General features: G+C 35.4%; 3 protein-coding genes and 1 long non-coding RNA gene across 6 annotated transcripts; 1 reads left to right on the plus strand and 3 right to left on the minus strand.

The window, feature by feature from the left end:
- Positions 1–1976: 1976 nt before the first annotated feature.
- Positions 1977–2689, minus strand: LOC134249548 (uncharacterized). Its single transcript, XM_062731884.1, has 2 exons — positions 2455–2689; positions 1977–2353 (listed from the first exon to the last, which is right to left on the minus strand). Exons 1-2 carry the CDS (start codon positions 2687–2689, stop codon positions 1977–1979), a joined length of 612 nt encoding a protein of 203 aa, XP_062587868.1.
- A 2197-nt stretch (positions 2690–4886) lies between these two features.
- Positions 4887–34101, plus strand: LOC134249546 (tetraspanin-18B-like). 3 transcript variants are annotated; one of them, XM_062731881.1, is made up of 8 exons: positions 4887–4951; positions 5113–5202; positions 22476–22706; positions 22843–22917; positions 24739–24852; positions 33263–33415; positions 33669–33752; positions 33847–34101. In XM_062731881.1, exons 2-8 carry the CDS (start codon positions 5137–5139, stop codon positions 33907–33909), a joined length of 786 nt encoding a protein of 261 aa, XP_062587865.1. In that variant the 5' UTR covers positions 4887–4951; positions 5113–5136; the 3' UTR covers positions 33910–34101. The 3 variants fall into 3 exon arrangements, with proteins under 3 accessions (XP_062587865.1, XP_062587864.1, XP_062587866.1); XM_062731882.1 differs by lacking the exon at positions 4887–4951 and adding an exon at positions 4992–5022; XM_062731880.1 differs by lacking the exon at positions 4887–4951 and having other exon boundaries at positions 4966–5202.
- A 7048-nt stretch (positions 34102–41149) lies between these two features.
- On the minus strand, positions 41150–49957 carry LOC134249542 (uncharacterized). Its single transcript, XM_062731878.1, has 6 exons — positions 49821–49957; positions 45079–45168; positions 44798–44911; positions 43786–43985; positions 41844–41948; positions 41150–41313 (listed from the first exon to the last, which is right to left on the minus strand). The coding sequence occupies exons 1-5, from the start codon at positions 49950–49952 to the stop codon at positions 41918–41920; spliced, it is 567 nt and encodes a 188-aa protein (XP_062587862.1). The 5' UTR covers positions 49953–49957; the 3' UTR covers positions 41150–41313; positions 41844–41917.
- A 15617-nt stretch (positions 49958–65574) lies between these two features.
- LOC134249549 (uncharacterized) lies at positions 65575–67262 on the minus strand. The gene is made up of 3 exons (XR_009988308.1): positions 67167–67262; positions 65800–65981; positions 65575–65694 (listed from the first exon to the last, which is right to left on the minus strand). It is a non-coding gene; the product is annotated as an uncharacterized LOC134249549 (long non-coding RNA).
- Between the last annotated feature and the right edge of the window lie 4827 nt (positions 67263–72089).

A 72089-nucleotide genomic window follows, 5' to 3' on the forward strand; every position in this document is an offset into this window, starting at 1 on the left:
CTAACAAATTATAGTGTATTTGGACAACACCATAATCCAATTTGTTTTGACAAGATAATAATTGTTTACAAAATAGAGTCCTCTTTCCAATTATAAAGTCACCGAATTTGCGTCACTAATAATATACATTCTGATTTAATAAACCTTTATCTCATTTCATTTTAACTGCTAAAAACTAAAAATGATTATGTTATTAATATTGTCTAAGTTTAAAATGTTCACACAATATGTCTCTGCTAAACCCTATAGGTTTACATACTTAAAGCAGTGTTGATTTCAATAGGTATTACTGAAGATTTCTGATTTTATTTCAATGAATGACTCAACTTGAATATGGTGTGTTTCAAATATAACTGCATGTATTTTGTATTTTGTCACATTGTTTTTGTAGATCCACTGGCAGAGGAAGACTTTAAAGAGAAAATATCAGAATTCCAAAGAAAAAGCCCTGGAGTAATGAACATACTAGTTTATGACGATGGTGTTATTGAACCCGTACAACCCGTAGAGGAAATCCAGCAGACAGCTGAGGAGTCAGAGCTGACCAGTCAGACCTCTGATGATAATGACAATACAGGTAAAAAAAAATAACGATCTATTTCTAAATTAAGAACTCTTCAGGTTTAATTGAAAATATGCATTTTTAGTTGCACTTGAAAAAAAATTGTTTTTTTCTTTTCTAAAGCTGCTTCATTTAAATGGACACCTGAAATAACAAAGTCATTGATTGATGAGGTACATGCACACCAAAAGGAAAACCCCAAACAGGTCAAAAAGAAAATGTTTCAGGAAATTACCCGTAATCTGAACAAGGAGAAAAACCCTGCCCTGACAGAAACACAGGTAACGAAGAAATACAAAACACTGATGAGGGGTTACAAGAATGTCGTTGATAATAATAAAAAGACAGGAACAGCAAGAAAACACCATCCTTTTGAAAAGGAACTGGGGGACTTAACCAAAGGGAATCCCAACATTAAACCCACGCATACTCTGACGTCAGCAGCGGGAGGTGCAGCCTCTTCCTCATCAGATGACTCGGTGTCAAAGGAAGACCCGCCAACGTGTTCTAAAGAGCCAACGAAGCGTCCAAGGTCAGAAATTACGGAGTTTTTGAGAGAGGAATCCGAAAGGCAGGATCAAAGATTCAAATTGTTCATGGATCAGATGGAGAAAATGCAGGAAAAGAAATTAGAGATGTTTAGGGAAATTTTTGGACCTAAGAAAGACTGAGTAAATCTTTACTGATAAACCCAGAATTTCGCTTTTTTGTGTGTTTGAATATATGTTACTTATTTTGTTACTTCTATTACGAAATTTTAATCATTTAACCTTTTAATTGGAAAAATACAGGAAAAGAAGTTAAGAGATGTTTAGGAAATTTTTGGACCCAAGAAAGACTGAGTAAATCTTTCCTTATAAACCTAGAATTTCGCTTTTCTGTGTGTTTAAATGTATGTTCATTATTTTGTTACTTTTATTACGAAATTTTAAAGATTTAACGTTTTAATTTTGTACAGTCATGCATATACATGAAAAGTTGTGATTTTTTTGTTTGCTTAAAAAAGAAAAAATACAAGTATAGAGATCAACTCGTGTTTTATTAATCTGCTTTATTTTAGTTACAAGTTTTCATAATTCATATACTTTCAAGGTTCACACATCAAAAGCAGTACACAGGTTCCATTTCCAGTTATAACAAGTGTAGCTAATTATTTCCAGGATGTATTAAGCGATGCGCTATTTGATTTCTCTTGACCACTCCAGCAACGTTCCCGATAGCATTGATCAAAACTTCTTGTTGATCCTCATTGTTGTCAAAGTACTCGGGTAATTAATCTTCTTGGCAAATGCAAAGATTGTGCAAAACACAGCATGACATTATGATATCACATGTACGCACTAGACCGAAAACGTTAAACTAATGTGTTGTAACCGCTTAAAACGTCCTTTAAGAAGTCCAAACGCTCTTTCTATTAGTACCCGTGTAGTTGACAAAGCAATGTTATAGTTTGTTCCCTTGTCAGTATTCCAACACGTCGGAAAGGTGTAAGTAACCACTCTTGAAGTGGGTATGCCGAGTCGGCGATAAGATGTTTTCCTTCACACAGTTGTGGACCACTGTTCCACAGATCCGAATTCTTAAGAACGCGAGCATCGTGGACACTCCCTGGCCATCCTACATAAGCATGTATAAATAGTAAATTAGAATCACAAACCCACTGTAGCTGCAGAGAATGGAACCCCTTTCGATTAATGTACTGTTCCGGGTGGTTTGTGGGAGGTGTTATGTGGACGTTGGTTCCGTCCAGTGCCCCAATAACATCAGGAAAACCTTTAATATCTCTAAAACCTACAATTATATTTTCAATTTCGTCTCTATTCGGCCATTTTATCACTCTGGGTCCGACAGAAACAAGGGCCTCTACAAATTTCGGCGTGCTCTGATAACACTGAAATCCGTAACGCCAAATCTATCATCTGTCACCACGACAGTTGATTGGGTGCCAAGGTACCACAATGCTATTAACAGCTGTTTTTCCGGAGAAAGTGGAGGTCTTCCTCGGAGTGGTTCCTCGTAGGTTAGTCTTTCTCCAATTTTTTGGAGGATGACCTCTGCTGAGGATCTTTTTAGTCTGAACATTCTTCTAAATGTAATGTCATCGTATTCCGGCACCACCGTCTCCATGTAGAGACTTACGCGAGTCTTTTTCTGTCTTTCAGAACTTGAAAAAAATCAAAACGATGTTTAGATCAAAATTTCGGTAATATAGTACTAAAAAATGGGGGGTGGGGTGTGAGAGGGGAGCACGATCGAATTTCATGTGTGTGTGTGTGTGTGTGTGTGTGGAAGGGAATGGGGTATATCATATAAATACCTTGCCAGAATAAAATTTCCAACTGAAAACAAGGCCAAACAGAAGCGTCGACTAAATAATTTTATTTGCATATGTATTACATGTATATATTAATTGCAATAGGAAAACAAAGCGAATAGCTTGTTTATAGTTGTGCCTCATAAAAATATAGTCTTTTCCCTTTTCATTTTTGTCTTTTTTGCATGTGTACATGTACAAAAGCTTGTCAAAAATTTTCTGTTTGATCTTGGCCCTTTCCTACACTGAAATTATTTTCTATGGATCAGATTGAAGCATACTAAAACGTGTCTGTGGAAAGAGGGGGGGGGGCTTAACCTACGCATCGATGTTCAATGTCTATACTAAGTCTATCTTTGGATGAAAAAGTTGGGGGGGGGGGGGCTAAGCCCCCCTAACCCCCCGGTTCCTTAACTGCAAGACAACATGCCTGTTGAGAGTGAGGTAGGGGCTTATCCTACGCCTCAATATATATTATGTCCATCTTTGCAAATAAAGTAGGGGTGGATAAGCCCCCTGCCCCCCCCCCCCCCCACACACACGATAGTATTTAATTTTCATGAAAAGAAGTTAATATGCAAAACGAATTATTTTAGAGAGGAAGATACATCATAACCTAACAATTATTTTCCTCCCCTTTATCGACAAGTGTTTAATCAATCAAGTCTAACAAATACAGCGTCTATACGCAACATTACAGGATATTGTACATAGTCAATTCTCAAGCTCCTTGATACCCTTGATACGCATAGGCGTCGGAACCGGGATGGGGGGGGATAGGGGCGGCTTAGCCCTCCCCCCACTTTCTTGCAAAGATAGACATAATATATAGGCATTTTGAATTGGGGTTTGCCTTTTTTGCTGGTTTAGCACCCGCGTTTCAATTAGCTCCCCTTTCTACTTTATACTGTTTGCTTCCGATGCCCATGATACGGCTATCGACCTACAATTTAGGGAGTGTATTCAAACTGCCCCAGAATTACCAAATTTTTCTGGAGAACTATGACCATCAAATACGTGATAATGAATGGTATAGAAGATGATGAGAAAGGAAACGAGGATGAACATTTTCAATGAATCCCCTATACACATTTGTTTTGCACTATAATGAAATCTTTCCCAGTTAATGTACAACTACATGTATTTACAATTTACAAGTTTGAGATAAAGAGGTTTAACTGTATATATAATTATATATTATTGGGAATATGTTGTGTTTTTGTAAATGTTATTTCAAGAATGAAGAATGAATACCCTAATATTGATAGAGAGAGAGAGAGAGGGGTGGATCTAGAAATATTTTCTATACATTTAAATTTTAAAAAATCATACCTGTTTTTCTAATTTTATTTTTAAACTTTTACCCCCCCCCCTTCCCCGAAAAAAAGACATGATGCATAAGATGTGTACAGGAACTTATATGTTTTTATTTTAAGAAAAACAACACTACATATCATTTCTTAGTGAATGAAGTTAAAACCCAAACATGAAACGATGGAAGTGTAACAAGATGGTTTAGACGTCGGGATTAAAATGCCTCTCATATCTGATACGGATACGGATACGTATACTTATACGGTTACGTCAGATAGAACAATCTCTAATATAAGTAAATTTATACATATTCATGTACTCTTGTTCATTCCTAGTACCTCTAGTTTAAATCATAACGTTTGTTATATGTGCATCATATGTTTCAACATAAGATTGATAATGATGCAAATTAATTCAATTTGTTTTAAAATTCAAAGATTATTCCTTTTCGTATGAAAAATGTTGATCTTTGTTTCGTTATAATATCAATAAAGTCTATATAATAAATTAATTACACTGTCCTTCACAAGAAGTTGAGAAACACAACCTTGGGTTTTGAATGATAAATCAAACTGCCCCACTTTTCGGGTGACATTGCCTTTTTTGCTGAAATCGATAGAAATTATAAACCTCTCGGATACACAGAGATTACGACGTTTAATATGCTGTCACTATAATGTTGTTTGAATACAAGCTTACTGATAACAAAATTTTCAATCATAGTGAATTATAACAAAAGAGGCGATAAGGCCCTTTTAAAGGTTAGTCGCAATTTACGTATTGCAACTTTAAAAATCTTACTGGCTAGTTGTATTTTTGCTTATATTCCCAGGTAAAGGATATTTTGCTTAGGTTGTACAAACAAATTTGAAGTTCATTGTATAACTTTACTGAATCTCTGATTAAAATTCGAGTTTATCAGATAGTGAAGAAACGTTCAACCAAGATGGGACTTACAGGCTGTGGAAAGTTTGGAAAAGGATTTCTTATTGTCATCAACATAATCTTCTTTGTGAGTACCAATTAAGATATAGCAACAGAAGAATCATATATAATTAATCCATAATTTAACAAGTACTTTATGAAAATGTTGAGTATATAAATTAAGGTTAAAAATTATAACTATTATTATTTAAAAACACACAGTCAAAATGCTTTTGAAAATGAAAAGAACATTTGAGCGTAATTTTAATCGTATCAGAAGCCTTTTTTCTTAAATTTCACTCATTGCTTCCTGGTTGACATCTAACATAATTAATGATTTGTCTACGATATTTTAAGTATTACAAAGTCAAATTTTTTGTCCTTCAAGTAATGAAATGTAACGGATTATGTTTTCTTCTATATAACTTTAGCCTTTAGCTTCTTACAACAATATAAAAGATCATTCTGGAAGGCTATAAAGAAAAGAAATAACATTTTTAGTAATGAATCACTCCATATTTACTTAAGATAAGAAAGTATACGTTGCGATGTGTTCCATCCTCTACTAAAAGCGGTTTGTAGATTTAACTATATCTTTGTGTTTGCTTTTAAAACTTATAAATGTCAGATAAGGCACAGATATCGATACTTTGCAATGCATATACGTTAAAAATCGAATTTCCAGGAACATTTAACACATACCTACGGTTAACATAAGGCACAGATATCGATACTTTGCAATGCATATACGTTAAAAATCGAATTACCAGGAACATTTAACACATACCTACGGTTAACATCATGTTAGTTTTCGAGAAATTTACATGTATTTGTAACGTGTATGGGTCCGTTTATTTAGGTTTAGATCCTTAATCAAGTAAATAAATTAAACAAATGATTATGTAAACAAGAGATAGATCACTAATTAGACAAATGATTTGAAATGATAGATGACAAAGCATATGAAAAATGAACGAGTCAATATATACATATATTAAAAGGATTTCCTATCCTTGGCATAAACAACAACAACTAATTATGCGTAGAGGTCTGTGTCCTGGATGGGTCTCCAGCCGGGATGTGTCCTGTACTCGGACAGGTACGGGTCTGCCGGTTTCTGTCCTATACACAGACAGTTCTTAAAAAATAATAGCCTCGAGTAAAGTATTTATACTTTATTACACCCCGAATACTAAATATATTTAAATCCAGTATACTATAGACACCGTATACTATGTCACCGTAAGTCTGCCTTACTGCTAACTGCTTCACCGTACCTCGCTGAAGTGAACTTCTCCCTTTGAGCTCCGACTGGCAACTGCCAGCTTTCAGCAGAACGCTCTTTTATATAGTTAGGATCACCCGGACTACCCTCGGCCGCTATCGTAGAACACTACGATAAAGTCCGGGTGACGTAATCCATCTAGCATCCCGAGCCCGATCTGTCACATTACCCACGCCTCTATTACTCATGCGTCCTCGCATGACAAAAGAAAGTAATGAAATGATGATGTAACAAGATGATGAATATTTAAATGAAGAAAACATGATATCTATACACAAAATGAAAGTAATGATCATGATTATCTTAAACGTCTATCTGTCTTATCAGCTTCTCAGGAAACAGCTGTAATCACATATTTACATGTTTAAAAAAAGAAAATCCTCTCTTTCAACAATTTTCGCTATACTTAAGTCATTCTCATGACTTGTTGAAAAATAAGGTCTTTTCCTAGTCCTGGACATAATCTTGAAGGTAAGATTGGGCACGTCTTTCGCGTCTGGGTCTGCGATCACCAGCCAACTGATCCGTGACTTCAATGTTTCTGTCAGATGACCAAAAGTCATCAACCTGATCCTCTTGATCTATCTGAACATCTGAAGAATCACTTGTCCCCAGCTCTGACGTTTCGAGCCCTAGATCTGGATCTTCACCTCTGAGAACTTGGGCTCTGCACCTTTTTATTCTGTCGCAATGAATTATCTGATCCTTTCCATTGCGTCCACAATTCACCTTATACAGGACCTCAGAGACTTTTGCCAGAACCTTAAAAGGTCCTCTCCAGTATGAAGTTAGCTTGGGTGAGCACCCAGTTTTCCTTTGAGGAAAATAGACATATACCTGGTCTCCAACTTTGAATTGTTCATAGGACATCTTCATGTCATGATAATATTTCTGTCTAAGAATAGCTCCTTCTAACTGTTTTCTAACCAAATTGTGAGCCCTTTCCATGCGATCAGTCAGAATCCACACCCATTCATGACTCGGTACTTGTTTCCAGGTTGCGGGCATGTCGATCATATATAATGTCCAGAGGGGTGGCAGTTTCTCTACCAAGCATCAGCATGTTTGGCGTGTATCCGGTTGATTCATGCTGTGCCGCCCTGTATGCCATCATCACAAAAGGTATGCTCTCATCCCAATCTCGATGATTCTCGCTGACATAACTACTCAGCATGGTGGCTAAGGTCTTATTGAACCGTTCCACCATACCATCAGACTGAGGATGGTATGGTGTGGTTCTTGTCTTTCGGATCTGTAAGTGCTTGCATACCTCGCTAAACAAAAGACTCTCATATTGACGCCCTTGGTCGGAGTGGATGGATAAAGGAACTCCAAACCTACAGATTACTTCCCCTACGATCAGTCTTGCAACTGTCTGAGCCTCCATATTGGGCATTGGAAAGGCCTCCGTCCATTTACTGAAATAATCCGAGACTACAAGTATGTAGCGATTCCCCCTTTCTGTAATTGGAAATTCTCCAAGGATATCTGTGGCTATCCCCTCCATTGGGTAACCCACTTGCAAAGGCTGCATATGTCCTCGCTTTGTTTTAAGTGGAGCCTTCCTCCGAGCACATATGTCGCATCCAGCAACATAACCTCTTACATCACTTTGCAGTCCCGGCCAGTAGTAACTTTGTCTGATCTTGTTCAGGGTTTTGGTCACCCCTAGATGACCAGATGTTTTGGAGTCATGCATCTGTTGTAAAATAAATCTTCTCTGAGAGAGTGGCATAACAATCTGATATGTCGTGTCATTGCTTTCCTCAAGCTCCCACATACGACATAGCAAGTTATCCTTCAATGCCAATCTACTCCACTGAGCCCACAATGATTTGACCATATAACTCTCAGCAGTAATTTCACTGTAGTCTGGACGCTTCCCCTCCACCATCCAATCCTTAACAAGTATGATATCCCGACTTCCATCCTGTATCTTTACCAAGTCATTTGATTCATCTGTCCTATTGTCTTTGGTTTCATCCTGTAAAACCCTTGCATGCGATTGTTCCTCTTGAAAGTCTTCTTTCTCCCAATCATCAAAATATCCGCATTGGGCACATGGGAGTCTACTTAGCCCGTCTGCATTGCCATGCAGTCTACCAGCTCTATGCTCGATCTCTATATCGTATGCCGATATCACCTCTAGCCATCGAGCTAACTGGCCTTCTGGATCCTTGAACCTTAGTAACCATCGAAGAGAACTGTGAACTGTTCTGACCACAAATTTACGTCCATACAAGAAATGCCTAAAGTGCTTTATAAACGTCACTACTGCCAGGAGCTCCTTCCTGGTCACACAGTACCTTCTCTCCGATTTCCTAAGAACTTTACTGGCGTAAGCGACTACTCTTTCCTGTCCATTCTGGATCTGAGACAGGGCTGCTCCGATCGCATTTTGACTTGCATCGGTATCCAAGATAAAGGGTAAACTGAAGTCTGGTTGAGTAAGGATAGGTGCTTTGGTCAACTTGGTTTTTAGGACATCAAATGCTATTTGACATTCCTCTGACCATTTGAAGACAACTGATGCCTCTGTCAGTTTATGAAGCGGTCGAGCTATATCAGCAAAGTTTGCAATGAATTTCCGATAATAGCTACAGAGGCCGAGGAAGGAACGAACTTGCGTCTTATTTAGTGGCTCTGGCCATTGCCTCACAGATTCAACTTTCTCTGGATCTGTCTCGACACCATTCTCCGAAATGACATGACCCAGGTATTTCACTTGTTTTGCAAACAAAGTACATTTTCTTGCCTTTAGCTTCAAACCAGCTGACTGTAACTTCTCAAAGACCTGTTCTAAATTATGTACCATTTCGTTGAATGTTTTCCCATATACAATGACATCATCCAAATATATGAGGCATATCTGCCATTGTAATCCTGACAAAACGGTCTCCATAAGACGTTCAAACGTAGCCGGGGCATTACAGAGCCCGAACGGCATCACATTGAACTCGTAAAACCCTTGTCTAGTTGCAAACGCCGTCTTATGCTTATCGCTTGGATCTAGCTCTACCTGCCAGTATCCAGCATTCATGTCTAGAGTACTGAACCACTTCGCTCCCTTCAGCTGATTAAGCGACTCGTCGATCCGGGGAAGGGGATAGGCGTCTTTGATGGTGACACTGTTCAGGCGCCTATAATCCACACAGAACCTTTTGGATCCGTCTTTCTTCTTCACCAAGACTATTGCTGATGACCAATCACTCTGGGAAGGCTCAATAATACCTCTTTTAAGCATATCTGATACATGCTCTTGAACTTCTTCCTGCATATGGAAAGGTAGACGTCTTGGTGCCTGTTTGATAGCTGGATGAGAACCTGTATCTATCTTGTGCTTAACCATAGAGGTTCGACCAACATCTTCATCAGTTACAGAAAACAAATCTGAGTACTTGATAAGTAAACTTCTGGCCTTGTCTTTTTCATTACTCCCAAGAATTGTAGTGCTTCTATCAAACAGTTCCTTTAAATGTTTTGGCATTTCCTTGCTACTGCTCTTATCATGGCTGGAAGACGATAATGATACAATCTCATGAACTGGAGACAATTTACCCACAACAGTTCCTGGCTGTAGAGTCTTATCTGTGGATGACAGATTCATAATTCGTAGAGGCACTGCCTCCTGGCGTCTTACCAGTGTTCTGGCTATCATAGCGGAATCCGATTTTCGGGATTTTTCAGATGGTTCTACAAGCCCTATATTCACGGGATATCCCCCATCTGGCCCTGCACATATCTTGCCCTCCGTCATTACTTCAGATCTTGGAGGTATAACTATTCTATTGACCAAAGCAATCTTGTACTCTCGTGCTGTACCCTCCATCTGAATTGGATGTTCTATCCCTGATATCTCAACCTTGTGTGTGCGCATATTAATGATAGCTTCATACTTGACAAGAAAATCTAAACCAAGAATTCCATCTACAGATAGATCCGCCACTATCATCTCATGCTTCAGAGTTGTTCCATTAAGTACAAGGTCTATAGAGGTTTTACCATATATCTCTACACAGGATCCATTAGCTGACAGGACGTCCCTGTCTACTTTCTTTAAGGAATGGTTGTCTCCTTGTATGTTTTCATAGCATACTTTCGATAGTAAGGAAACAGTGGCACCTGTGTCAACGAGTAGATATGTATCCATCCCACATACTCTGGCAGTAACATAAGCCCCTGACTCTTTAATAGAATGAACAATTCTAGAGTGTTCATCAGTCTTTTGTGTTCTGGCTTGGGTCCGGTCATCTGACTTATGCTCAGTCGTGCCTCTCATGTTCTGTCTAGTTTCTGGGGGAGAGGTGGTATCTTTAAGTATGGGACAATCTCTTTTCAGGTGTTTGTCAGAACCGCATTTGTAGCATTTTCTAATACTAGTACCATTACCTGTGGTTTTCTTCGTGTCATCTCTCATCTGCCTTGTATCACAACCATTTCTTTGCATTTGAAACTTCCATTGCTTCATGTCCTTTATCTCCCTTTGAAGATACTGCATATTTTTCTCCATGGTCTCTATGAATTTATCAATCTTCGATCCCTGACTTGCTCCATGCTTGTCTTGATCCATGCTTCTGACATTCTCGGTGCGACGACTTTCTGCTTTATAAAATGCTTCGAGCTCTACAGCTCTCTGTATAGCATCATTAAAACTGCTAGGTCTGGACTGTTTGATCTTAAGACGCATTTCTGCATTATGCAGTCCGTCTAAAAACTGTTCTGTGGCCAGGATCTCACGTACATCTTCCGGTGCTGTAGGATAGGCTAGGTTTACAAGCCTCCGTATATCTTGGCCCATCTCTGGTAAACTCTCTGACGGTTTTTGTCTCCTTTCCCTGAGCTGAGTCCGATACAGCTCAGTCTGGTTCAGTGGGGCAAATCGATCCTGTAAGCATTTAACTAATTTTCCATAGTTCTGTCTCTCATACCTGGGCTGATTACCCAGCACACCTTGTGCTAGCCCTCTGAGAGACGCAGCTAAATATAACCCCTTTTCCGTCTCAGTCCATTCATTCAAGAGACTTACAGACTCAAAGTGAGACAAGTAGTCATTCCACATACTGGAACCATCATACGTCGCAGGTTTAATAAAATTCCTGGGCCTTGATCTATTCTGATTTGTATCTGTCGCCGGATGAGTACTTGTGCCATGTGCCGGAGGCTGTCCTTTGTCTCGAAACCTATCATCAGTCTCATCACATGAGCATACATCCTCAGCAAGCAACCTATCTGTCCGTCTTGTAAACGGAGTACTCGTCCTTGTTTGGTGGATGGATCTTGGGACACTGGTAGCATTTTCCCGTAGACCTATCATTCGCATGGACTGCTCTATCTCCCTGTTCAGATTTTCTATTTGCCTTTCTATCAGTGTTATGTCATGTAAACTTGACATCGTGAAAGAAAAGCAAATTAACAAATATCATAAAATGTAATAAACAATTCAGATCTAACCCAAATCCCGACGCTGCCGCCAATTTTTGTAACGTGTATGGGTCCGTTTATTTAGGTTTAGATCCTTAATCAAGTAAATAAATTAAACAAATGATTATGTAAACAAGAGATAGATCACTAATTAGACAAATGATTTGAAATGATAGATGACAAAGCATATGAAAAATGAACGAGTCAATATATACATATATTAAAAGGATTTCCTATCCTTGGCATAAACAACAACAACTAATTATGCGTAGAGGTCTGTGTCCTGGATGGGTCTCCAGCCGGGATGTGTCCTGTACTCGGACAGGTACGGGTCTGCCGGTTTCTGTCCTATACACAGACAGGTCTTAAAAAATAATAGCCTCGAGTAAAGTATTTATACTTTATTACACCCCGAATACTAAATATATTTAAATCCAGTATACTATAGACACCGTATACTATGTCACCGTAAGTCTGCCTTACTGCTAACTGCTTCACCGTACCTCGCTGAAGTGAACTTCTCCCTTTGAGCTCCGACTGGCAACTGCCAGCTTTCAGCAGAACGCTCTTTTATATAGTTAGGATCACCCGGACTACCCTCGGCCGCTATCGTAGAACACTACGATAAAGTCCGGGTGACGTAATCCATCTAGCATCCCGAGCCCGATCTGTCACATATTTTTTCTCAAGAATTGTTTAGGGAGAAATAAGCAAATTGGAAGTATGTTTATATCACAATATAGTATACATTAAATTATGATATTAACAGTTACATATATACATGATTTAAACCAACGTAGGATATGGAGATAACGAACAGTATTCAATCTCAAAGTCCATAAGACAATACAATATAGGAGCAGAGCAAATACGTGACTCCAAAACATCGGAGGTGGGATCAGATTCCCCCTAATACGCCAGTTTCGAGATTGTAACTCTCCTATGATAGAGGCGCAAAAGGTATCCATTTCGGCAAGGAGGTGGGACAGGTTGTCTCTGTATACAAACGTGCATAAATAAATGAACGATATTCATGGCTTTTAAAATTTATTAAATGTTATAAAAAGATTTGATATTAAGCAGTGATGCATTTGATGATTATATCAAGTTCAACTATGCATATTTACAAATCTACTTTAAATTATAGGTACTTGAAAACGAAATAAACGTCATAGTCTTAATAAAAAGTAACCGACTTTCTTGATTGTACAAACTTTTTAACAAAGAGTTTGTGGCTTTTTTTAAGTTATAATAAGGAAAAGAATCAATGTGTCATTTAGATCGCCTGCGTACAATGATCAGATGCATGTGTACCGTTTTTATTAGAGGTCCAAATATCTTCCCTCGTCTGAAAGGTCTCACATCAACCGACATTTTCTTTATTGTTACGATTTTTTGTTTTAAACCAGAAGTCTCTGTCGAGACTGTAGCTCTACTGGTATGTACTTATCAAAAACCATTGCACTATTTTATGTATCTTTGTGTAGTCTACTTGTGTGCCAACTTATTTTGAAATCAAACTAGAACTGTAGAAGGAGTAGCGTTTTTACGGAATTTCACAGAAAATTCTATTTTTAGTAACCATGGTAACACCGTTCATCGAAATCAGAAACCGATGCACTATTCTATGTATCTTAGTGTAGTCTACTTGTGTGCCAAGTTATATTGAAATCAGACCAAAACTGTAGAAGGAGTAGCGTTTTTAAAGAATTTCACAGAAAATTCTATTTTTAGTAACCATGGCAACATTGTTCATCGAAATTAAAAACCGATGCACTTTTCTATGTATCTTAGTGTAGTCTACTTGTGTGCCATTTATATTGAAATCAGACCAAAACTGTAGAAGGAGTAGCGTTTTTAAGGAATTTCACAGAAAATTCTATTTTTAGTAACCATGGTAACACCGTTCATTGAAATTAAAAACCGATGCACTATTCTATGTATCTTAGTGTAGTCTACTTGTGTGCCAAGTTATATTGAAATCAGACCAAAACTGTAGAAGGAGTAGCGTTTTTAAGGAATTTCACAGAAAATTCTATTTATAGTAACCATGGCAACACCGTTCATCGAAATTAAAAACTGATGCACTATTCTATGTATCTCAGTGTAGCCTACTTGTGTGCCAAGTTATATTGAAATCAGACCAAAACTGTAGAAGGAGTAGCGTTTTTAAGGAATTTCACAGAAAATTCTATTTTTAGTAACCATGGTAACACCGTTCATTGAAATTAAAAACCGATGCACTATTCTATGTATCTTAGTGTAGTCTACTTGTGTGCCAAGTTATATTGAAATCAGACCAAAACTGTAGAAGGAGTAGCGTTTTTAAGGAATTTCACAGAAAATTCTATTTATAGTAACCATGGCAACACCGTTCAACGAAATTAAAAACTGATGCACTATTCTATGTATCTTAGTGTAGCCTACTTGTGTGCCAAGTTATATTGAAATCAGACCAAAACTGTAGAAGGAGTAGCGTTTTTAAGGAATTTCACAGAAAATTCTATTTTTAGTAACCATGGCAACACCGTTCATCGAAATCAAAAACCGATGCACTCTTCTATGTATCTTAGTGTAGTCTACTTGTGTGCCAAGTTATATTGAAATCAGACCAAAACTGTAGAAGGAGTAGCGTTTTAAAGGAATTTCACAGAAAATTCTATTTTTAGTAACCATGGCAACACCGTTCATCGAAATTAAAAACCGATGCACTATTCTATGTATCTTAGTGTAGTCTACTTGTGTTCCAAGTTATATTGAAATCAGACTAAAATTGTAGGAGGAGTAGCGTTTTGAAAAATTGTTTACAGACAGACGGACAGACAGACGGACAGACAGACAGACAGACAGACGGACGGACGCCGGACGCATTACTATCGCATAAGCTCTTCTGGTCTCTGACCAGTAGAGCTAAAAATGACGTCTTTAAATTAATTCGGTTTTTCTCGAAATGTAGAGTGCATCCTGACAATCATGTAGTTATGATAAACCAGTATATCGATGATACAGTGTATCCAATATATAAATATCAAATATTTGTCCCACCTGTTTGTTTACGCGGCAACGAAACTCCCCTCCTCAACGAAAGAGCGCACCAAGGGAGATAATCTCGAAACTTGCATATTGGACAAACAATTAGTATGAAAAACGTCAATCAGCCCTTGACTTAATGATAAATTGTATTTGCTGACAAGGTCATTGAATTGACCATAGAACTTGATGATGACTTTGAACGAGACTACTTATACTGTATTCTTGTATCATCAACTTGTTTTTCGACAATTTACCTCGTTTTAGTAATTGTTCATACGTAGAGTGCTCTTACATATCGAATCAACTGAGATATAACCAGGTTGGGGGGAAACGTAAATACCGCTATAATAGTGGTATCTCACTATTATAGTGAAATTACGCTACATTTCCTGCCGTGGATACCCTCAATTTCATCGGATACCATGCAAGGCGTTTGAACCGCAAATTATGGTGGGTATTAAAACCAGAAGTCTCTATCGAGACTGTAGCTCTACTGGTTTGTACTGATCAAAAACCGATGCACACAATTATGTATCTTAGTGTAGTCTACTTGTGTGCCAAGTGATATTGAAATGAGACTAAAACTGTAGAAGGAGTAGCGTTTTAAAGGAATTTCTCAGAAAATTCTATTTTTAGTAACCATGGCAACATCGTTCATCGAAATCAAAAACCGATGCACTATTTTATGTATCTTAGTGTAGTCTACTTGTGTGCCAAGTGATATTGAAATGAGACTAAAACTGTAGAAGGAGTAGCATTTTAAAGGAATTTCTCAGAAAATTCTATTTTTAGTAACCATGGCAACATCGTTCATCGAAATAAAAAACCGATGCACACAATTATGTATCTTAGTGTAGTCTACTTGTGTGCCAAGTGATATTGAAATGAGACTAAAACTGTAGAAGGAGTAGCATTTTAAAGGAATTTCTCAGAAAATTCTATTTTTAGTAACCATGGCAACATCGTTCATCGAAATCAAAAACTGATGCACTATTTTATGTATCTTAGTGTAGTCTACTTGTGTGCCAAGTGATATTGAAATGAGACTAAAACTGTAGAAGGAGTAGCGTTTTAAAGGAATTTCTCAGAAAATTCTATTTTTAGTAACCATGGCAACATCGTTCATCGAAATAAAAAACCGATGCACTATTTTATGTATCTTAGTGTAGTCTACTTGTGTGCCATGTGATATTGAAATGAGACTAAAACTGTAGAAGGAGTAGCGTTTTAAAGGAATTTCTCAGAAAAATCTATTTTTAGTAACCATGGCATCACCGTTCATGGAAATCAAAAACCGATGCACTATTTTATGTATCTTAGTATAGTCTACTCGTGTGCCAAGTGATATTGAAATGAGACTAAAACTGTAGAAGGAGTAGCGTTTTAAAGGAATTTCACAGAAAATTCTATTTTTAGTGACCATGGCAACATCGTTCATCGAAATCAAAAACCGATGCACTGTTTTATGTATCTTAGTGTAGTCTACTTATGTGCCAAGTAATATTGAAATCAGACCAAAACTGTAGAAGGAGTAGCGTTTTAAAGGAATTTCTCAGAAAAATCTATTTTTAGTAACCATGGCATCACCGTTCATGGAAATCAAAAACCGATGCACTATTTTATGTATCTTAGTGTAGTCTACTTGTGTGCCAAGTAATATTGAAATCAGACCAAAACTGTAGATGGAGTAGCGTTTTAAAGGAATTTCTCAGAAAATTCTATTTTTAGTAACCATGGCAACACTGTTCATCGAAATCAAAAACCGATGCACTATTTTATGTATCTTTGTGTAGTCTACTTGTGTGCCAAGTTATATTGAAATCAGACTAAAATTGTAGGAGGAGTAGCGTTTTGAAAAATTGTTTACAGACAGACGGACAGACAGACGGACAGACAGACAGACAGACGGACGGACGCCGGACGCATTACTATCGCATAAGCTCTTCTGGTCTCTGACCAGTAGAGCTAATGAACAAAAACTGTCATGCTTGCATGTTTTGAATTTTAATAAATTTTCTACCGTTGCGTTTAATAATGCGAACACTCTTTTTTTAACGGAAGTTGCATTTTTAACATAGCAACCGATGATTGCGGGGGTATTTAAGCTTGTTTGAATCTCACTTATTGCTCATTAATGTGCACAAATTGATGCTTGTTACAATTGTCAACTTGCACTGAAAAGAGTTAATGGAATTTAACAAGAAAAATATTGTTTATGTCTGCATGGTAACGGGTATGGAGGGCCGTTATGGTAAACGGAAAGACACATTATGGCAAACATAAAAAAGAGTATATAGATAAACTCGATTTCTATCCTTTTAACAAAATCAATTTATAATAAATAATCAAAAAATTACTTCTATAAAAGATCCTAGATAATATATCTAATTTTTAATTTTGGCTGGTTAATTGTTTATTTCAGAAAAAAGATTCAATTTATTTTGGTGTCGGGAATATTTGACAAGAGTGTCTGTAACCTTATTTTAACAAATGTTCAAATAATTATATTTTAACAATCTTTTTCACTCCACAGAAATGTATCTTATTTAACACTTTATGGTTATGCACTTAGGCAAGAATTATTTAACTTTAAAATCTGAGAGAAATAGCATTAGTTTTTTCTTGTTATTTGAAAAAAATATTTATATCTAATTATATTAGTATGATATGAAAGTATATAGCAAAAAATCACACTGAAAGTATTAATTTTTCAGACTTTTAGATTTATGTCATTGTATTATTGTTTAAACCACAAGGAAACTTCAAACCAATCACCAATGCTCAATATTCAGCATAAAGGTGTCTAAAATATCTTTGACTCAATTCATATTTTCCACAATTAAAAATTGATGTAAAGTATCAAATCGGCCGCAAAACAATTTAGCATTTGAAAAAGTACTTTCACAATTTTGAAAGCATATCCATGCAGTGGAAGTAAAAGATATTCAAAGATGTAGAATCCTGAGAATCTTAGCTGCGTTTTCTATTAAGCAATTTTGGTAGAAAACCGAGTCCACTAATTCAAGTACATCGCTAACTGTCTTATATACTAACTTTTATAACTAGCAACTTCAGACAGCTCTAAATTAAATCGACGCTAACGTGTTGAAAATTGAATTTTCCGCCAAATATTGTACACGACAAATGTAATACATTTACAGTATTTTCATTTTCAATCAATTCTGTTATCATTGACTTCATAGGCGTCAAAACCAGGGGGGGGGGGGCTTACTTTTTTGCAAAGATAGACATTTTCTATGTATTGAAAATTGGGGTTTACCTTTTCTGTTGGTTTAACCCCCCATCCACTTTCAATTTGCTTCAGACTCCTATATATGGACTCAACGATGAATTCATCTGATGAACAAATGCACTAAAATAGCTATGTATGTACTTATTTAAAAAAAATATTTATTTATAATGCTTTGAAGACAGTCTGAAATAAAAATGACCGAACCACGTGCTGCAAGGCGCTTTTCAAATTGTGGAAACGAAATTATCTGTGTATCATTCGCAGCATTCACAGCTGTAACATATTCAAAACAAATATTAACGAGTTGAACAGTTTTTTTTTATTTTTTATTAACCATGCATTTTATGTACCACGTCATTATGATGCGACCGGAAATTCATAATTTCCCTTTATATCTATATAGTACCTTTTGTAAACTCTTTTTATATATTCAAAAATTTTCAAATATCTTGATGAGAAATGACAATGAAATTGAAACATTATAACAATAACATTTAAAATTTGTTTCTAAATTTAAGCATATTAAATTTTTTTTATGATTTTCTACATGTTATCAATGAATTATTATACTGAACTATTACAAAAATAACTTCTCAGTTCCCATGTTCACTATATAACACAACCATGCACAAAAAGATCGGCCGCAGCAGCGTCCAATAATAATGGGCCTTTCCGTTTACCATTACGAGCCTCCATACCCGTAACCATGCAGACATAAATAATCATTTCCTTGTTAAATTCCATAAACTCTTTTCGGTGCAAGTTGACAATTGTAACAAGCATCAATTTGTGCACATTAATGAGCAATAAGTGAGATTTAAACAAGCTTAAATACCCCCGCAATCATCGGTTGCTATGTTAAAAATGCAACTTCCGTTAAAAAAAAGAGTGTTCGCATTATTAAACGCAACGGTAGGAAATTTATTAAAATTCAAAACATACAAGCATGACAGTTTTTGTTCATTTTAATACCCACCATAATTTGCGGTTCAAACTCCTTGCATGGTATTGGATGAAATTGAAGGTATTCACAGCAGGAAATATAGCGTAATTTCACTATAATAGTGAGATACCACTATCATAGCGGAATTTACGTTTCCCCCCAACCTGATAACAACTCTGTTTGCAAGTGATCAAGGTACATGTACATGTATATTGCTGTGTAAGTAAGGGAAGTTGATAGAAAAGTTAAAGTCATCACGTTTGTCATAGAGCTTTTTTGTTAGATTACTTGTTACTTCAGAATACTTGTGTGTGCAATCACAATGTGTTTTAACAAATAATTTTGCAAATGAGCAGGAAAGGATTTTTATTGAGAAAAATATGTTATGTTATGAAAAATAAAAACAAACAGCAATTGTTCCCTTGGCTGTTATTCATATTTTTCTTTAATTGGGCACTTTACAATGTAGAAAGATACAGAGCTGTTTCTCGTTAATGTTCTCACAATAAATCCTCTTTAATTTTCCCAAAACATTAGCAAATCTGAAAGAGAAACTTCGAGATTAGTGTACCACAACATGTTGAGTAAATAAGTATACATATAGTCTCTCTGGTGCTATCAATATTGTACGGAACTTTTCGTATTTGAGATCACCAAACTTTATACGAAAATCAATAGTATTAAAATCCATAATTTTTCAACGTCATAATCTGAAGCTACCACATATGTTTTAAAGGCCCGTATGGCCATTGTTCCAAATCTTTATTGTTTCAATGGACTTTAATGAGTCACCAATATTACACCATACCTCATGAATACCTGCAGTTTATGGTTTTAAAACAAAAAAAGAATATTCTTTACTTGTTTAATAGATTTTAAGCTTGACAAGAAATGGTGTTTGGATGTTAAGTATATAAGGTAACTCAAAATGTACATGTACTCTTGGGAAAATGTTGAGAAAATGAAAGCCCAATAACATATTTTTTTATAATGCCTGTGACGTCGAAGATTTTGCTGCGCCGTGACTTAATGATATATCCTGAAAAATCACTCAAAATTGATACCAATTTACAATATTTTGATATGAAATTTTGAAGACCATATAAATAAAGATTCTTTTATATTATGTGTGACATTTTGCCCGATTAAGTCGTCAAATATTTTTTCTGTGCAACAAGTCCGCTTAATTTTTGAACGGCCCTCGTAGATATACATTTTCTGTAGACATCGTGGAAATTTTAAATTTACGTCATTTTCATTACGTCATTTCAAACAAATAACGTCATTGCTTATGAAAATATTCAGTGCTTTGAAGTCAGCATATATCCCCCTATGTAAAGACATAATTAAATATTTCTCCGTCAAAGTTTGATTGGGGGGGGGGCAAATATTGGTTATTACCGAATAAAGTCCTTTGAAAAAAAACTGTGAGCAATATGACTTGTTTTATTCATAGTTAACTACATGTAAGTGTTCTCTTTCTCTAGGATATCTAACCCCACTGTACGAGGGTTGTTCAATATATTTTGTCCCTTATGGGTTGTAACATAAAGTAGATCACTCGATTCGCATCCATGAATAAATATATCTTTTGCTGAGATTGTGTCCGAATTTGGAACACGTCCTTGCACTCTCAAACACACACTTACATTTTTAATTGACCTACCGGGATACACTGAACATAATTTCTGGATAAAACACGAAGTATGTAATCACATATATGAATGTATATTCTTGCTCGTTGTGTCATTGGTGTAGAACAAAATGAAATATAATTATGAAGAAATTGTTCGGATATATGGTAAAGGTCTGTTTTTCTTTTCGAAAAAGACAGTTAATCGATGTGTTAGCAAGTTTAAGAGTGGTAGAACAGATGTCTCCGATGAAAAACATTCAGGGAGTCCACCAAGAGCAGTCCCAAATAGAAGTTTCCAAAATCCGTGATATTATAAAGAAAGACGCATGGCTTACCATCAAAGAAATAGCAATATGTATGAGAATTCTAAGGGGCAGTGTTTTTACAATTTTTAAATTAAAATCAAAGTACCGTAAATCTGTGCAAGGTGGATTCCATATATACTCACCAAAGCTTAGAAGAGGGGTCACTTACAAAAATGCCAAAAACATCTGAAAATATTTAGAGATATGGACACTAGGAAGCTTTGTCATATTGGTCACAGGTGAGGAAACGTGGTTCCCCTTTTTTAAGCCAGAAAGAAAAGTAAAAAATGAAGATTGGATTGTAAAGAATATGAAAAGGCCAACAATTGCAAAAAGAACTCAAAGAAAGCTCTATATACAATGCTTTATCAAATCAAATGGTTTTGTAGTTCAATACGCAGTCCCACAGGGAAGAAGTGGCACTGAAAATATGTATTCCTTAAGTATACTTCTGAGGCTGTATAAAATTTACATAGGCGTAGTCACAGGGGGGGCAGCGGGGGCACTAGCCCCCCCACTTTCAGATGTGGGGGGGGGGGCAAGAGTATGTCTGTGCCCCCCCCCCCCCACACTTTTTAAAAGAAGAACAAAATCACAGCTATTTTCCCCAACATTACCTGTACTATAGGAAATATTCATTGAATGGATCCCCCCCCCCACTTTTTGACCCTTGTATAATTGGATTTGAAAGTAACTTGCCTTTGAAAAAGTTGGCCTCTACCCCCCCCCCTCCCCCCCCCCCCCCACGAAATAGGATTTTCGATTTTGGGGAACTTTCCTTTTTTTTTTTATTTGCTTGTCAAAGAATTTCTGGAGTTGAGCCCCCCCCCCCCCCACTTTTAATTTTTTTTTTTTTTTTTTTTTTTTTTTTTTTTTTTTTTGCTTGTCAAAGAATTTCTGGAGTTGAGCCCCCCCACTTTTAAGTTTGTGACTACGCCTCTGATTTACAAAACAGACAACCAAATACTGGTTTCAGAGGTATTAAACTCTTACATGACAATGTACCTGTCCATAAAGCAAACGTTACTCGAGAATATCTACAGCGTCAAAAAGTTATTGAACTTCCGCATTCTGCATATTCACCTGATCTTTCTCCTTGTGACTATTTCTTATTTCCAAACCAAACAAGCTCTCTCTGGAAGGCGTTTTGAATCACGATAATCACCGGGACTAGTATTTTTTAGTAGTTAAGGGGTTTACCACAAAAAAAAAATATGACAAGTTTTTTTGACTGAATTAAACGACTTTATCTCTGTATTCAATATACGGGAGATTACTAAGAAGGAATGAAATAAATATTAACTCATATTTCCAATTTGTTTTTGTTGTTGCAATATGAGTGGGACAAAAAATAATAAACGCCCGTTTAAACGTTGGACGACTTAATTGTATATGAAAATGTTTTTTTGTTTGTTTTTTTTTTTTTTTTTGCATTGTTATATTGAATGACGCTTTTTAATTTCAGACTTTTAACTGTTATTACAGATCTTAGGATTGGGTTTGTTGATCGGTGGTATTCTGATGAAGGTCAATGTATCTGCCATAAATGACGAAGTGAAACCTGCACTAAATGGAATAACTGTGTCCAGTTTTAAACTAGGAGACCTTGTTGACAACCTGTCCATCCTTTTCATTGTAATGGGGGTCTTTGTTCTTCTTGTCGCCGGTCTCGGATTATTTGGAGCCTGTTGTGAGGTCAAATGCATGCTAGTGGTTGTACGTTTTCATTTAATTTGCATTTTTTGAATTAGTCATAAAATAGATGAATATGTAAATAATTTTCTTGATAATATGGACTCTCAGGGGATAATGTACAGAGTTCACATAAAGAATTTAATTATTTTTCTTGCAGTACGCCATTTTAGTTGTGGTGCTTTTTATCATTAAAGTAACAGCAGTTGCCCTTTGGTTTACGATGAAGGGTGAGGTAAGCGCCTACATCTTACTTCATAATTCAGTCATTCAGTCAATTGATTTGTTTGTCAACCAATAATTTTTTTTATTTAATTCATTTTTAATGTTCTCTATTTAGTTATCTATCAACGCTGGTATAAGGTCAAGGAAATAAGTTATTGCAGGGAATAGAAAAAGGATAGATTCTTTGCAACATCACTGCATATAAACTTAAAAAGATATATTTTTGTTTAAAGACTATTTCCATGTAACTTGCATATCAGCAATTACCCAAGGTTTCTTGAAACTGTGTCTTGATTGAAATTTTTTCCACACCAATTTGTATTCTCTGTATAATTTCATTTAATATATGATTTATACTATATACATATATATACTTATTATGTTCCCCAAACGAAGTTGGGGAACATATTGTTTTTACTCTGTTTCTTATTATTATTATTATTATTATTTTTCTTCCTGGGAAAATTTTGTACTTGAGTGATCTTGTAAACTACACATCTGACTAAGGTAAAATGTTTTTAGGGTCAGTAGACATGTTATGTAGATTTGCCGAACAAAGGTCATTTTGCGCGCACGTGCTTGCAAGAGCGCTCACGTGCAACACTTGAAATGACCGATTTAATTGATATTGGCAAACTTTTCACATTTTTAATGAAATGCTTTGAAACTCATAATATAAGGATATATTCGAGCCATAGACAATATGGCATGGTCAAAATAGCAAGATCTCACGCGCATGCACGTGCGCTTCGCTCTGATTGGCTGAAACTAAAGTCTCTATATCTTTCTTGTTTTTTGACGAAATCCTTTTGAAATTTTGAACATAGCCATGCATTAAGATATCCTACAACATGATATATATAGCAATTATCATGAAAACACGTGCATGCACGTGCGCTGCAATCTGATTGGCTGAAACTTTAAATAGCTATAACTCCCTTGGTTTTCAACCAAACAGCATGGAATTTGGAACATAGATAGATATGATGAACGTCTTCTAGAAGGTATGGTCAACATGCACAAGCATACACGTGCGTGTACGTGCGCTGCAATCTGATTGGCTGAAACTTTAAACAGCTATAACTCCCTTTGTTTTCAACCAAACAGGATGGGATTTGGAACAAAGATATATATAATGGACTTCTACAAGAAAGCATGGTCACTATGCACATGCATACATGTGCGTGTACGTGCGCTGCAATCTGATTGGCTGAAACTTTAAACAGCTATAACTCCCTTGATTTTCAACCAAACTGGGTGGGATTTAGAACATAGATAGATGTAATAGACTTCTACAAGAAGGTATGATCACCATGTTCATGTATGCATTGCATGCTCGTAAAATGGGTAAAATCAAAAATACACTTGAATGAGCGTTTTGTTTTTTTTTTGTATACTTTTGGATTAAATACTTTAATATTTAGCATATTAAAATATATAGATTGTGTAGACAATATGATATGATCATCACGCACATGCATTTACATGCGCACGCATGCAATGCTTAAATCTGAATGAACTTGGTAAACTTCTGGGTAAACGTTGTTAAAGTCTCAAATGTTTAGAGTTTGTCTTATTTAATGAAACTTACAGGGAATATGGCACCAAAAGGGAGCTGGGGAGCGTTTGGGGAACATCTGTAACGGTCCCCGTTACAATAAGCACTAGTTCTACTAGTTCTGCTAATAACATTTTCATGCACATCAATAAGTGCATATATTCCCGGACTTTGAGCTTAAATACTATAATTCGTTATTTTATGATATCATTTCTAACAAATTTTTATTAAAACATTTCCATATTTGAATTTAACATTCTCATCATTTTTCAGGTAGATAAGACTGTGAAGTCTAGCTTGCTGAAATCCCTTAAAGATAATTACAAGACCGACCTGATTAACGGCTCCAACGTTGTGTCTAATGCCTGGAACTACATGTTTATGTCCGTGAGTTTTCAACCTAAGCATGTAATATATTACTGCGATGAAATCATATAATGTATTTTGAAGAAAAAAAAGGTTTTCATTATTTGTACAGATAAGCATTAATAAACACTTAATTGAATTAATATATTTATTTTTGTAAATATTTTACAATTGATAACAATGATTTAACCTCGTAACCCATGTATCTCCCTACCCCGCCAACAAAAAACCTTTTTTTCTACCACCGTACTTTTGAAAAATCATTGTATGAGTGTTCATACTTCAAACTGCAGCTTGAATTGGAAAAGTATACATATGTTAACCAAATATGTTTTAGTTTCAAAGCAGGGTATTGACAATTTTTGTTTTTATGACGTCCCAAACTATTTTGGAATATGTATTATTTTAGAGAGAGGAAAAAATAGACGAATTTTGCGCAGTTTTTACTATAAAACTTATAGAGAGCAGGCCTGCTCTAGAAAAATATTTACATGAAACATATGGAGATAACGAACGATAATTCAACGTTATATATCAAAATATTATGCTGGAGCAGACCAGCGCTCGGTGATGTGGTGGTCCTGGAGGTACTGGGCACGAATTGCCCTGCTACCTCCGATCACTTGGTATACGTCACAGCACCTGTCGTGACGTATATCTATCCTCGCTCTCTTTTCTGTTACATGCTGCAGAGTACAGACGTGTCTCTGTCAGCTCCGCCATTATTGTATTATATATGTTATAACTGCGGGCACTAATAAACAGCGGATTATTTAACCATAGTGTTTTCTTTATTCCGCCATCACTAGTAGTTAATATAGAGAAACGCTGTATTGGCGCTGCGAGCAGGGTATTTTAGTTTGACTGCGGGGTAAAACCTTACCTGCTCGTGTTAGTGCCCGTCGCCATCTTGGATATTTTTTCCTAGATGTAAGGCAGCAGTATTTATTTTATTTTGTATATACGTTTATACTTGCGTTTCTTGTTTAGCGGATTAACCGCTTAATTCATGTAAGGTTGTATTTTTGCCGTTTTAAGGATACCGGGCGAGATGGACGATGTGTTCAGTTCCTTTGGTAGGGGGAGTGGGACTTTGAGGCTTAGTGGGGACTGGGACGTTCGTGTTGGGGGAAATGACCAAGCGGGTCTGGGGAGTACCCCGGGAGAACGCAGTCCGCGGAAAGTTCCGCCTCCCGGAAGCGTGAGATTTTCTCCGGGTGCGTGTAGCACACCGATGCCCCAGGGGGAGGGTGCCCCGGATAATGTCACCCGGTATGAGGGCGGAGATATGTCGCTTACACAGGGAGCTGATGGGTCTTTGGAAACGCCCGGTTTCCAGCAGTTTTATTCCCTGCTCCAGGAACGACAGACTATCCTGGAGGGGGTCGTTGACCGAATGCAGGGGGATATAGGTCAGATTCAGGGAAATATTTCCCAGGTTCAGGGTGACCTTGGTGCAGTTAATAGCAGGGTAAATAGCCTTGGTCAAGACGTAGGAGTCCTGCGGGGGGGGGGGGATATAGGCTCATTAGAAGCTAACATGACGTCTCAGCTGGGGTCTATGGAAACCAATATGGGGGCTCTGAAAACCGACATGACGTTACAGCTGGGGTCTATGGAAACCAATATGGGGGCTCTGAAAGCCGATATGAAGTCTCATATGGTGTCTATGGAAACAAACATGGGGACTCAGTTAAGTAAAATAACTAAAATGCTTTCGGGAATGATGAAATCTGAGAAACCACAGTCAGTAACTGAGCCACAGGAGCTCAAAGTCACTGCCAGTCCGTCCAGGATTCCCTGGGTTCCTAGCTCATTGCCAGTGCAGTGTCCTGCAGTGCAGCCCGTCGCTAGTTTACCTAGCACCGAGTCTGTTCCTAACCAAAACCCTAAGGTCACTTCTGTTTCCGCATCTCAAAGTCAGCCATTTTCTTCAGTAGACTACAGTAGTCTTGGCTTGGGTTTGCCGAATACTATTACATTTGGCTCGTTCTTATCAGGGAACGGGGGGTATCCTATTCATCCTAGCACGGGCCCTTCTGTTCCGGGTCATGTTGCTGGTGCCATGGGTGTGCCAGTGACGGCACCAACTGCATCTGTGTCTTCTAGTGCAGCTAACTTGGGTAGTCAGGGCTCTGGCTACTATGGGGGTTGGTAGGGCAGTCGGCGGCACTAGGGGGAGCACGGTCATTTGTACCTGGAATAGGGGGTTGGTCTTGGGCACCTCAAGGTCACACATTAATGACTACGGCAGATGCATCCCAATTTCTGAGTTTAATACCTCCTGGTACTCGGAGTAGCGTGAGTAGGAATATTCCAGCTGAAATAAAGTGGATGAAGTACAATGGGGATGCGGAGTGGGGACCATTCTATTCAAAGTTCTCTACAATCGCCGAATATCATCAGTGAAGTGATCCCGACTCTCTGTTTGCCCTAAGTCTTACGCTAGAGGGGGCAGCTCTTAAGTACTTTGATATCCTCAGGCGACGAGACGCGCTGTTAAGTTTCCGAGAGGTCGTTCTCCGGATGGAGGAGAGATTCGGTAAAACTTCCCTCAGAGCCGCCTCACAGCTGGAATTTAATTCTATCTGCAAGCGAGCGGACGAAGCTGTAGAGCAATTGGGGACCGCGTAATGGACACTGCCCAGAAAGCGTTCGGTAGCGGAACTTCGCCGGAAGTTTTCCAAGAGCAAATAGTCGTTCGTTTTGCTCTGGGGTGTAATGACGGCGAGGCGGGACAGCAGTTAATTAATAATCCCTCGGGGACTCTGGAAGAAGCGATTAAGAGAGTCAAAACTTATCAGCTTAGTCGCAGAACTTTAGCTCGTCGGCCGAGAGCGGTAAGATCCCATCTAGAGACCGTCAAAATGACCAGAGTCAGTCGCCAAATCTGGGTTATTAACGGGCCAGATCAGATTCTGAAAGTCAAGATCTTTTCGTGGCACGAAGAGGTCGCTCGGAGTCAAGGGACCGTTCTAATCGTGCCAGCAGGGACCGTTCCGATCGTGCCAGCAGGGACCGTTCCGAATCGCTGGATCGGGGCTCGTATAGAACATACTATTCCAGAGACTCGGAGGACAGCACCCGAGGATTAAGTCCCGAGCGGGGGTCCTCGAGGGATCCGTCATCAAGTAGGGGACGTAGCCCTACACGTAGGGGGGAAATCAGCGAGTCAAGGGCGCTCTAAGAGTTCAGGGACAATTGTTTGTTATGAGTGCAAAGAACCGGGGCACGTACGGCGGAATTGTCTGCGTAGGAGCAACCCGGAGTCCCTGTGCCCGTGTCTGAAAAAAATGTGCAGAGACTAGGACTAGGGAGCGCTCGACTAGTGGTAATAGAGTGACCTTTGCTGACACTCCAGCTATCAAGGCCACTTATGTTATTCCTTCAGTTAGGTCAGGAAGTCATAGCATAGGCTCAGGTGCGTGGCGCATCCCCATATGCATAGGAGGTCAGCATATTAAAGCGACTATAGATACAGCAGCCGACATCACAATAATCTCATGTGAAGTTTATAAATCCTTGAGGCGGCCCAAAGTTGTTAGAGACACTAATGTTAGGCTAGCTGGCGAGGGAGCTGGTATGACCGCCCAGTACCTCGGAAATCTCAACTTACGCATTGGGGATTATGATTTTTATCACCGAATCTATGTTGGCCCTTTGCAAGATGAAATGCTTCTGGGGATTGATTTCCTGCGCTCACATGGTGCACATGTTTCATGCGAAGCAGGTACTCTAAGGGTCAAGGGCATAGACACACATTTTGCCCTAAGTTCTGAAGAAACAGTGCCAGTACTCGATGCGGTTTCAGTCCGCAGAGTGCGGGTCCCTCCGCACACTGCCCAAGTTATCGAGTGCACCCTTAGTTCCGAGATGCCAGAGTTTAGGCTGGAACCAGCTATCATTTTTCCGCCTGGTATAGTAGCCTCGCAGACATATAACGCTGCAGGAAAGGGAGCCAAACTGTGCATACTAAACTTGACTGACAGAAGCCACATTATAAAGACTGGTACCAAGTTAGGGGAAGCCGTCATTGCGGTGTCAGTTGAGGGTACCGATCCAACAGTGCGTCGTGTGTCAGCCGAGGGGGGAAACAGTAATAAGCATATTGCCCCACTGTTAGAACAATTAGGCAAGACCGCGCCTGTGGAAGTCAGATCTCAGGCAGCGGAGCTAGTCAAAAAATTTGCCGACGTCTTTGCTACTGATGACCTTGATCTCGGAAGTTTTTCCGAGATCGAACACCGAATCGACACCGGTAACGCGTCTCCTGTCAAGCAGCGGATGCGGCGCACCCCCGCTGTTTTTCAAGGGGAGGAAGAGGGTCATCTCGATAAGATGTTAAAAGCTGGAGTTATTCAGCCATCTTCTTCAGACTGGGCGTCCGCACCAGTTCTGATCCGGAAGAAGGATGGCAGCGTCCGTTGGTGCGTGGATTATAGAGCCCTGAATAAGGTGACAGTCAAGGACACGTACCCTCTGCCACTCATCGGGGAGTGCATGGACACGCTAGCGGGAAACCGCTGGTTCTCCAAGCTCGACGCTAACGCGGCTTACTGGCAAGTTAAAATAGCTCCGGAAGACCGGAAAAAGACTGCCTTTATAACAAAGTACGGCTTATTTGAATTTACTAGAATGGGGTTTGGTCTGTGTAATGCCCCCGCGACCTTTGCTAGGGCTATAAATTTGGTGTTGCACAGACTTAACTGGAAGATAGCCTTAGCTTTCTAAGACGATATCCTAGTCCTAGAATCTTCGGCGCAAGCTCACCTTGATAACCTACGACAAGTGTTTGAGCGATTCCGAGCGTATGTTCTCAAATTCAAGCCTCGGAAATGCGAGCTGTTCAAGACTAAGGTTGAGTTCCTTGGTAGAACCGTAAGCGAGCACGGAGTTGAGATTGGGGATCAGTATATTCAGTCAGTGCGTGACTGGCCTGTTCCGCGTGATGTTAAGGGCGTAGAGCGTTTCCTTGGCTTCGCCAATTATCACCGGAGTTTCATCCCTCACTTCTCCATAATTGCGGCTCCGCTGTATGCGGTTACCGGAAAAAGCGGTTTCCGGTGGGGCGAAGAGCAGCATAAGGCTTTCGCGGAACACATCCAGTTAATGACTAAGCCTCCAGTACTAGCAATACCGAACAGTACAGATCATTTCATCCTGGATTCTGACGCCTCGGATCATGCCGTAGGTGGGGGATTAAGCCAAATCCAGGGTGGTAAAGAGAGAACAATAGGGTATGGGAGTGCTGTGCTATCCGCAGAACAGCGCAGGTATTGTACTATTCGCAAAGAGCTACTGGCGGTTATTAAGTTTACGAGACAATTCCGCCATTACCTGGGTCGCGAGTTCACAGTCAGGACCGATCACCATAGTCTGGTCTGCTAATGAACTTCAAGCATCCGCAGAACCAGATCGCTCGATGGCTCGAAGAACTGAGCCAGTACAATATGCGGATCGTACACCGCCCGGGGAAGAAGCATGTGAATGCCGACGCTCTGTCCCGGGACACACCCGATTCATGCCAGGGGTACTCGACGAGAATAAGGGTCGAAGACTTGCCCTGCGGCGGATGCCGATATTGCCGCCGAGCCCACGAGCGCTGGCATGAGTTTAACACCGAAGTAGACGATGAAATTCCTTTGTCCCAACTCTTTGACGAAACGCCTGTGCCAGCGGAAAGTCCATCCGCTGAGGGGAGTAACTGTGATTCGTTAGATCCCACTCTCCGTCAGGCCATTGTTTCAAGTCCTTGGGAAGATACTCCCTTGACTGTGAGTGCTTCTGCACTACCTAGTTTTCAGATTAATGTCAGTGGGGTCTCGAGTTTGAATCCCAAGATTGAGACAGTTAGTCCTCAAGTCTGTCAGTTAACAGGTGGTACTGCGGGAATTTCACTAAATTCATACAGTTCCGCAGATATAGCTCAGAAACAGAAAAATGATGAAGCTATAGTATACCTGAGACAGTACTTAGAGTCTGGGGACTTACCTACCGAAAGCGACTTAATTATTTGCAGTCCGGAAGCTTTTTTAAGAGAAGTGCTATCTTCTGGAGCGAGATTGTTTCTATCTCGATGAGTCAGGTGTTGTTTGGCGAGAACCCGATGGCTCGGATGCGCCCCATCGGCTCCTTGTGCCACGGAGTCTCCGATCCGAGATCATGCACTTATGCCACGACATACCGTCGTCTGGTCACCAGGGAATCCAAAGAACTAAAGAACGCCTTAAACAACAGTTCTACTGTTGGCGCATGACAAAGGACATTAAGCTATATGTCAAGACTTGCGATGTATGTGCGAGGAATAAGCGAGGTTCGTTGCCGAACAGATCCGAGCTCAAGAGCATCAAGCCGGAAGCCCGATGGAGAGGGTACATTTAGACTTTCTCGGGCCACTTCCCCGAACTGATAGCGGAAACGAATACATACTTATGATGGTAGACAACTTTACCAAGTGGGTAGAGTGTATTCCGCTTCCGTCTCAAACAGCGGAAGTTACCGCTCGTTCCGCTATCAATGACTTCTTTTCTCGATTTGGCTATCCTAACGAAATCTTCCCAGATCAGGGCCGTAACTTCGAGAGCGAGCTGTTCTGTAAGATTTGCGCCATGTTAGGGATACAGAAAGCCAGGACCACACCCTACCGTCCTTCAGTCGCGCAAAAGGCAATGAAAAGGGCGCATGACATTAAGGTCCGTACCAGCAAGTTCAAGGTCGGAGATTTGGTTTACTGGCGCCGCAATGCGGGAAAAAAGGTAGAGTCAGTATGGAGGCGTCCTGGGATCATAATCGAAGCCAAATCGGACACAATATTTGTTGTCAAATCTCGGCGCGAGGTCAAGGTTATGCACCATGACAAGCTTAAAAGGTGCGAGTCCAGGCAACTCCCCAAATGGTTAATAAACTATAAGAATAAGTTGCTCGGACAGTCAGCAGCCCGAGATGGGGATAGTTCTCTTGTTCAGGATGTGGTGGCACCGCTGGGGACCGCGGACTCAGGAATAAGTCCTGAGAGCCCGGGGAGTGGGGGTCACTCAACAGTTAGCCCCAAGCCAGCGGAATCAGTAAGTCCGTATATGGGTACTCGAAAGCGGGTTAGGGAAAGACTAGATCAGTCCAAACAACCCCAGTCGCCCAAAAGACCTAGAGCGACTAGTGGAACTAAAACCAGAAAATATTGTGTTTGCTTACAGTCTAATCCCAAGGGGATGATGGTGCAGTGCGACATCTGTCGGGACTGGTTTCATCCTGGGTGTGTAGGTATAAGTGAGGATTATGCTAAATCTGTACCTCAATATATCTGCCCTGAATGCAGTCCCGTCGATGTTGGTCGCGACTAGTTTAGAGAATTATGTCCCCGCAGGGATGCGGGGTCAGGTTCAGCTATTTTAATTTTAGCTGGATTGTATATATGTTTGTTCCTACTGCTAGGGAAGCAGATCCTTTAATTACACAGGGATATTTCCCTGAGCTTATGATTGATCCTTGATGTTCCTGATTTTTATATACCATTGATGTCCCAAGGAGAATCCATTGGAGCCAGTTCCGGGATTGAGCGTTCGCGACGGAGTCGTGGACGTGATGTCACGCTAGACATCATGTCTGTCCTGGGCCCGGATGTCCGGATCTGGAGATGCCGACCGCAGAAGTTGCCGTGGAACCACCTGATGAGGACGACCCCGAGGAACCCAGTGATGGACCCGAGAAGACTCGGACGAGAGGCGCCCAGGAACGGACGTGAGATTCTGTGAAATGTGATATTAACTATTAATTTCTATTTATTTTATAATTTTTATTATGGACATTAATGCTTAAATACATGTAATATTGATATTGTATTATTATATGCTTGCTTGTTTATCTATGTAAATGTTATAGTGATTATGTTTAATTGATTTTAAATATGTTAGGCCCCGCTAAGATTTAATTGTCTATTTTTATGTATATTATAGTTTGTCCCATTGTATCTATATTACATGCTGGGACGCCCTTTTTCAAAATAGGGAGGAATGTGGTGGTCCTGGAGGTACTGGGCACGAATTGCCCTGCTACCTCCGATCACTTGGTATACGTCACAGCACCTGTCGTGACGTATATCTATCCTCGCTCTCTTTTCTGTTACATGCTGCAGAGTGCAGACCTGTCTGTTAGCCCCAATATTCTTGTATATTGTATTGTATAACTGCGGGCACTAATAAATAGCGGATTATTTTACCATAGTGTTTTCTCTAATCCGCCATCACTAGTAGTTAATATAGAGAAACGCTATAGTGACTTTAACTCGGAATATGGATGTGGATAAGAAATGCAACTTATGCAACAGATTTTAATAAATTAAGATCTCAAAATCAAAAATCGTCCAAAGGTTAATTATCAAAATGATGCTTTTCAAATGTCACTTAACATATTTCCATATAAAATGTTTTCACAGTTAGATTGTTGTGGTGTGAACAGCTCGCGTGATTTTCTTGGTTTCTCATGGACTCATCCAGGTTCCTCGACTTCAACACCAAGAACATGTTGCAAAAATGTAGATTCTTCAAATTATTTACAACATGCATGTTCCTCAGGCTATAATGATAAGGTAATGGTTTCCTTTATGCATATCATTGTTTAAAACAAATTCAACAAGTAACAAATAAAAACACGTAAAAGATTATATTTTCACTTCGTTTAATACTGGTGTATCATTTATCAGCTACGCTATCTATATTTATAAACTAATATGCTCAATAAAGAAAAGGTCTAAAATTTCCATATAGTAGACATTTACTCCGTATTTTCTTTGCTGGTACTCAATACATATTTGACGTATTCCTTTTATGCTTTATTGGCAGGGATGCTACGATGCTATAAAAGATGACATTTCAACTTATGGAAATGTGTTTGCAGGAGTTGGAATAACAGTTCTTTTCATTGAGGTAAGATCGTTTAAAAAATTCAGAAATGAAATGAATATCAAATTCAAATATTTAAAAAGATAAGTATTTATGAGAATAATACTATCTATTGTAGCTGCTGGCTGTCATCTTTGCTTTTATGATTTGCTGTCAAACCGGAAAGGAAGGTGCCATTTAATGATATTGTCTTAAAATAGACATATTTCAACAAATGGCAATCTGTTATTTCCACATATCATTAATGTACAAATAAATATAGATTATTGGATCTGTATTATAATATCAGTGAAGTATTTTTATGTGATATAGTATCCAAAATATGAAAAAAAAAATGTTTTACTTATTTTAAAATAAAAACAAATAATTATGATTGTAATGAATTTTGAAATTCTACTTTTGTTATTTTATGAAAATAAATTCCTCATCGATTTATAAATCATGTCATATTGTTTTCAGGCATAATAAAAAAGGCTAAATATTGCTTTCGATTGGAGTAATTTTTTGTAGTTCATTGTTATATTTGCAACATTACCTTGGCAACAATTGTTTGACCTGAGTAAATTCAGATGATCTATTGCTATCCGTTTTCGTGTGCTAACATTTAAAGATTTTTAGCTTCTTCTCTTCAACCACTCAACCAATTTCATCTTATTTTGGTATAATGCATCTATGGGCCAATGGGGACCAAAATTTATGGTCTCTGCCCCATGGAGCCTAAAGGATAAGACAAAAACCACTAAAATTAATTCAATCTTTAAAAATCATTATTACTCTTGTACATCAAGCGGTCAAACTGGTAGCATGAATGTAATAAACATTGAGCCTTCTACCTCAGTTGTGATATTTATGGCCCCAGGGTCAGTGGCTGTAGTTCTAGGGTGGGGATCTTTTGATTATATAGTAAAAATGCATTATTTCTTTGAAAATCTTCTCTGTTCCTGGGTATTAAACAAACTTACTACATAATACTATGATGAGCAAGGATGTCTCCTCTAGAATTGGGCATTTCCCGGTCCAAGGGTCAGGGAGTCTTGTGTTAAGACTTGGCTCTCTTGATTAAATAGTGACAATGCGTCCACCGAAAAACCAGGCAATAGGTGGCACATGGCATGTCATGGATTTTAATTATTTTTTGCATGTAGACTTCTTTAAGCAAGTGTTTACACATGACAACATTAAAATTTTTTTAGTGGTCCTCTAGTCCTATTTTTGGTAAATGTCTAATTTTAAGTACAAAAAGGTCAACATTAGGGTATAAAAATACTACGTTTTTATTTTGTTTTATATGTAACAGATATTCAAAAGCTAGATGTGTCAATCAATATTATTTATAGGAAAGACTCTTATCTTTTATTTTAAAATGAATAAGACTCCAAATTGTATTTCTTTAGAAAAAAATAATGTGGTCCAAAATTGAGTTTAGCAAGTGAAGTTTTGAATTCAGTATCCGATTTTTGATACGTTATAAAATCCAATACATTATTATGACAGAATTTTTTCCTCATGTTATTATGAATACAAAGTACAAACTTTTGAGTCACTTCATAAAATTGGTGGGAACAGGCATATTGAGGGAAATAAAAGGAGTCAAATTCACCTATTATGTACGATTTTTCCCAACTTAAACCGATCCCGATCGGAATTATATAAAGAAGAAAATACTATAACTGTATCGTTAATTTTGGCTCTTTTGTTGTTATATAGTTCAAAATTTACTAAATTTATTTTTATACATGTCTTATAGGTGGCAGTTGCCTTTAGTTTGATAACTTTAAAAATTTTGATTTTTTTTTTTGATCGGGATCGGTTTTATTTCAATCGGGTGTGGTTTTTAGGAATATTTCCTAAACATGGGTTTTTCATTTTAATTTACCAGAGAAATAATATGCCTATCTGTTGTTTCTTCTCTATCAGTAAAATGTTTTAAAAGATTTTGTCCATATATTCAAATGTATACGTATATATTTAAATTCCTCATGTCTTTTAGGTTCATGATTACAGTCACGGGCACTGGAAGTTAATGTAAATATATAGTATGTGTATGTATAAAAAAAGAAGGGTAGGACACTCTTTTTGAGGCAAATTTGGGTTTGGAGTATTGTGGGCCTTTCTCGGAAGACTTGACGCGATTATTCGTTCACATATAACTTACTTCAAATATATGTACCGTTTCGTTCCGCTCCAATGCCGTCCCTTCGAAGGAAAAGATGTTTTTATACCTCCAAGTGGCTAAGAATTTCGCTAGACTGTCTTACTTCCGGTTTATCCAAACTGAATAAAAAGGTAAGTTCTGATTGGTCTTTAATAAAATAAAATTTAGACAGTTGGATAGACATGAAGCGAGAAACAATTTATTTGTCATGATATGTTCAACGTTTGTTGAACAGTTAGTTGCAGTTTATATATTTTAGCCCTTTCACAATTAATTTCTACGAGTAATAATGAATATAAGTATAGTATAAAAAAGTTACGTTGTGTATCTGTAAGACATTGACCAATCAGAACTTACCTTTTTATTCAGTTTGGATAAACCGGAAGTAAGACAGTCTAGCGAAATTCTTAGCCACTTGGAGGTATAAAAACATCTTTTCCTTCGAAGGGACGGCATTGGAGCGGAACGAAACGGTACATATATTTGAAGTAAGTTATATGTGAACGAATAATCGCGTCAAGTCTTCCGAGAAAGGCCCACAATACTCCAAACCCAAATTTGCCTCAAAAAGAGTGTCCTACCCTTCTTTTTTTATACATACACATACTATATATTTACATTAACTTCCAGTGCCCGTGATTACAGTGTGCAGTTAAAACATCTTTGATTTCTTGATACTCGGTATTTAAAAAAGACATTAGTGTTTGTACATGCATTATGCAGCAACTGAGAGAAGACAGCTTAGCTTTGTTAAATATCTTTATTTCTAAGTAATTTTTTTCTTTCATTAATGTTTTCTGAGGAATTAATAAGGAGTTAAATTCTGTTAGTGGCGCACGTACCTACAGTGTAAATACAGAAAATATTTTTATGTGTATAGTCTCTTGCTTATCCAAGTTTTTTCAACCCGTCATCTGTTAATCCTTTCCCCTATATGTATTCCTCTTTTACCAAATTTTATTTTATGTAAATAAAAAAAGTTCTTTCATATGCATCATTATTTAAAAGCCCATAAATCGCAAGCAAAAAGCAGGGGGGAGGGGGGTGTAAGGGGGGATCATGGCATCATTTTTTTCAAAAAGCTGGTTTCATGAATATAAAAAACATTTTAGAATAAGCCAACATAGCCACATATTTTAACTCCATATTAAAAGTGAGTATGTAATTATTTCGATCTCCAAATTATTAAAAAAAAATTAAAAAAGAAAAAAAAAAACAGAAACGTTTACAGAACCAGCAGTAATCTTGCGTAATAAATATTATTGTTACTTATTTTTCAGGGTTTTTTTTTCATATTTTTAATGGGACCGCTGCTTGTTTATTTTTATTTGACTGCAAAGATAAATATATTAAAGATTTTACAAAAAACATGTATCATGAAGTAAACATCTCAACTTCGTTAAATTAATTTTGCTAAATCTAAAATATTGACGATTCCTTGATAATCAGAAAAAAACTTCATCACATCCCAATTACGTAAGAAATGTTCGGTATAAACAAATAAAAAAAACTAGTTTTGCGCATATCCTAGTATTAAAAACATGTATAAGAAGATATAAAAACATTATTTAACATTCTGGATAATGCTCTGTGTAGAGTGATTGAACAAAAAAGGAGAAGTTACTTATTAAAATTTTTAATTATTTTTCTTTGCACATTTACGCAAAGAATATACAAACTTTTCTGGAAGTCTTGTAACTGATTGTGACGCAGTCTTAGCAGGTATATGACGTCACTGATACATCAATAGAAACGTGGATTCAACCTGAATAATATAGCCCATTTTTATCCAAATATTACGTTTGAAGGCGTAAATGAGTTCTATTTTGAAAATAAAGTAAAAAACTAAGTTACTTTTTGTTTAATAATTTTCTTTAGTGTGTCGATTCTAAATATTTCTCTAGGATTCCGATATTTAGGTGTGTTTCAGATTTACCGATGCCACGGGAGATAACTCTTGCACTGCAAAATTTCATAAAAACGTCTATATATTTTGCCAGAAAACTAATTCAAAAGTGTTTTTCCCACCGATTTTATTTTTGAAACAGAAAGATGAAATATTTCTAGATTTAGTACAACGTGAATTATAGTCTTGTTAAAAATGTATTGGAAGTTACAGTTCTTTGTTTCTGGCCTAAATTCAATGGTTTATATAGAGGAACTCAATAACACGAAAGTAACGGATATTTTACTAAATAAGTAATTTTCAAACAAATCTTCGATTACATTATTCCATTTGGACTACATTGATATTGTTTTCAATAAAATATCAAATATTCGTCACATTCGATGTGCCGCCTATCAATACAATACTGCCTGGTTTTTCGGTGGACTGCCTCTTAAAATGTCCGCGGATGGCTCTTCTAAAATTGTGAAGGTCACGTCCCCTAGGTCAGAGATTTTGTGTTAAGATTGGGCTCTATTGATTATATAGTGACAATGAAGTAATATTTTATAAATCTAACTGCTTTTTGGTATTAAACAAACTTGCCACATACAAAGTTATAATGAGCAAGTATGCCTCTATCCGTGTAATATGAAGAATCCTGATCCCACCTCTGATGTTTCGAAGGTCCATGTTTGCTCTGCTCTTCTTTTGTATTGTCTTATGTATGGACTTTGAGATTGAAAACTGTTCGCTATCTCCATAACCTTCTTCTTCAGTGTAGCCAAATCCCTATAAACATGTACTAAGTACTTTTCATTTAAGCCTGCATTCTTGAAAGAATTGTTTCAGTGGTCATCAGCACCTTTGTCTTTTGGGTTGTCTCAGGTAATCAAGAGCAATGTTTTAAGTACGATATATGCCTCATACAATTCTGTATTTAAAAAAATAAAAGATATTTTTTAATACAGAACTGTATTCGACATACATGTAAATCCAATACATAAAAGCTAGACATGTATACTTTTTCCAGTATTTTGTTTAGTATTAAAAAAGTCATTTATTCAATGATCAATTCTTTCTATACAATTCTGTACAATGCATAGTAAACCTCGGGAAAAATTAACCAAACACCTTTTGTTAAATCGTTATCTTTTAATGCCTTAAACAGCTAATTAGAGTAATAGACAATATATTCCATTCATTAAATTGTTTCCTAAGTTGTCCCCATTTGATTCAATGCAAACTTCAATTGCAAATTTGAATCAGTCCTAAATTTGAGAAACAGGGGGAAAATCTGGTTATTGTCTTTTTTATTCCTCAAGCATTTTTCCGGCATAAAGAATAGTACGAGGGGTTATCAAAAAGTTCGTGGATTGAAGCTATAAAATTAGTACTATGTAGTCTGTGCTTTCAAAATTTATATGGAACATAAAACAACAAAAAATAAAGAAATTTTGAAAATTTTAGCCTGATACGTTCATTATTTTCCAAATTATTATAAAATGAAAACGACAATATATGATCACCCGGCGCTGTCGTCGTTTATTTTAATGACGTCCGATAACGTGATTGTTTTTTCATTGTCCGCTTCTTCTACCTCATACACTTTCTTGATGAGAAAACCCTGGAGCCGAGTAAGGACTAAAACCCGCCTTATTTATATGACTTTACAATGTCATGAACAGTGGCCTTCAATGAATATAATATTCCAAATGGATCAATACATTGGGAGAGATCCGCGCTTGATTGTGCCGACATATTTTGCCTTTGGGGGTTCTATATCTACAACGCATGATCAACGTCATTTTTTGACGTGATTGATTTTTCACACCTTGACTGCACATCGACATTAACTGTGTATCCCTTTTCTCTCTGAATCTATTTTGACATTAAAAGACAAGTACTCTGGATGCATTTTATTTCTCTGTAGCCAGTTTCAACATATTTTGGGTCTATACCAGTTTTTTTCAGGGGCAAAACTTTATAGAATGTTGAAAACGGAAGCCCCTCCCCCCTCTTGACGTCATTTTCAAGGCCTCATTTGTTTGGACATTCCATGTAAAATTTGCGATAAAATTTCATAGAACTTCCAGAATGAAGTGAAAATTTCGTATTTTATGGAACAATTGTGTCCAGACACATACCTGTTTTAACGGGATTTTTGGATGTCAAATGACCATATCAAAAGAGTTTTTCTCAGTTACACATAGGTCGCAAAAACGTCCTGTTCGAGGTTGCGCCGCCTGGACATACCATTGCTTACAAAAACATCACTAATTTATTTAAAAATAAAATTTATGATTTATGGTTTATTCATTAGATAGAAAAGATGATGCTTACTAGATATTGTAAAATTCATTGATGTGCTTAAAGCGGTTTTAATTTTATGACGCTAGTCTACGAACTTTTTGATACCCCCTCGTATTATTGCAGTCCGGAAGACCGGGCTGCTCTATACATACAAGTTTAAGTGTTGGTGTATGGGGACTGAGGTGGGAGTTATTCAGAATGAAAGGTTTTTATCATAATGTTCATTCCCTTCATAAATTAAGAGACACACACTATATTTACTTCCATAAAGTGGATCTGTAAAAATATAGATGTTTTTCATATTTAATATATAAAGTTGCTTTTCATTCCTTTTCAGGTCCTTTTTTTTAGAACATCTAATTTTACTTATCGCATAAAAACGTGCTTTACACAGTCTGTGTTTTACATTCTGAAAGTGAAATATATTTTAAAAATAGGTTATACATGTTTCTGATTTTAATGTATATTTAATGTAGTCCAAAGTTACATGTACTTGACGAATTGATAAAGTTTAAAAGGGACCTGGGTATCATTTTTGTTCGATTTTCATCCAACTATAAGTTTTTAAACTATTCTCGACTATCGTCTCCATCATTTAGAGGCATTCCTTTCTCACACGTATCTAAGCGGTTTGATGACAAGACTCATTTCTATTGTTTTCTTTATCTATATCACGGGCGACAATTGATGGTTACATCAATGTTTTCTTGTTGTTTTTAAAATGTTTCTTTTAAGCATGGTTAATACATATGAGCATTACAAAGCATGCCTTTTTAATGATCCGTAAAACTTGTTTGGTTTATGCAATATATATTATGATTTTGAAATATCTTATTAAACTGAACTACATCTGCATTTTACTTATTTCTGCCTTTATATGAACGTTTTCAGAGTCATAAAACCTTTGTTTGATATTGGACATTGATTCAGAAAATTGATTCGAAGTCCTTTTTGGATTTGCGATTTTTTAAAAACAAAATATCAAATGAAAAGTGTGATATCTATCAATTAAAATTTCAATCAGTCCGAAATATGATATAGGGTTAAATACTTTTATACATGTATGTAAGTTTGATAAAAAGTTACAAAGGGCTAATCATTATGCCATTCGTGTTATTGGGGTCTTCTGTTTGATTCCTTCTGTTTGTTTGCTCGCTCTCTTCTTCATCTTCTTCCCCGACTTTGCAAGCACTCCGAATTATACCAAAAATTTGCAAAAGAACACATATTCCCTAAAATACAAAAATGTATTCAATATTATTTGTGAAACATTATGAAGAAGAAAGGAAACCTCTTATGTTCTACTCATTCTCTGTATCTTTGTCTGTGTCAATATTATTCACATCTTTCATAATGAGGCAGAGACACAGAGCACTGTGAAATATCTAATCGTTTATTATACTTAAAAAGCATATTCTGAATTGATAATGAAGAATGATTTTGATGAACCTTACGAATGAAGGCGATATAGTTCTCAGTCTTACCAGCTGGGACCATAATTTACATGTATTGCAGTCTTTCTAATTATTTTTATGAGTGAAATTGAATTGATAAATCAATTAGTATATTGCCTTTTAACTACATGTGTCTACAATATTTTAACACCCCCCCCCCCCCGAATTTCATTCTGAAGAAGTCCTTATTATGTCTACTTCTGCTTCAAAAGCCATGGGTCTGATACTTTATTCGAAATATGATAAATTATTAGTTATTGGCATACATAAATTTCTTCACGACAAATTTTCATAGACAGCAGACTTACCATTATGGGGAACACTTTTATTTCCTCCTCAAGAAGCCCCCTTATTTTCAATTTCTGTTGCGCTTTTTTTTCAATTAACTTCTCTTTAACTGCCAAAAAGCACCCCTACATAAAATGGAATGTATATTTTAATCATGCATGTATACGTAAAAGTTATGATATGAAACACATGGAAATAACGAACATTATTCATGATCAAAAATTCATTAAGCATTAATCCATTTTTAAATTTAAAAAAAAGTTATGCTATATATTAAACGGAAGATATTTTGTTGCTTCCGAGTCATATAAAGACTGTTTTGCAGAAAAGTAAGAAATAAATTCTAACTTAGACAAAAATATAAAAAAATTAGACATACCACATTTTTTGTATCTTAAAGGTTTAAAAAATGATACATGAAAATGATTAAGAACAATCAACCAATTTTTTTGTTTTGTTTTTGAGCAAGAACATTTATAGGACCCGTATAATCTCGCCATGTCCATCTTGGATTCTCATACGGAGGAAAAGTAATTATCACCTAATTCTAATTTGTGGTTAAAAGGCTTGAACTTGGAATAAAAGATAATATAGAAACTCTTGAAAAAAAAACCTTTCAATTTTGGATTATTGATTGATTGTATATTGTTTAACGTCTCTCTCGAGAATTTTTCACTCATATGGAGACGTCATCGTATGCCGGTGAAGGACTTCAAATTTTGACCTTTACTCGTCACTCAGGGTAGCGAGGGATCTATATTTTTCTAACGCCTGCCGCTGAAACGGGGTCTCGGTTTTTAAGGTTTCATGACTTCAAATAAAGTGCCGAGCGCATGGCGAAGGAACAGTTGCTATCCAAATTTTATAGACTTAGGCTGAGATTCGAGATCACGACCTCCCGATCACGACGCGAGCATTCTACCGACTAAGCTACCGGGAACGGTTTCACTTTTGGATATTTTACCAGAAAACACATTAATGGTTATTAATTTTTACGATATGCATGAAGACTTAACTTTTCGAATTTTAATATATCTTACAGAAATATACATAGTACCTGTATGACATGCATACGGATTTGATATCTATATTGATTCGATACAAAGAGATTTTAATTATGTTTTAACGTAGAAGTTGATGGAACAGTCGATATAATGACAGCAAATGTAATTTATCATTATGTCAAATACAGACTGATGATTTTCATACTAACTGTCAGTCGATTACATATATTAAGGCACTGAATTGATCACGGATTTTGCTGCTATAATACGTCCTAGACAAGGAGCACACTGCGGGTGAAACAGGTCGGCAGGGGATCTTCAATCCTCCATGGCACCTGATCTCAACATTGATGTTTTAGAGTTTCTCTTTTCTCTGCTCCTGAGTTGTATTGTAAGAATAGACTTTTGAGCTTTATCACTGTTCGTTACTTTTATATTTTTTTATTATCATAAAGGGTAAGGAAATATCATAAGAAATATCATATGAATGTCTTGGCTCCTTCATAAGAAAATGACTTTTATATACTATAGTCCAAGGGTAAAAAATACAAAATAGTAATATGGTAAAATAAACCTATTATCCAAATCATATATTTTTTTTTATCTTTCGGACTAGACAGTGAATTATTCAAAACCTACGGGCTTAAGATTTTGATTTAAAAAAAAGGGGGGAATTAACATCAGAATGAAACTAAATCTGCTTGGCATCAATAAAATAAGACATCGAAAACTCAGCTGTCTTTCAACAATAGCAGTAGACAATTTTAGAACTCTACCTGTGTCCTTAAGACAGGAACAGAATGACAGAGGGTAATGTAGTTACTGTATTTCCAAACCTGTTAATGTCGGAGGCATAAGAATGCTATTTTTTTCTTTTTTTTTTTTAGTTATAAATGATGATCCAACATTTTCTATCTTTTAATTGAGGATATGGTTTTGAAGTACCTGAATAGTTTACCTTTTCGTTAAATGTTTTCTGGGTGACTCTGGCATGACAGTCGTCATTAGTTGGCTGGAGATCCTCCGAAATGACTCCGAGACAGCAGAACATTGGAATCTAGGATTAGTCTGCTGACAGGAACCATGAGTTGTACACCATGGAGTCGTGTCAAAATTATTAGAAGTCCCGTAAACTGTATCTACACCGCAACACTTGTACTGAAAAAAATTACATGCAGCATCATGACAATGATGACACTGTGATGCTTTACAGTGACGTAACCTCATTTTTGAAAGTGGGGTTGGACATCAGAAGGAATAGCAAATACAAGAACAATTGCCAAAACTCGAAAATCCTATTTCGGGGGATGGAGGTGAGGTGGGGGCTGTTCTATCTTCTTTTAGTACTAATGAAAGATATGGAGATAACGAACAGTATTCAATATCAAAGTCCATAAAACAATACAAAATAGGAGCAGAGCAAACACAGACCTCTAAAACATCGGAGGTGGGCTTAGGTGCCATGGAGGAGTGAGCATTCCCTGTCGACTGGTCATACCCGCCATGTGCTCCTTGTCATGATCGGAAAATAAACACTGCATTACCCTTATATAATCCTTATTTGACAATACTGCAACTAAAAGTGGGGAGCCAACCGAAATTTCAATGTACCATCCCTATAAAAAAAAAATGAAATCTGGAAAAAAGTGGGTGCCCCTCCCCCCCCCCCCCCCCCCCGAAGTACAATGGCAATATGTAATAAAGATTCTATGAAAGTCTCATCAAATTTTATGCAGGGTATGAGAGGAGTTGTGAATAAGAGATAGGTACCCCAAAGCGTAACGGACATACGGGCAGACGGACGTACAGATGGACGGACGGACATCCCGATTACTGTAGACCCTCCCGCTTTTCAGGGGGTGGGGGTGTGGCTATACTGCTCATATTGATTCAGTTTATGAACTTGATTGTTCTTTGCCTTTCATCGCCGTCTTCATACAACTTATTCTCCCCTATATACATATACTTACTTCAATTATCAGGATACTCCATTGGTTTGATGTTTTATTTTTACTTCTGATATCATTACTCACAAAATTGTCAATTAAGGATGATTTCATGTCGGTGTGCAGAGTTTTCCAATTCTGACATGGAGTGGATAATTTAAGAAAATCATATCTTCAACATATTTCCGAAAAAAAAGATTTATAAACAAGCTATTTATTTTCAAGATAATTTCTATTTGAAGTGATAAATATAAATTCATATTTTTGGAATGTAGACTTAACGTATAGGGTAAAAAAATATTTACCATTTCTTCTTTTTCTCCTTGGACAGTGTCTAAACTTATATAGCAATAAGTCATGAACACAACAAGACCTATAGTACTGACAAGGAAAACCTGAAAAAATCCCTCAATTTACATACAATTTACATTGTTTCTTCATTTTGAAGACAATTGGATTGAATTATAAAAAGACCGTGAACGGACAAAATATTTTCTTGATGGCGAAGTATTTTTTTGTACTATATTACGATTTTCGAAGTTTTAGATCTTGAGTGAGATATTGTCATATTAGAATAATTTATGTACGACTTGTTTGTTGTCATAGTCAGTTAGACGCTTGTGTATAAAAATAAACGTTTTTGATTCAGCAGACAGCACGTTGTGTATTGAACTCGTAAATACAATTCAGCTTGATTTGTAATACAAAGTTACGCCATCCAAATATTACATGGTGTCAGAAGTGAAGGCAATCCATTGCGCTGCAAGAAGCCGAAATTTAACCCACCTGCGGTTTCAACTTTAGTAATCCGAGTGAATGGCCGGATTGGAAACAAGGGTTTGAACGCTATAGAATAGCAACAAAATAACACAAAGACGACGAAGATATATAAGTAAACTGTTTGATATATGGGGAAAGAAGCAGAGCATATTTTCAAGTCGCTTACGTTTGATGATGAAGGAAACAAGAAAAAGTACTTGAAAGTGATGAAGAAATATGATAAATATTTCGTCCCGAAGAAAAATGTCATACACGAACGTGCACGATTTAGAGAAAGAAAACAAGGGACTGGTGATTCTTCAGAAGCATTTATTTGAGCTTTATATGAACTAGCAGAACTTTGTGATTTCACAGACAAAAACGATCAAATACGTGATCAGATTGTTATTGGATTAAAAGATAAAGAAGTCTCTGAGAAGCTGCAGCTCAAAAGCACACTAACATTAGAAGAGGCTATACAGTATTCACGTCAGACAGAAATTGTAAAAACGCAAATCCAAGACCAGACTACACAGTTCAAAAGTCGGGATGAAATTAAAAGGTATGGAAAGCAGAAAGAGTCATCACCTAAACATTTCATTGCTAAACAAGCACAAAGTCACAGGAAACCAAGTGTTCAACAGTGTGGTAGATGTAAACGTAAGCATGGACCCGAGGGAAGATTTCCAGACATGGGTCAAAGTTGTAAAGCTTGCCACAAAATGAACCATTTTGAAGTTTGTTGTCACACCAAAACACCAAATCAGCACATACAGTGTTACATGTTTATGACTCAAACAATGGAACACCTGATGAAACATTTCATTTGGGATCTGTAAACTATGACCAAACAGATGACCCTTGGACAGTGACCTTGAAAGTATGTGACCTCCCAGTAAATTTCAAGATTGATACAGGTGCTGACATCACCATTATGTCAGATGTATCTTTCAATAGGATTTTATGTCAACCACAGCTGACACCTGTGAAGTCGCTACTGCTGAGTCCTGGTGGAAAACTCAACTGTAGAGGGAAGTTTGTCGCAACCGTGAAGTTCAGAGGAATTGAATACACCTTTATCATCTACGTGGTCGAAGGGCCTCAGACTAGTAACTTGGCTCTAAGTGTTGCTAACAAATTTAAACTTATTTGCCTCGTTGACGAAGCTAGTGTGTTTGGCTCATGGGGACTTGTCAAATGTACCCCAATGAAAATAACATTGAAAGAAGAGGTAAAACCATACTGCTTGAGCACTGCTCGTCATGTTCTGTTTCCCTTGCTGCCTAAGGTAGAAGAAGACCTTTCAAGAATGGAGGAAGAAGGCATCATACAAAAAGTAACTGAACCTACCGAATGGTGTGCCCCCATGGTACCTGTTGTGAAAATGAATTGGAAAATCCGTATTTGTGTGGATTTGAAGAAAGTGAATGAAGCCGTTAAACGAGAGAATTTTATGATTCCTAACTTGGACGATGTTTCACCAAAACTTGTTGGAGCAAAATACGTTTCCAAACTTGACGCTTCTAGTGGATTTTATCAAGTGCCATTGCATGAAGACAGCTGGAAGCTTACTACATACATAACCCTACTGGGCAGGATTTGTTTCAAGAGAGTTCCATTTGGTAAAACATCTGCACCCGAGATTTTTCAAGAGAAAGGCATTAGTCCTAACCCGAATAGAGTCAGAGCAATCAAAGAGTTGGATGCGCCAACTAATGTGAATGAACTGGGCAGGATCATTGGAATTATCAACTATCTTGGACGGTTCCTGCCGGACCTGTCGACTATCATGAAACCTATTACGGACCTCCTTAAGTCAGATGTTGTGTGGGTGTGGGGACCCTCGCAACAAAAGGCATTTGATAGCATAAATGAAATGCTCACGGAAACCCCAATCTTGACTTTCTATTACGCCAAAAAGCCCGTAGTTGTGAGTGCAGTTGCAAGTAGCTATGGAATCGGGGGAGCAATATTTCAGCAGGAAGGCACTGATCTGAAAGCGATTGCTTATTGTTCTCGCACAGTGATAAACACTGAAACTAAATACGCGCAAATCGAAAAAGAATGCCTTGCTGGAGTTTGGGCATGTGAGAAGTTCTCCAGATACTTAGTCAGACTTGACAGTTTCAAACTGCTTACTGATCTTAGAACACCCGTATGATGTCAGCGTCTACTTATGCGTTTACGCAGATTCAATGTATTCCCAGACACATTGTCCAGAAGTCCTTCTAAGCATTCAGATACAGACAACACTGTTGAAGAAATTACCATTTATGTGAACTCTGTTTTGGAGACAAAACCAGTGTCGGATCAGAAGCTAGAACAGATAAGGCGGGAGACAGATCTAAACAAAGAACGTAGACTTGTTATGAACTTGACAAAACAAGGTTGGCCTGATCACAACAATTCAGTACCAGAAGGAGCTAGAGACTACTTTTCTGCGCGAAGTGAACTTTCCATATTTGAAGGAATTCTGTTGTTCCGTAACAGAATAGTTATTTAAGGAGTCCTTCGCAGTGAGATTCTGGAAACTATACATGATGGACATATGGTATTTCAAAGTGCCGTGAACGTGCAGCAACCTCTGTATGGTGGTCTGGTCTGTCAAAACAAATAGCCACCAAAGTTGCAAATTGTGAAATTTGCCAGGCACAGAGATCTACCAAAAGGAAAGAGCCGTTAAAAACAACAACCCTACCTGAGTGTCCTTGGCAGAGAATAGCTGCAGATTTATTCGAAATTGATGATAAACACTACATAGCTGTCATGGATTATTTCTTACGATATCTGGAAATAGCCTATCTACCCAGTATTACCAGCGACTAAGTAATTGGCAAATTGAAGAACATCTTTGCTAGATGGGGCATTCCGGAAAAACTATTTACAGATAATGGTACTCAATTTACCTCGCAAACCTTCAGGACATTTGCGAAGGAGTATAACTTCATACAGTTATTCTCGAATCCGCATTATCCCCAAACGAATGGAGAGGCCGAGAGCGGAGTTAAAATTGAGAAACACATTCTTAAACAGCCGGATATTTTCAAAGCACTCATGGCATACAGATCAACGACAATTACCGCAACAGGCGTAAGCCCTGCATAATTGATCATGAGACGGCGAATTAGAACAACTTTACCTACTTTGGACAAGACGTTAAATCCAAGATGGCCGGACCTAAATACCATCCGCAGTCATGTTGAGGATACAAAAGAACGTTACCGATTCTACTTTGACAAGCATAATGCGGTACGTCCACTTCCTAGTCTGGAGGAAGGAGAAAGAGTCTTTGTAAACCTTGACAATGAAAATTAGTGGAAGGATACAGGAGTTTTCAAGAGTTTTGACCCTGATCAGAGAACTTGCATCATCGAAACTCCTCGTGGAAACAATCGTCGGAATAGAAGGTATGTGAAATTTACATCAACGAGACCTATTGGTATACATGTATCACATAGTCCGAAAACAGTCGACATAACAGACACTTTATTTTAGAACTTTGACAATAATTCGTTCCGAGCAGTAGAGAATCCCAACCAGGCAAATGAACCGAAAACATTGCATCTGAATCTGGAACTCCTTAGCTACGACTGTTACGCGATCCGATCCGGAAAAAACAGTTGTTAAACCTAATCCTTTTAATGACATTATTCCCCTTGAATGAATCGTTGAGATTGGATACGGATTTGTTCGTGACATGGACTTGTGCATAATATGGACTGTCTTCATTATTTGGAATGTCTTGTGTTATGTTGAAATATCATTTTTGTTTGAAGAGTTAATTAACTTGATAATTGTACGTTTTAAATGCACATTCAAAACTTGATCTGTCCAAAGCAATAACTTGCCAAGTTTCTTAATCTAGTTTTGTACAATCTAGTCAAGTTAATTTTTTTTGCTATAAAGTCTTATTTCCTATGTTTAAATTACAACACTGATTTCTTTAAAAAGGGGGAGATGTCATAAAAGAATATTTTATGTACGAATTGTTGTTGTCATAGTCAGTTAGACGCTTGTGTATAAAAATAAAGGTTTTTGATTCAGCACGTTGTGTATTGAACTCGTGAATACAAATCAGCTTGATTTGTAATACAAAGTTACGCCATCCAAATATTATAGATATCTTGTTATTTGGAAATTTGAATTCAAATAATCGAAGAAAACTTTCTTTAAAAAATTTACAAAAAATATAATATGCATGATATGACGTTAAGAAAAATAGTTATGACAGAAGTCAAGGAAGGTTTCAAAAATCCACCTTACAAAATATATGATTTAAGACACATACGATTAAAATTCCGATTTCTTTTTTCTGATTCCTTTGTGAGCTTTGTATGACAATCCACCAGTTGCAAAGAAAAAATATAACAAGGAAGAGGAAAATGGTCGCAATCAGTATAAGGTAGATGACCAGAGCCATCACTTCGTTATGCACGGAGCATCGATTTTCGTGATCATTCTTCAAATCAAGGCTTTTGCAGATTAATGAAGTTGTGACAAACTGAAAATTATTGAACCTGCATATTTTAAAACTCGGTAATTATTTAAAGTATCAAATAATAGTATATAACCTTTATGAAACATTAAACGAGGGTTAAGAAACCTTAAACGAGGTCTAATCTTCTTGAACTACAAGTATGAGTGCATTTTCACTCTGAGTTATTTCAGACGTGTCACACTACTCTTAATATCCCCCCTTGTAAATAACTTAAAAATAGGAATTAGTCATATTGGTTTATTTTTCTGAAATCTTTAAAATTCAACTATATAAGAATATCATATTTTGCCAATGAAAACAATCCAAAACACACTTGCACGTTATGTAAACCTAAATATCAACCGAAAAAAAATATTGTGTATATAAAAAATACAGCACAAAAGTCTTCTTTTGATACTGTTTAAGCTTAAAGCGACTTATAGCTATTTGCCCATTTCTTCCATAGAGTAAAAGCTAATAGAATTTTCATTTATGTTTGTTATTTTTAAAAATCAGGAATGGAAATTGCATATTTAAGTGTTAAAGAAAAAAATTCGATCAATAGGATTCGTTTTGCTTTCCTGTGTATGACAGTGTGGTTAGTCTCAGCATTTATTTGTGTGTTAAAACATGAAAACTAGTCTATACATTGAAATGACTCTAATTTATGTCAACTGAATTTTTTTTTATACCTATTTTTGTTAATATGAAAAATTTAACATGTCTAAAATTTGGACAGTAATTCCTCTTAAATACCAAACATTTTGGACCTCGATTATGAGAAAAACAATTGACAAAGCACTGATTTCCTCTTACACATGATATCAAATTATACTCTTATAAACTAACTGATATCTAACTAACTTATAAACTAACTGATTTTTTAAAATACTTTCGTAATACTAACCGATACAATAAGTCCAGCGATAAAGACAAATGGAAATGTCTGCAGCAGTTCCCTGTTTGCCATCATTTAAGCAGAAGTACTCTTTTTCTCAAACTGTTAACATTAAGCATTAGAAGAATATGATTTTAAAATTTTCTGACCATTACTTTGGAAATTAATACTTTGTTATTGTTTTTGTTGGTATGCTTTGCATTTTAGAATTAAATGAAAAGTGCCCAAATATTAAAAATAAAATGTAAATATGAACAAAGTATCATTTTAATTTATATCAGGTTGATACGTACTCAAATCGAAGGACTTTATTGGATTTGATCATATGATCAATTAGTACAGGGTTTTTTCATTCGGGTAAAATCTTTAAAATAATAATATTATATCTGATTTCTTAGATCAATAAATGTTCATAGCTCCTCATGTTTAATTTTAGCATTTTATTTGAAACTGCCTTTTTACAATCAGCGTTTTCTGTTACACCAATAGATATACGAGGGCCGTTCAAAAATTTCGCAGACTTTTTGCACAGAAAAAATATTTGACGAGATAATCGGGCAAAATGTCTCACATAATATAAAAGAATCTTTACTGATATGGTCTTCAAAATTTCATATCAAAATGTTGTAAAGTGGTATCAATTTTGAGTGTTTTTTTCAGGACATATCATTAAGTCACGGAGCAGCAAAATATTCGACGTCACAGGCATTATGAAATATATGTGATTCAGCTTTCATTTTCTCAACATTTTCCCAAAAGTACCTGTACAGTATGAGTTACCTTATCTACTCAACATCCAAACACCATTTTTTGTCAAGCTTAAAATCTTTTAAACAAGTAAAGAATATTCATCTTATTTGTTTTAAAACCAAAAATTGCAGGTATTTATGAGATATAGCGCGACATTAATCACTCTCAATCACGTTCTTTACAGTCCAGATAAAGTTTTCGTTGATAATCTTCTTCCCGTCCTCCCGTATAGCCTTTTTACAGAGGTCTAACGGTCTAAAATTTCAATAAGCCATTTGTGGACGAATGTCACGAATACCCTTGTGTACTACATGTTTTATTATGTATACTTTGGATCTATTTAGACGACATCTCGAGCATTACACATAATTTAACAAAAGTGTGGTGCGCCGTCAATTCAGGAGACGTCATTTTCAAAGTCGTTTTCACGGAAATCGCATCGGAGAAAACTTACTATATTTCTGTTAGTACTTCAAATATTATGTCAGAAATCTACATACATAATAATAGAACAATTTAAAGATACATTTGAGAAAATTGTCGAAAAATATCGCGAATTATAGGAAATTAAAGAGTTAAATTTTGGGTTCCGCATGCTTTTGCTTAAAATTTTTTGGTAGTGCTCCGTACCTCTCCATCAGCGATATCTACATACCTATAATTTTAGTAGAATTTTTCTAAAATACAGAAATTTTGCCCAAAATTTATTGAAATCTTTAAGATACATATTTCTGTGAAATTTCATAACTATATGACGTCTATAAGAGTAAATAATAGCACAGTCCGCGTAATTTTTGAACGGCCCTCGTATCTTTATGATGAACGTGATGACTTTAACTTTTCAATCGTCAACTTTTTAAAATATTTATTTGAGACTTATGCAGCGATATGCCCCAATCGTTTGCATATGGAGCTTATACATGTATCTCACTGTTACTTTTAAAATACGCAAGAGCATGCTCTACGTAGTACAGCTCTTTAAAACGAGATAAATTATTGAAAAATAAATTGCAATGAAACAAGAATATCAGCAGTTTTGTTTTTAGGTCATCATTTCAGTAGCTCTATGGTCAATACAATGATCTTGTTATCAAATACAATATTTATCATTAAGTCAAATGCCAATCGGCGTTTTTCATACTAATTATTAGGCCATTATAAACACACTAAATTGTCTACGTATTTTCCGTTATTTTCCGATCATGGAAAAGGGGACATGGCAGATATATTCGTTTTGCAGAGGATGCTCACTTCTCCATGGCACCTGATCCCACCTCTAGTGTTTAGGGGGTTAGTGTTTGCTTTGCTTCAATTTTATATTGTTAAATTAAGTTTGAATACTGCTTGTTTTCTCAATATATTTAATATATACAACGAAGTAATCTCTAAGTTCTACTGATTTTCATGTTTAAGTGTTTTCTTGGATTTTTCTATTTTTTCATTAGCTTTATCACTAATGTTTCCATCCTTTTCCCTAGAATGAATTATGTTTTGATATTAGATGACTCCATCCTGAACAGGAATAGATTCTTCACATTCTTACATTTTTATTTAAATATCCATTCAAATCTGTCCTTACCCTAAATTTGATGATATGATTTCAACAAAACTATTTTATACCAACAGTTTGTTTTTCGAATTTTTTTATATATCCTATAATTACACTATTCTGAATTATAAAAAAAAGTTTCGATATCATCCAAAATGAAGACATCCAAACTCTAACACTTTTGTTTTACATTTACGTTTTTTATTCGGAAAAAATGTCAATGTTACAAAAATGTTTAAAATGGACAGTGAAGACTTATTTTTCAATCGCAAAATTCCCTCAGCTTTATAGCAATATTCCATTATCAATAATAAATAAAGCTTATGTCTCCCAGATTGTTTGTTCAATAATGGCATGCTGTATACGCATGAATAGTTCTTAAAACGCAATCAATTGAAAAATAAAAAGATTGATACAATAATATGATCGATCTTGTTTAAAGTCATCATTTTCTAAAAATTCTATGGAAAATAAATGACCTTGAAACATAAAGCAAATACAGACAATTAGCTTATTTCAAACAATTTGCTCGTCATTTTTTTACGCTGAATTGATTTTTTCCGTCTGCCGGATAAGGCAAGGAGCATATGGTAGGTGTGCCAGGTCTACAGAGATACTTCTCAAAAGCACCTGATCCCACATCTAATGTTTTAGAAGTCCGCGTTTGCTCTGCTGCAAATTGCATAATTGAACCTTTTGAGCTTCATTCAGATCTATTGTTTTAAGAGTTATTTCCTATGTACGCACTATACTCTACCAAAGGATTGATAGGACATGTGTTTTTAAGAAATTATTATGACCCAATTATTGAAGATTCGGATGGATATAATTGTTGCCCTGTCCGTCTGTCTGTACTTATATCTGTCTTTTGTCTGCTTATATGTTTATCTAATTGTCCGTAAAGATTCAAACCTTGGGCTCGACTTTTGAGGTACAGATGTACTTCATATGTATATTCCTTGTGACAACACCTTTCTTCGGGTACCACCAAATTTGACCTCTTAACCTTTGAGTTTGACCGACATTCACCAAAATTTGCTTTCATTTAATTGAGATACATCTTTTGAATAGTTGATGTCAAGACTTATACAATTCACTGTACTGTGTCAAGGCCTTTCAATGGGTATAAAAATATTAAACATCTTGATCGTGACCTTAGACTTTGACCGACGTTGTAAAAAAAAATTAGCCTTGTCCACTACCTTTGAATTGTTAGTACTGGGGCTTTTATTTTTCACAGGTATATTTCTTGTGACAAAATCTCCCTATGGATACATGTACCAACAAGTTTGCCTTTTTGACCTTGAAGTTTGACTTGAATTTTGGAAATTAGGTTTTTAAACCAAAATAAGCTACCTACGAAAATAAGTTCATCTTAATGGGATTTTAACTTCACGAAAAATAAAATAACTTTCGTCGTTGACCGACAGGTTTCATATCAATGTTTATGTCTTTTTCATGCTCAATTTAACTGATGAATATTCCTTATACCTGATCAGGATATTGGGCTCAAAGAATGTGACCAGTCGGCGGGGATATCGAGTCCTACTAGCGATCTGATCAACCTTTTTCAATTTTTTATTTCTGTCTTAATATTTGTTTTTTAAGGGTTTTTTAGGGTCCCTAATCTTATTTTTACCTTTTTCGTTTATGTTCAGAAACAAAGTTTTAAGAAATTACTTTATTATGTTCTTATGTCAACTGATATCCGTAATTTTTCCTAATCCGGTATCGGTGATTTAAATGTACAAATAAAAATTGAACTTTTTTTTTATACATTTGTTGATTTACTTCCTTTAAGAATATTGAATTCCAGTCATGTAAGGATGTCTCCTACAGCTGATGAAGTGCTTTAGATTTATATTGCAGTTTTTGAGGCAGTTCTCCGTGTGTCCCCATCTCCTGATACTCGTATTTACGTTCTCGTTCAAAGGATCAGTCTCCTCTCCACTCAAAATAGGATATGATTAATTTCTTGTTTTTCTTCACAGTAAAAATTATATTCATAAGGATATATTTTACATACTTATAAGTTAAGAAAATTCATGACTATTTTAAAGTTGAAATCATCATGTTTTTCATAAAGCTTGGTTATAAGGCAACAAAGCAAAATCATTTTCGAATGTTACTATAATCATACATTCATTTAGACATTTTGTAGATAACTGAACTATTTATTTAAAAGGAAATTGATAAGGAAGTTTCTATGTTCATGTTCGCCATTCATTCAATGTGAATGATCTTTAATATTTAAATACCTGTCTTGATATCGTACTTGGGCGTATTTCATTTAAACACATAATATGTCAATTCATTCAATGTTTACCCTTTTATTCCGTGGATATGACTCATTGGATAAGTTTACTTTATTTGATATCCTACATGTAGAGTTATTATTCTGGTTTATAACACATGGGATAAACGAATCATCAATGACCTGTAGAAGGATATGTTTTTTATCCAAATCGTTATGTGTTATTAGTCCTTCTCCAAAGGTCGGGATGAAAAACACACAACTCATTGGAGGTCTTACATATAATGGATAAAGATATATATTTAAATGCCGTTTTCAAGGTCAATTTATCTAAGGTAGTATTTCATACATGTATGATTAACAAAGAAGACAAAGTAGTATTTTTATTAGCTGGTCTTAATTGTGTAGGAATATGCCTCATGTGTCCAGATGCATTAAATACAACAATGAAAGAATATTCGAAGATCTGCAGTTATATTGTAATGCAACTTAGTATTCAGTTAAACAAATAACAGTTCTTTCTTCTAGTCAAGATTCCAAATATTCAATACATAATTTCATATGAAATTTTGTTGCACAATCTAAAAAGGCGAAGACAGCATACAGTGATTTATCTACAATACAATCTACAGACAAAACAAATCGTGAACAAAGCATAGGACAACACTCTTCGCTGGAGACATAAAAGAACACTGTGATACGTAGGACTGGGACTTTTTAAAGACTATTTGTAGATAGTTATGAAATCCACTCAACCTTTTCTAGGACAAATCAGACATATAACATAAACCGTTGGTTGACTCAATCATTCAATACTAATTAAAATATCCTGAAGGCTCTTTTATTATAAGACTATTATGTTTCTTTTTGCCTTAATCGAATATCAATCCTTATTTTTATTATGAATAAATATGTTTTCGACAGCTTGACAGATAATTTAATGGCTTTGATTAAAATCTAAAATTTTATTTATGTATGATATTTTCTAATATATTAACCCTGTTGCAAATAGAAACTCTGGGTAAATACTCTTTTGATAATTTTATTCTTGAATATAGATACATGTAAGAACAAAAATGTGACTGTTGACAAAAATGTTAATTCATTTATCCACTTCACTACCTATAAAAAATCAAACATATCAGGCCCAAATTTCGCTTCTTTAGTAACAAAAACTCTTTTGATAAATTTTGCTAGATAAGATGTTTTAGATGCTAGGATGATTGGCAATAAAATTTTTTGAAATAAAAAAATTCTATTTAAATTGTTCTATCGAAATTAAAAGATTAAGATATGAATGCGCGGACACATATGATACAGGTTTTCAAAATAAAAAAAAAATTAAATTAACGTTTGAAGACATAAACAACCTTCTGAAAACTTGTTTTAGGAAAGAAATTCTTGAAATCAATTTCTTACAAAAGCGATTAAAATCAATTTTTACTATGAATTCGTGCCTCAAACTTTCCTGTCTAACAGAATTAGAATAACACATACTGATCTGTTGTAGCAAACAGTAACTGTTTTTAAAGTTAAAAGATTGTGTTTGAATTTCATGCGATGTAACCCTATCTTTATCAATAAATCTTTTTGAAGGCGAAATTTGATTAATATTTAAAATAAAACATTCACATTCCACCTCAATTTGTGTTCCTATGCTTACAAGGAACAGGGATTAGGCTGATAAGCAATATACATAGACGTAACAGTTTGTCTCTCATTCGTAGAAAAATATATATGCGATTTGAATATAAATATGAATTAATAATGTTACACAAAAATAAACGTCATTATTACATATGGTTAAAGGCAATGACATTTTTTGGTTTTGCACAAAAAGTGACTGTCAGTTACAGTCTTAATCAGCGCTATGTCGTGGTAAGAGGGAGTGGTAAAAGCTTATTCATTAGATTTGCGTAGTAAGAACTTCCAGGTTGAAATCGAGGCGTTGAAACTAATCCTTTGGACGAGACCTTATAATTCAAGTTACCGTGTCGCAGTAGGCGCCGGTGTAAAATAAGGTTCCTTACTTCTCCGAGTGCTGCAAAAAGTCAAATTTGCAGTCCTCCACCTGAAAGTTGTGGCATCTCGGAAAGGACGATAAAAATCAGACAAATCATTGCAATTTATATGTTGGTCTGGAATTCTACAGTTTTCTTCGTGGTTATCGCAACATGAATAGATTTACAAATACCGTATAAGTAGAATTTTTAGCGAGGATTAAATTTTGGCATTATTAGCGAGGGTGCCGAGATCGCTAAAATTGAATATCGCTAAAAAATTAATAGCGTTTTATTTGTAACAGCTTCTTTAATATGCATTTTAAAATCGGTAAAATAACAACTCACTAAAAATAAATGATTAGTTTTTAAGGACAAATCGCTAAATTTGCGTCTCGCTAAAATTTCCACTTATACGGTATAAAAATGGGTTTTTGTATTTTAAAAAGTTCAACCTTCCTAGTTACATATGGAATATTAAAATGAACCACGTTGTCTTTCACATATAAGAATAAACTCCTGCTAAGTAAAAAGATAAAGGACAAAGTTGTTTCAAGAATTTTAGTCATTTTGTCAGAAGAATTCACCGTAGTGGCGGACTTTGGAGAAGTAGTTTCGTGTCAGAGTGTACAATTAATCTTTTTCTTTAAAAGATTTTTATGTAATATATTCTAGAGAAAAAAATTCAGTGTTTCTATCAAGTTTATATATCTTTTCATTGACATGGGTTTTAGAATTATAGCTGGAGTGAAAGCTGTCATGCTTTAGAGTGCAACTGAATTGTAATATTTTCTCCTGTTTCTTTGGAAATCAAATAACTCATGCTTTTTTTTAGTTCTGCTTTGACTTGACTTGTCATTCATCATAGAATGTCAAAAAAATTAAACGATGCAAAAAAGTGAGAAAAAACATACAAAATCGAGAGTTGGGATTAGGTGCCCAGGAGGAGTAATCAATTCCTGTCCATTGGTCACATTAATCGTAAGCCCTATACTATTGATCCTGTAGACAGAACAATTTGCAATGTAATAAAAGTCCTAAAAATTAGTTTGAAACACGTCAGCCAAATATGGATTGGTATATTTTATTTGATTATACAGTCAAACTTGTTTTAAGAGGCCACCTTTGGGAAGTCTGGAAACTGGCCACTTAAGACAGGTGGCCTCTTATTCCAGTCTGCCCTCGAAAAAGACATTCGGTCAATAAATGAACAATATTAAGCAATACAGTCAAATTAATCAAATAATAAAACAGGTCAATTTCACAAAAGTTTTTTTATGTGTATATATAATAATTAAAGCTCATTTAAAAAGAATATTAAAGACAAAAAACAGTTATATGTTAAATAAAATAAAGCATAGAATTTTAAGTAAGAATATGTCAATAGAAATTTCACTTTCATATTTTCAAAAAATGGTCAGCAGTGTAACACCCCCCCCCCCCCCCGAACTTCGTTTTTAAAGTCTGGTAAATTTTCTTGTTTATAAAGCTGTCAAAATTTCTATGTAACATACACAGACACACAAATAAAATTAACCAGTTGACTAGAGAGATGTATTTACGCAGTTGAAAATCATTCCATAACACTGGTGTCATATGCAGTAGAGCTTGACTAATCCCTATCTCTCGTCTCTTGATATTGAAATTCACGGGATAATCATGCAATATAAAGCACTTTGTTTTAACAAGAGTAGCAATTGGGGCTTCTACATGGAATCAAAATCTAAAATGTGTGAATTTCTTAAGCTAGAGGAAAGTATCAATTGTAATTAAATTCTTTTAATTTCAGGAGAATTTTTTTTTCCTTAACACAAACAGAGGTGTATCTAAAAGCAATTATTTAATTGCATTAATAGATTAAACTGACTATCGAGGATATAATTACCAAAGCGAATATGTTTAAAAGACATAATAGAATAGCAACAAGTGACGAAATGGCCGCCTATTACAGTGTCAATAAGGCTGTGGGTGAGGATTTGAGTGGCCGCTGGCCGCGTCACACAGATGGCCGTTTATTCCAGTTCAGGTATATTGGAAAAATCGTCGGGGGAACTAAAATAGGCCGCTGACCGCGAGTGGCTGTTGATTTCGGGTGGTCGCTAAGACAGGTTTGACTGTATTTATTATACGAGGGACGTTCCATAAATAATGTCTTTGGTGCTCGGAAAGAAACAAAAAAAAACCGCTTTTCTATGATTTAGTCCTAATAATTAAATTAAAATATTCTCTTTAAAAAAAAAACACATGTCCGCAACATTTCTATTCAATTTCTTATTGTTTGTAGAACACTTTTTTGAGTATGGCCCTCCATATACTGGAATATGACAGATCCTATGGTTTCCTGTACTTGTTTTTTTTCTTTCTGAAAGGTGTATTTTTATGTCTGGGAAATAAAACAAGTCATACGTTGAAAGTGCTGGCAAATAAAGTTGGTTTGACAAAACTTTCTTCTTATCCCCAGAACTCCTTTACTCTTTATAGCCTATGGATTTGGACGCTGTCATGAAGAAATTTAATGTAATGAATTCTTCATTCTGGCTCCTTCCTCTCATAAACCTTTCACTTTTTTGCAATTATTTTGCTTTCTAGAGTCTTCCAAAAATTGAAATTACTTCCCCAATAAGAATTTGAACAACAAGACCACTAATATTTATGAAAATATCATATAAAGCTGTTTTTTGCTCTTCCTTTGCTCTTTTCAGCCCTTAACGTTTTGTCAAGTGTATCTCATTGTAAATTTGTTTTAAGGGTTTAAAGCAACATAGATTCAAGTTTCATTATCTGTTTAAAATCAGACAAACATGGATAATTGCATTTTATTTATTTAAAATTTTATTTTAGATATTCCTCCACGCTATCCTTTTTACTCATTTTTCAAAATATCGGGTGACCTTTGAGTATTAATTTTTTTTACTATCAAATTTTCCTTTAAAACAGTATGAACTATCCCCAAAATAATGTATTACAAATTTGCTATGTGTCTCAAAGTCAATTAAACATATTCAGAGATAATTTGTTGAAATTTTGCAAATATACATCGGTTGTTGTATGTCTTTGTAGCCAAGGACGGTAACCATTTTTGATGCCCATTATATCATTTTTTGCTTATTAAAATCCATCTGCTCATGTGTGTATAAAACAGGCATTGATTGCTGTAAATTAAACACATTTCAATTAATATATCTCTGGGATTCTTAACAAGTTTTACATCAGCTTTAATGAAGCGTTTAATTTCACTCTCGTTTACTGATTCTTGACTATTCATTTTAAATGCAGTGTCTCGAGTAGCCCTTGTTTTTCAACTTTTCACAATGGAATTATGTGATGAAAAGTGCTCACTTCATGTGTTATCAACTAATTAAAGATTCTATAATTAGAGAAAGTCAAACTTAAGGTCTTCAATCCCTAATAGGAAGGAATTCAATGAAATTGAAAACCTAAAAGATATGTAGGCATTCAATACTCAGTTTATTTAGACATAGTTCCCATTTATTACTATAAGTGTGTTATGTGGGATGTGTTCTTATTCATGACCTTGAATTTTGGTAAGAGTTATCTCCCTTTTTTTAATTAATAAAAAAAAATCAATTAAAAAAATTTAGCTGGTAAAATACTGCTTTCAATTTTCATTCTATTTTTAATATTTCAATGCATCTTTCCACCACAGGATTGATTGTTTTGATTGTAACAGATAGAAATGACGTAAGCTGTATATTTTGCCAGTTAATGTTCTGCGGTCTTATTCAAATTATTTGAATTTTTATTTTGAAAAAAAAGCTTTTTAGACTTCAATGCAATATTTGTTAATTAACTACTCATTAATAAATGAACATTTTGAAAATTTCTCGTGGGCAATCCTTTTCCACTATAAAATGCTTTAATATAATATCAGAGTATTGTGTACTTGACGGACATTTAAGGGTAGAGAATTAGGTCCCATTAGGGATTGAAATCCTTAATGGAATATGATTTTTATGTTGTGTGCCAAGAATCTAATGACATTATTTGTTGAACGTCCCTCGTATAACAAGGTCATTATAACGACCTTAAAATTTATAAAATGCCAATTTTAAACCAAAGTGTTGAAATCCTTGTAACATCTGTTGATCATTGAGAAGCATACCCTCTTGAAAAGTAATCGAACTCAGAACAAGCTTCTGCCCTGTGGGGATCCGGGTTAGAATTAATCCTCAGTACCCCCTTGCTTGTCGTAAAAGGCGACTAAATGAGGCGGTCCTTCGGATGAGACCGTATAAACCGAGGCCTCGTGTCACGACAGCTGCCGAGCAAAGGCCTAAATTTGCAGCCCTTCACCGGCAATGGAGACGTCTCCATATCAGTAAAATATTCTGGAGAGGGACGTTAAACAGTAAACAATCAGTAAATCAGAACAAGCTTTCGAATAGCCAATAATCTGTAATCAGAAACACCATAAGCTGTTGATTATTTAATAATGCTACATAAATGAAAAGAATCACGAAGGTAAAAGTGAAGTCTCCTCGTTTGTCATATAAAGCAGTTGATATTTGGTCTCTATCTTTTATCTAATCAGTAAAACATCTAAACATGAAACGAGTGTGGCAGACTATATATATATATATATATATATATATATATATATATATATATATATATATATATATATATATATATATATATATATATATATATATATATATATATATATATATATATATATATATATATATAAAAAAGCATAAGTTTCTATCGGAAATCCAAAAGTTTGTTGGAGAATTTCCTCTCCGTAAACTACATAAATGTTGTCCTAGAGAAAATCAAGCATCCTTTTAACATCAACTTCATCGTCCTCGTTTGAGCAATCAGATACGAAATTGATTTTGCTTATGAGAAATCACAAGATTGTAACATTTCTGAGTTCTGTTTTGATTGAAAAGCAGACGATATTACTGTGGTATCGTCTGCTGGAACCATAACATATTGTCCATGTAGTCACTCTAACTCTTATATCACTTCTGGAAACATAGGCGTCGGAGGCAAATTGAAAGCTGGGATAGAGCTAATTGAAAGGGGGCTTAACCAACAAAAAAGTAAACCCCAACCTCCAATGCCTACATTATGTAAAAATATAAGGTGATAACGAACAGTATTCAATCTCAAAGTCCATAAAACAATACAAAACAAGAGCTGAGCAAACAAGGACCTCCGAAACATCAGACGTTGGATCAGGTGCCATGGAGGAGTGAGCACCCCCTGCCGATCAGTCAGTCACACCCGCCGTGTGTTAATTGTCATGATCCTGAAATAACGGGAAAATCCGCCGTTCAGTGTATAAATAATAGACTAACAATTGGTATGAAAAACTTCAGTCAGCATTTGACTCAATGATAAATTGTATTTGCTGACAAGGTCATTTTATCGACAATAGAACTTACGAAATGATGACTTTAAATGAAACTGCTGATATTCTTGTTTCATCAACTTACTTGTCAATAATTTACCTCGCCTTAGAAACTGCTCATACGTAGAGCATGCTCTTGCGTATCGAATCAACTGAGATATATACACTCCGTATGCAGGTGATGAAGATATACTGCTGCATAAAAAAGGAAAGTTGACGATAGAAAAGTTAAAGTCATCATATATTTGCAAAAGGGGGGCTAAGCCCCCCCCCCCCCTTCTCCTCTTCCCCCGGTTCCGATGCCTATGGGTGAAAACACAAGAACGGACAGTTTTCTTTTTGCCTTAATTTTCATTTTCTTATACGAAATTTTTTTTTATACATTTCGAATGCACTTATTTCATTCTGACATAGTATTCGGGTCTTTCTTGTCAGATTAAGCCCATTCTCCGCAAAATCTTAAAAATTCAAAATAGAAGTAAAGTTCTGTCGTCAATTGAAAGATTGTTAATTCTGTATTAAACATCTTTTACTATGATTACTTTGAGGTCTTCATTTTTAACTGTTTTACAATTACCAGCAATGAATTGTCCAGCGGGACTGTAGTTGAAAGAAGTAGAAGAAGACGTCAAAGACAGTTTGCAGGGGGTAAACTTCATTCCTCTATCCGTAAAAGACACTGACGTAGAATCTAGTCATTGGATTTATTTGATGCCTTTAGTCTGTCATCAGACAGTATAGAATAATCAAAGTACTGAAAGTACTGATACGAGTTGATGGTTGTTCAAGCTTATAAATTGAACACTGCTTTACTGATAAGGAAATGAAATTGCCTTTTAAAAATTGCAGAAATTTAGACTTCCATTTGATTTCTGATGTCAATCTCATGAGATGATGCACTGTATTATTAAATCCCATAAAGAAATAATGTCATGTGAAATAATAAGGAAAACAATTCTTTTTACATTATATTTAAACATTTATTGTGTATTAGTGCCCTATTTTAACAAATGAAATGAAACGCTCTTTTATACCTACAGTGTATCATGGTACAACAATATCTGAATGCCCTTAATGTGGATACAGCAAAAGTAATATCTCTTTAAAACAAGAGGCCCATGGGCCACATCGCTCACCAGAGTAACTTGGGTGATGCAGTTCATTACCAGATTCCCTCTCTTTCTTTACCTATGATGCCCACTACCCCCTTCCCTTTTATGATTTTAAAACTTTAGAATCTACACAACCCAAGGATGCTTCCACATAAGTTTCAGCTTTCCAGGCTCAGTGGTTCTTGAGAAGAAGATTTTTAATTTTGTTCTATATATTTCTATGTTAAACTTGGATTCCCTATTGTGGCCCCGCCCTACCCCGGTGGTCATGATTTTATCAATTCAATATCTACACTACCCAAGAATGCTTCCACATAAGTTTCAGCTGTCCTGGCCCTGTGGTTCTTCAGAAGAAGATTTTTAAAGCTTTGTTCTATATATTTCTATGTAAAACTTGGATTCCCTATTGTGGCCCCGCCCTACCCCCGGGGGTCATGATTTTAACAATAAAATATCTACACTACCCAAGGACGCTTCCACATAAGTTTCAGCTTTCCTGGCCCAGAGGTTCTTGATAAGAAGATTTTTATTGACCCCACATATTTTTGTCTATTCTTGATTATCTCCCCTTGTAAGGGGACTTGGCCCTTCATGTTAACAATTTAAACTTCCCATCACCCAAGGATGCTTTTTGCCAAGTTTGGTTAAAATTGGTCCATTGATTCTTGAGAAGAAGTCGAAAATGTGAAAAGTTTACAAACGGACGGACGACGGACAAAATGTGATCAGAAAAGCTCACTTGAGCCTTCGGCTCAGGTGACCTAAAATACTTTTCATTATCAATTTGACAATTACTATTGTTATACTTATCATATAAGATTTTTTTAACATTGCAGTCTTCCAGTTTGAATGTGTAAAAGCACAATATACAGTAAAATACAAGAAAATGATTTTTTTTAGAAAAGAGAAAGTCGCCGTCACAATTTTGTTCATAATTTTCTCACAAGTGTAACGAGCATTAAGAATGCAAAATGTGTGTAATCTTAATATCACAATAAGCTGTAAGATTTTACCTTCATGACACACAAAAGACACAAGTTGGACAACTGCATTTTTTTCCAATGTAAATTGTAGTAGCTGAAATCGGTTTTGAAATTCAAACATGAAATTAATATGATATATATAAACATATGCCTCCAACATTTTCTTGAAAATAAAATTTCTGCTATCAAACTGCGGTTTAATGATATTGCTTCTAATTGATGTCACTACAAAGTACATACTTTGTACATCACCTGAGTATCTCGGCTTGGAAAAAAAGAAGATATCAGTTCCATTTTGAGAAGTTTAACTTTATAAATGGTCTCAAGCTCCCAGGGGGGAAGGGGCATCATTTGAACAAAAATTAAGTTGTAACAAGTTTACAACACAACAGACAACAAAGAAATCGGATCAAAAACTCATTTAAGCTTTTGACTCAGGTGAGCAAAAATGTGTTTCGCCATGCAATTTTAAAACAATTACAAATATAAAATTAGACCAGATAATGAACACAATAAATTGATATGAAATAAACTTTTTCCCAGAGGTGATTTTACAAGGAAAAGTTCTCAATATAAAGATACACATTCTTCATTTCACATTTGTGCCAGTTTTCAAGGGGAAGCTTGTCCTCCAAAATACAAAAGACTGACAGCACAATTTTCTAATATATATCAATGCTTGAAATTGTTCTCCTACAACAGTAAGTTTATCAAATCTCCCAGCCATCCTTTATGCTCTGCCATTTGTGGTGTATACCTCTAGAAAAATAAAATATTTTACATTATCATTAAAACGACATATAAATAACAAGTAAAATTGAAGATCTGAAGGGTATTTTATTTATTATGACATTTTAAAAGTACCTCTTTGCTTTCCTGGAGATGTCATCTGGCATTAGGGAACCCCCAACATGGTAGTGATGGAGTTAAATTTCTCCGGAATGAGAAATTAACCAATAAACCTCCAGAAGCAATGAAAAAGGTTTCGTAAACAAATCCTTCCAGGAACCATTATGCTCTGGCCCTTATGGTTTATTCATGTACTTCTAGAAAAATAACAAATTTTAAATTCTAAATTAAAACAACATATAAAATAAGATTTGAAGGGTATTTTATTTATTATGACATCTTAAATGTAAATCATTATCTTTCCAAAGCAATAAATTAAGATCACTTGAATTCTAATCCTCTGTAGGAATTCAAACCACTTCTTTATACAAAATGCTTACAAGTGCATTAGCAACATGTACACTGTCTACCTCTACTATCTTCTGAGAAATTGTTTGATGCTTTATGCATATCTGCTGCAATGCAAGTAATAGCTGAGACTTGCTTTGACAATTTTTCTTTGAACCTGATATTTTCCAGAAATTTTGTCTTTTCTTTTTTGAGCCCTTGACATCATCAACATAATGCATCTTTAAGATCATCAAAATCTCAATCTGATCTTTATTTTTTTTTTACATCTCAAATTGTTAATTCCATAGTTGTAAGACACAGGATGCCTTTGTACTCGCATGTCATCCAGAACATGTGTATTTTTTTTTTCACATACATTGTATTCCCATTTATGAATATTTTTTTTTATTTTATAATGAAAATAAATAAATAAGACACTTTCACCCTGTTATGTTACACTAAAAAAGTGGTCTATATTTTTCTGAAGCGATATGAATAAACGTAAATCAATTAAAATAACTTATTCCAGATTTATTATGAACAGGTGCATGTGGTGGATTTTGATCCGCTCCTGGCTAAAATAAAAATGGCGTCGTTCCAACAGATGCTTCGTTCTCGTCGTATTTTTCGTGTGATACAACAAATAGAAATATTATCTTGGATAATTTCGTTTCGTATCATTGCATGCAGAAAAATATTCATTCGATTTTCACTAAAACATGACCGATTCTCTCAAGAAAGTGGAAATCTAGTCGAAATTTCAATGGCATGTCCTGTCGCACGACTGCTGTTTTGTGTGTTTTCAAAGACTTGAAAATAATATTTCTAGTGAGGCAGTTGCCTCATTACTACAATGGAAGCTACTTTTGCGGAAAAAACACAAAGAAAAATTTATATAGAATCAGGCCCCTAAAGCCGCAAAAACAAGGTGGCGCTAATGTTTACTCGGTCAGTACCATACAAAGTCCTATCGATAAACTACTGGCTAAGTTTATATTTCAGAGCAACACATGCAACTATGCTTAAATGTACATGTAATTACATTTACGTACCTTCTAAAAATTTCCTAGTAAGCCTCCACAGTCCCGTCAATTTCTTTTGAAGTCACTGTTGTGCTGCCGATTTTGCGTGTTTTTGTTTACAAAGCAAAGTAGCATGGTGCCTATGAATATGAAAAAGTAGTTCGATCTCTATGTTAGGCCTATGTGTCATTTGTATAAATCCCAACGAACAGAAAAATTAACCAATGTTTTATGCAATTAGTTTGAAAATTTTAAAAATCGACAAGACATATATGCACATATAGGAATATGAGAAGTGACGAAATACACTTTCATTCTTCGGTGGTTTAAAATGCACTATTTTTTTGTCGGAACGACACAATAAGGCATGTCTGATGTCAATGAAAATGTTATTGTTTATACTTAAAATAAATTTCCTTTTAAAAAAAGAAACATTGACATGTCTTCAATATATATGTTCGCTTTTATTTATGTAGAGTTTCTCAAGATGTGATACAATTCATCGTAGAAGGAACTGAATAAACGAGGTGTGTTCTTTGGTCAAAATTAGGTCAACATTGTAAGCAGTAGCATTACTGAGTTGATGTCCATCAACTCGTAAAAATAAAATAATGTTACTGCATTTCCTTCTATAAGAAGACTCTGTTGTTCATTTTGGATGGATTTGAAACATCAATGCTTAATGCAGTAAGATCTGTAACCATGTTGTAGTGATGAATGTGTCCTAGACTGCTGAAAACAAGAAATTTTCCCTAAATGATTGTTTTTGTTGTTTTGCTTATTTTTATTAAATACGTCATATATGATTTCTGTATAGTGTATTGCTTATTCATAATGTAGAAAAAAGTAATTCCTTATCATAGAAGACACGTTGTTCATCTGTAAATGTAAAGAAAAAGTGAGTTGGCTCTAACGTCTTCTTTAATTAAAATATAAAACAGATTAAATATATAACTTAGTAATTGAAATTAAGAATTAGTTCGACGTCTTTTATAGGAGAAAATTTGAAGGTTCGTCAAAACCAGCCCATTTTCCCGGAAAATGAATGCTTTTGTTCCAGCTTACGCTTAGAATAGACATTTGTCTTTTTTTCTTGAATTTTAAATTAAAAATATACAATAAAAGCTTTTAGTTTTTCGATTAAGGAAAAAAGCAATTTAACTAAAGGTTTAACGATATAATTAATGATGCCACTATCACGTAGAAGTTGAATTTTATAATGTGTTTACGGTAACACAAAACACTATAAATTTTAGATCAAGAAAAATACACATGTATAAGACTGTGAAGAAATCCTCGGTAGATAGGTCTAATCTTATCCTTAAAAAAAATGTTGACTTATTTATCTTTCAAATATTTAGGTAAATAATAATTTGTAATTGCATTGAAAACAATGTAGATTATATTTTGTTGAAAAGTTTGATCTTTTAAAAAACAAGCAAGAGAAACAATAATATTCATTACTGAATTGACAATGTAAATTCTACATACCTATCAGTATCCTATCAATATAAAGAGCCACTTCTTGAATTCAAATGTTTTATTATAATAACTGAGACAAACAAAATATACTACATCTCCTTCTCTATTTCTCAAAAAAAATAAATAAACTTTAATATTCATAACTAATTTTAAAATATAGATTTAGAAAGCTTATAAAATCCTATCAAAAACAAAACAGTCAATTACTTTTATTATTCAGATATTAACTTGTAAATACAATATAAACTTTACCCTGCATATTTTTGAAATTAAAAGAAGTTTGACTTGAAAAAAACTCAATGACCGGGCAAAAGTGCCTGAGAAGGGATGTTTCTTTTATGAAATACACCTTTCAGACGTAAGGAATTTTGGTGCATTAAACTCGAATTATAAGCACATTTTTCCTTTCAAACAAAAATACATTGCAGGTTCCAGTATATGTTCAACCAAGTCTCTTTCTTTACTTCTCACTAAGATATTGACAGTAGTGAATAAAAAAACGTTAAGAGTATTGTACAAATATATATTCAAGAAGTAGTGTGAATCAGATATGGATACTCAAAAATTCCAACTTTTGGACAATTTGAAATCACAAGATTTTACCCAAGATTTTACCAAAATCAACAGCTGAAAAACTCAAGACCTTTCGACTTTATACACAACCATTCACCACTATAAATCAAAGTCCAGGCTTTGCTATATCATTGCCAGCTTGCTTTCTTAATAAAAATGGAACTCACAAATTTACTTACCTTGTCATTTGTCATTTGCAAAATTATTTTGTTAAAAAACATTCTTATTACACACACAAGTACTCTGAAGTTGAGATAACAAAGATGCCTGAGATTCATTATTGACAATATCTATGTGGTTCTTGCGGACCAGGTCTTCCAAAAATCTATTGGAATGGGTATCAATTGCGCCCCGTAATTAGCAGACCTATCATTGTATTCATATGAAGCAGAATTTGTGCAAAATCTTATGCGTGAAAAGAAGAAAACACTTGCTGTGGCCTTCATTTCGACGCATTTTTAATTAACAATGGTAAATTTCAAACTCTTATGTCAATACGATATATCTTGGTGAGTTTGAGATAAAAGATACTACAGAGTCTGACACATCAGTTTCATATTTGGATATTTTACTTGAAAAAGACGTTAATGGTAATCTAACGACAAATCTCTATGATAAACGTGACAAATTTATCTTTTCTATCGTCAGCTTCCCTTACTTATGCTGCAATATACCTTCATCACCTGCATACAGAGTTAATATATCTCAGCTGATTCGATACGTAAGAGGATGTTCTATGCATGAAGAATTTTACAAACGAGATGCATTTTTGACAAACAAGCATTAAAAAAAGAAGTCTCGTTTCAGCACATCATATCGTACATGTACGTTCTATGGTCAATATAATGATCTTGTCAGCAATTACAGTTTATCATTGTGTCAAATACTGACTGATATTTTTTTTTCAGATTGTTAGTCCATTATTAGTCCATTGCTAGTATATGCCGAATATTCTGCATATACTCTTATAAACATGATTTTTGATTTTTACAACACGTTTGCCACAATGTATCCTTTTTTACGTTCAATGTCCTCGAAGAGAAATCCCATTTTCAATATATTATAATAAATTTAATAATTTTATAAATCGGTTCGGTAAAAATGTATTTTAATTGTTACTTTAATCTTTAATACAATGCATGCCTTTCCGTTTCTTAGTATCTGCAATTTAATTTTCAAAATTCTCTTATTCAATATCTTAAAGCAATTTTCTTTCAATAATTACTATTTAGAATGTTTTATTTTCTTGAAAAAAAAACTTTTGGTTAATCCTTTCCTGCATTTTAGGTAGTACTTTGTTTGAAATATAGCCTATCCGATCCCTGAAAGAAGACAGTGGAATCAGACATTAGACTTACGAATGAGGCTTACCTCCAAAATAACAATTGATATATTACAAATTTGTGTGATGCTGTTTTTACAAGCAAATTTCTTTTCATTAAGGTGTTTCCACTCTCACTATTTTAATGGTTCAAAGTACAAAAACTGCATTTATTCTCATTTAATATACTCTAAATTTTTCAATTATTGCAAAAAATGTATAGGTCACCAGATTATTTAAGATGTCAAACATAAATAAACAAAAGTGTATGTCAACATAAAAAATCGCACATTTTTTGTAAACAGTATTATGAAAAATATGTAAAAACTGGTTAAAATGCATAACTTTGATGATGAATGTTCCTAAATACTTCCTACTTATAAGATATTTTTGAATTGTGAATATCAGGGAAAAATTTTTACATCAAAAGTACAATAAGCAAATGCCACAGTGAAGAAACTGTAGAAGGAGTTATTGCCCTTGTTAACATTTTTAAAGATTGAATAATTGATTTAAAAGATAAAATATGCACTTTTCATAAAATTTTAATTAACAATATTTATTATTACACTTATTGTAAAGCATTTTTCCTACAGATATTGTTCTATTACGCATAAATTTAAACTTATTACAGTTTTTGCAAAAACCTATGGCATCATAGGAGGGTGGAATTACCTTAATACCGGTAAATCTGAGTAAGATAGAAGAACATGCATGTCCAGGGAAATGAAAATTCACATGTAAGTATTAGACACTTTAAGTTTTTTTAAAAGAAAACATATCATTCAATTTAAAAAATATATACATATGTATATATCAGATTGATTGAAATGATTCACTGAATCAAAAATATGCAAAATTGAACCGGTGGTTTCAGATATTTTGAGTTTTAAAAAAATCAATGACAAAAAACACATAAATTCAGTAGATGACGTAGCAATATTTGACCTTTGATCTCTAATATGACCTTGAACTTCAATGTACATAAAGAACGGATACTCGTTAAGTTCTCTCTTCCTTTCATTTACTCTCTCCTTTATTTCCCTCGTCTGTTCCTTTCTGTCTTACTTTCGCAATCTCTAAAATCATTTTTATGCTATTTATATCTGTGTTGTTTGTACAATATGATTTGTGTGAAGGAATAATAATTATAAGAAAAAATAGCAAAAATTAAAAAAAAACAAAAAACAAAAAAAGCGTGTTATTTTGAAAAGGCATTTATAAAGCAACAAAGTCTTGGTAGATAGGAACAACATCATGTATAAAAAGATAATATCACAGCCAGAAAAAAAGAATGAAATATATTAAGATACGAATAGTAATCAGTCTATAAAGTACAGTAAAAGGCTCAATTCAAAGGCTGAAATCTCCATGTAATGAAACGTTTTTGAAAACGAAACTATAAAAGATTAGGACTTGAATAATTAAACTGTATTGTTTTTTGATTGAATGAAATATGATGATAATTATCTATAATATGTACTTAACTGTATTATTTTTCATTGAACATTTTAGTTCCCTTTTTTAATTCTTTAGGTATAGAGATATAAAATCGCTCATATATTTAAGATATTTGC

Source organism: Saccostrea cucullata, unplaced genomic scaffold (assembly GCF_032062105.1).
Source record: "Saccostrea cucullata isolate Sc308-1 unplaced genomic scaffold, CSIRO_AGI_Scuc_v1 ctg2401, whole genome shotgun sequence".
NCBI lineage: Eukaryota > Metazoa > Mollusca > Bivalvia > Ostreida > Ostreidae > Saccostrea > Saccostrea cuccullata.

Bases quoted from the DNA above. Each gene is read 5' to 3' on its own strand.
- LOC134249548 (XM_062731884.1), bottom strand. From the start codon at position 2,689: ATGGAGACGGTGGTGCCGGAATACGATGACATTACATTTAGAAGAATG. The intron at 2,354-2,454 runs GTGTTATCAGAG...ATATAATTGTAG, and splicing joins ATTTGGCGTTACGGATTTCA to GTTTTAGAGATATTAAAGGT.
- LOC134249546 (XM_062731881.1), top strand. From the start codon at position 5,137: ATGGGACTTACAGGCTGTGGAAAGTTTGGAAAAGGATTTCTTATTGTC. The intron at 22,918-24,738 runs GTAAGCGCCTAC...ATCATTTTTCAG, and splicing joins GGTTTACGATGAAGGGTGAG to GTAGATAAGACTGTGAAGTC. The intron at 24,853-33,262 runs GTGAGTTTTCAA...ATGTTTTCACAG, and splicing joins GGAACTACATGTTTATGTCC to TTAGATTGTTGTGGTGTGAA.
- LOC134249542 (XM_062731878.1), bottom strand. From the start codon at position 49,952: ATGGCTCTGGTCATCTACCTTATACTGATTGCGACCATTTTCCTCTTC. The intron at 45,169-49,820 runs GTATGTGTCTTA...GGATTTTTTCAG, and splicing joins AAGAAATCGGAATTTTAATC to GTTTTCCTTGTCAGTACTAT. The intron at 43,986-44,797 runs GTAAGTATATGT...AATTTTTTTCAG, and splicing joins GGAGTATCCTGATAATTGAA to TACAAGTGTTGCGGTGTAGA.